We start from the raw sequence: 65,206 nt of genomic DNA, 5'->3' as shown, positions 1-65,206 counted from the left end.
ATTTTTTTTATTAGTGTGGCGACAGATTAATTACGGTTTGAATTAGAGTTGCGAAATAACATCGCGGCTTTTAATTAGCGTGACGGGAAAATGATTACGGTTTGAATTAGTATTGCGATAAAATGATGATCGCGTTTGCTTTAGAATTGCGAATTACGATATCGCGATTTTTATTCTGAATTTTTACAATTTCTTAGAGAAATGTACACATCAAAATTTATCCTATTTTTTATTGTTTAAAATTAAATTATAAAAATGTTGATTTTTAATTAATTTTATAGTATTGCAAATAGCAATACGAGAATATTTAAAGTAGCTTTTTCATATAGTAAATAGTAATTTTCATTGAATTCGCTTTAAAAATTAGCGTTGCGATAATGAAATGATGGCGTTTTTTTAAGTAGAGTTGCGTTTACGAAATGCCCAAACCCTCCGACTGCATTTGTCGGACACTGTTCCTGGATCACACGGTACAGCTGCAAGAGCTGTACAAGTGTGATCGTTGATCGGCAACCTCCTAAATGGTTGCACTACGATCACTCGCTATTAGTGTTGCGTATTGCTTAAATACGAGTGCGTAGATTTATATTTATTAGCGTTGCGTATCAAATTTCGCGAATTTTCAGAATTTTTTTTTTTTTTTTTTAATGATAGATTAATTGATATTGCAGATATAAAACGAAGCACTCGTCGCGTTTGATTTTGAGAATTTTCTGATTCATAAGTATTAGTAGTAAATTAGCGTTGCGAGATAAAAATATTCCCTTCCACTCACGGTTTGTTGATCGAGTTTACATAAAGTGGAAGGCGATCGATTTTTAGTAGCCCTTCTGGCTACTGCACTGTTTCTTTTTCAGCGCCCCTTAATGTCCCCCTTATTAATGCACCCCTTACTAACGTGCCCCTTATTAACGTGTCCCTTACTAACGTGCCCCTTATTAACGTGCCCCTTATTTGTGGGCCCCTTAATGCCCCCCCTTATTAGTGAGCCCCTTAATAACGTGCCCCTTATTAACGTGTCCCTTATTAACGTGTTCCTTACTAACGTGCCCCTTATTAACGTGCCCCTTATTAACGTGGCCCTTAATATCCCCCTTATTTGTGGGCCCCTTAATGCCACCCTTATTAGTGGGCCCCTTAATAACGTGCCCCTTACTAACGTGCCCCTTATTAATGTGGTCCTTAATGTCCCCCTTATTTGTGGGCCCCTTAATGTCCCCCTTATTAGTTGGCCCCTTAATGTTCCCCTTATTAGTGGGCCCCTTAATGTTCTCCTTATTAGCGGGCCCCTTAATAACGTGCCCCTTATTAACATGTCCCTTAATAACGGGCCCCTTATTAACGTGCCCTTATTAACGTGCCCCTTATTACTACGTTTATTAGTGAAAATACTGCTACAAGACATATTCCTTTGTCAACGTGAACGTTACCATGACTGCAGAAATGCAGAACTTTTTTATATATTTTTTTTATATAATTTTATATATATATTTAATCCATATATATATATATAGATGTATGAAATTGTGAGGGATTTCATGCGTAATAAAGTATTATAATGAAATATCATAATGTTGCTAGGAAGGCTTGAAATATTTTTTCAAATTTAATTTATTGCTATTAGAATTAATGCTGGCGATCGTTCGTTCTTAGAACCATAATTTTTAGAATCTTTTCGACCGCGATATTTTCAATCTTTTGACAGTAATGTAGAATTTTATAAATATTCGAATTTCATTTTCGTGGAACAAAAGTTCATTCGCGATCACCGTTCGTTTATAACAACAATTTTGCACAAAATGATATATGTGCATATCTTTCGGTTTGTTATGTCGCGTAAGAAATAACTGTAGTAAATAAGAATAATATAGCAATAAATAACAATATAATAATAATATAATTAAGAAGAAAATAGCAACAAGAAAAACAGATATAAATAACAAACAGTGCAAGTTAAAAAGCAAATCAAGCGATTTTATATTAATCGGTTTTTCTCTCATCTCTGTATTCAAACCAAATATTCAATTTTCAATTCAGTTCAAATTCAATTACTTGAAACTCAATTACCTAAAATGCTCGTTTTCAAATTTCCTAGTTTTCGCTAAAAAAAATTCCCTATTTCCTTTTTCCAAAAATTTATCAACAGCAATTTAATCTAATTGACAATTATTATTTTATTTTTCAAAATAAAATATAAAATGTTCCCATTTCAAAGCTGTCTTCAAGCTCATTTCAAAGTTTTTCTTCCAAGTACCAATCCAGCAAACTAGTTTGTCTCAGATTTACCAATTTACATAAAATGCATTCCAGTTACACGTTTGAATATCACGTAGTATCTTCAATAATTAGACATATTTTATAGAATTTTACTAATCTTTCCCAGATTGAATTTCTTTCGGTGTCTTTTATGGCATCGAGTTCTCTCGCGAAGTCCCTCTTTTGTGCTATCGAATCTCTTGCGGAAAGGTCTCTCATACTCCTGACATTACCCCCTCCCTTTCCCTTTGTTACATTCGGATTATTACGTAGACAGGTTAAGTAGATATTTAGACTTTTATGTAACTGTGATTTATGGTTAGATGGATTACTTTGAGATTGTGATCTTTGTAAGTAGATAAAATGTATGGCATTGTATATATTTGATTTTTAGATGCACGAGTCCTTGTCAGGTTTAGTTTTCGCGTCGGTTTTTCATCTCGAAGCTCCTTTTGCTGTTTGTTTCGAACGTTGTACGAACGCACAGCAAAAGGAGCATTTATTTGACGATAAATAAATTTCAGACATTTTTGCGTAAATGAAGGGTGGGTGGGTCGCGTTTAGGGTGGGTCTCCACTCGCAGCACCTCCTCGTGGTGAGACCCGGGCAATCAGTATTATTTGATATATAATTACTAATTGTATCACTATACAGCGAAGCAATTAACTGTATAACTGATACAATTATTAATTATATGGCAAGCAATATGAGCTAATTAGCTGCGATCCTGACTAGGCGTTCGTATCAATGCATCTATGGTACATTAAATTAGTGAAATATGATTCAGACATAATTTACAAGCGTAACTAATAATAAGTATTTTTGGTACTCAGTAAAGTATAAATAGGAATGCAGTATTCTAGGGTTAAGTAACTCCATCTAAACCTCTTATGGGTTTCCATGAGTAAAGAGGCTTAATGTTCAATCTACCATTTCTTTTGCATCTCATGGTCTTCTTCTCTACGACTTGTGCGAGACAAACTGCTGCCCATTTGTCGTTTGGTTTGAGAACCACTGTGCGCCCCGTTGCGTAGGCTGACCGTCTTTCGCTCGTGTAAGGCGGGTTGCTCGCGTGCAGGCACATCCAGCCGATTTTTTATTATCGATAACTAAGAAACAAAGCCGAAAACGCGATTTTTGTATTCTTGGTCTTTGATTTATTTCGGCTTCAACAATCACCCCTTAAATTTCTTTACACCTAGCCAAACACCCTGTATAATGAGATTCGGACATAGTCACCTGACCGTGGTGGGTTCGGGTAATTCCTATCGGCTTTCAAATATCAGTATCTCGAAATATTGGCGTAAATATTAGAAAATGAATAGAATAATTCGGTTATTTTGTTCTCTAATTGATCCCGGTCTTGTTCTCCGATTTCGTGTTTAAAGGAAGTTCAGCTGGGTCATATTAAAGTATACCATTTTCTGACGTTTCGAAAGATACGAAGCGTGGCAAAAATAGAACGTTAGAGTTTAGTAGAACGATTCGAATTTCCCTTTGCTAGACACGGAATTATGCATAGAGTGTCAGTAGCTTCGTTTCATTTCCTTCCTTTCAAACTATAAAAATGTTGCCAATAGGGTTGCGGATTACCGTACAATGTTCCGAATTACCGACGATCGATGTAATCGCTGTGTGGCAGATAGATGTTTGGCAGCTTAGTTTGCGAAATATTTATCTCCATTTATCATTTATCTATCATATATTTATCTCTCATTTATCGCCTATGAGCAAATACCGTCAGAATTTTTGCTAATGGCTTCGATGTCGAAATTTCTGTGTAACGTTGACTAATTCATGGGAGGTCTCGTGCTGAGTCCTGATAATTACCATTCTTTCACAAAGATTAACCTCTGTATTATATTCTTGTTAATCGATTAACCATCTTCGGAAACGGATAGCAAGCTGAGAACCACGCACAATGCAGTCCAATCTAGATCATGCAAAGTTCTTGTCGTAATCTTTTAGTAATGTTGGCAACTAAGTGATTGCGGATTTTATCATTACCACCTAATGACAAAGGCCGCAATCACATAGTTGCCGACCCAATAGTTTGACTGAATTTTAAGTCTCATTCTTGGACGAAGAGAGTCGACGGGGGTTACAAGCGACTACAAAGAGCCCAATCTTTATTTCAAGATTTAGTTTCAAGCCTCGCTTTTAAATCTCAATTTTCAGCCGCGTAGTTATCTTCAAGCCTCAGTTTCATATTTTTAATTCAAACCCGTGTGCACATCGTCGGTATCAGTAACATACCGAATCGATAACGTAGCACGCGGAACGAAAATGGTAAGGGGACCCTGTAATCCGCGAGACACGTGATACGCAAAAGTTTTGCATGTCGCGTCTATCCTGTGTCTCGTCTGTGATTTAATAACAACGTCGACAATGATTTATCGGAAACCAATCACGAACTAGTATAATAGATAACACCGCAGACGAGCAGTCGACGATAATACCAAAGCGTCGATAGCTGGCGCCACCTGCGAAAACCAATTTCAACTCCATGTTCTCATGACGAAAGAAGCTGACGTTATCAGTCGCGAGTCTATCGACTATGCGAAATAAAATTGCGAACTAATGTCACAGGCCACGTACGGATGTACGTACGTACGTCGTCTGCGCTTAGGCGAGAGACGAATACTCGTCTCTGCTTGCGCGTAACAATAGCAAAAGCACGTCATGGTCAGATAAACTGCATTATATATATATATATAAAGAAAGAAAAATAATTTAGCGACAATTTATAATTAGACAGAGATCGTTTCTATTACAGTCCTGCGACTATTTCAACGTATTTAACCCGAATAATTTAGTATTCCTCTCAGGCAAAGGAAATATTTGTAGAAAAAAAATTATTTACATAGCGATTTCTCAACGAGTTACTTAAACATGATAAACGATCGTTAAACTTTTTGAACGTCATAAAACGTGTTTTAAACGTTTGAAAGAAAAATTGATAGCTAACCGTTGCTCTCGGAAATTATCTGAATCTCGACGTTCGAATCCTTGCGTAAGTATTGGGTTGGCAACTAAGTGATTGCGGATTTTATCGTTACCATCTATTGACAAAATCCGCAATCACTTAGTTGCGCGTTTCTTGAGAAAAGTCAGCGTACTAAGTTCGAAATTGGTAAAAATTGTAAGGGAAAATCTTGCTCGTACGAGAGGAATTTTAATACGGTAGGAACATTTCTTTTATTTAATTGCCGCGTTAAATTCTTTCTTTTATAGTAACGTTTAGTACGGAGAAACTACGGCTATGAATTAAGTTTGGCTTATCGATCGAAGGAATCGATGCTCGTGCTATTTTCCACTGTGTATAAACTCATTTCGCCTGAATTAACCATTATCGACGATCAAATAACATTTTAAGAGATTAGATAACGGATTGAACCGAAGTTATACCAAAAACTTGCACTTTTGTGAAATCTAAAATCAACAAATCGAATCATTGGGTAAAAGCGGTGAAAAAGTTTACTTTATCATCAATCAATATTAATCGAAGTTGCATGACTGCAATACAGTGCTATAATATGGGGAATTCTTGGAAATTGTATATTCTAATTAGATAGATTCATAATGATGAATTCACCAGTTTTGTTAATTATTTTATGCTGATGACGAATTATTATTGATAATGGCCGATTAGATTACTCGTTAAGCAATAATACACATTTACGTTTCCAATTTTTTCATATCAATTTATATCATCGAACTCGGTTTCTTTAGTGTCGTAATAAAATATTTACTTTGTTATTTTGACGCGCTTAATAAATTGCGAAACATCCTTCGAGTACTCTAAATACTTTCGTCTTTTCTCTATAAGTAAATATTAAAAAAGCATTAAGAATTTTATTCGTTATTTTCCTGATCTTTTTCTTTTTCCAGTCTTCCTTATTGCAGAGTATTATTATTTATGATACTCGTATGAGATGATATTTATTTTAGTAATAACGTTAGCGATCAATGTTCAGTTGTGCCATCACTAGCACACACACTTCCTATTTTAGTAATATTTATTATTAAACTCGTATTTATTTTATTCGACATCTGGATTTCTTTTTTCAAACTATCTTCGTACTTAGAAACCTACAATTAAAAGTTCATTCGTCTTTCATGATGAACCTCACAATCGGTCAAACGAAAGAAATGAGATATTTCGAAATTGAAAGATGACTTGTATTTATTTAGAAAATCTAGAAGTTTGATTCATCTGAGAAAATCTCAATTTCCGTCCAGAACTATAATTTCCACATGTAAGATCGAAGAATAATTTACGCCATATTAAGAATTAGTTTCCTAACCCCATACATACGTGTACGAAATTATTATATCTGTTAGAAATATTTATCATATTTCCCAGAAAGCGAACATTTATTATTACGCATAATTTCACAACTTTATATCTCCTCGTAGACATTACGCAGAGTGAAACACTTTATTCTTAGTTTTATTCTGCGTAAATTTACCTATAACTTCGTAACAGTACAACACATTTAACTGTACAGAAGGAGAAATACGTCATACAGGTGGAAAATTTATATTTCAATTAACGCGACGTATGAGCAGCGATAAAGAGCGTACGTACGAGCATACGAAGAAATATTAAACTCCACATTGTCAGGATTTTTATTAAAATCGACGTTCCCCCTGACTCCCGTGGACACATCGTGGTTATATTAAAAGAAAATTTCGGTACCAGAAACGTCAGCCTGACACGAAAAAACCTAATTCCCAATTAACTCATCATTCGAAATCATCATGCATCGAAATCGTCCCTCGGTCACCTCCCATGGCATCCATTCATGTACATAATAATATGATGTGTATCAGTGATGGCACCTCCCAATTTGTCGCTCATGGGTCAACGTCGCCATAACAGATAATTTGTCAAATCGACCGCCAGAGTGCAGCCGGTGGTCCTTCGCTCGTAACGCGAATCTAACCTCCATAATCAATTTCTTACTCTCTCCTAAAATACCAAAAATAAGCGAAGGAAGTGTTTTCGAGGCGCGTTTTCGCGCCGCGTGTATTGGCGCAGACGCTCGCCTCCAGCACGCGGCATTGACCATTTCACAGCAGCCCAATTTCCATTTGTTACGCAATTGATGCAATTAGGTACGTCAATCAGCGGGATAATGGAATGGTCGAGATGGATACCGGCTAACAATGCGGAGTTAATCCGACTTCAAACGCTCGCCAGTGATGAAAACATGCTTTCGTCTTGCGTTGAATGGATAACAGACCCAGCTATACCCAGTGTCCAATAATTTCATACTGTTGCACAGCAAAGGTTAGGTGTCAAGGAAATTTTCTAATGATGGATTACGTAGCTTGAGATTGCCTTGAGAATTATGAGAATTGATACGAAGTAGCCGCATTTTGAATTACTTATATTTGTCTCAAATACGATAATTTTTTATTTCTTGTAGGTTGGCCGTTAGTGAATATGGAATAATACTATTTTCAAGAGGAGATGTTTATTTCCGCCTTTGATAACATATTCTAACGTTTTTCATTCTTGTTTTGTATCATTAGCGTTGAAATATATGGGTCAGATATATTAAGAAGAAACAGAGGAAGTAAATTTGCCGTAGAAAAGAAACTTAATTCTGACCTTTGACAGAATGTTCTAATTTTCTTATTATCGTTTTATTAGCATCAGGAATCAACATACGTTTCAATTAATAAATGATTGATAGTAATTACTTGATTTTGGAATAATTCTATTACGAAAAGGAAACTTTAATTCTAATACCTTTCGCTGGAATAAATTAGTATCTCTTCTTCTTTCATTTTACTATTGTTAATAGAAGATTTGGAATAATTTTTCTGTAGAGGAGAAATTTTTATTTCTGTCTTTTGGTTTAATATTTTGAATGGTCTAATAATAAAATCGTGTAATTGGAGAGATGACGAGGCATTAAACATTGAACAAAAACGCGATTGCGTGGTAAAAATTATCGTCGATACATGGTATAGGATATATTCTTAATCTTTATATAATATTATTCGATAATTACATGGACGACAATTCGTACGTAAGTGAAACATTATTTCATCGTATTTCCATAATTCCCCTCGTCTCCAACCACTCACCCGGAACGTGTATCAACAAAAAGGAATTACATAAATAATAATTAACAAGTATGACCTCAGCGGATATTAAAATTCAGAATCGAGAATTTCGTCGTCTGCTTTGTACAATAATTCTGGGATCACGTACATTCTATTCCACGTCTTTTCCAATTTCAAACACACTGTGTCATTCGTCTTCCGAGCAGAAATTATAAATTCGGTGACTTAAAAAAAAAAAAAGAAACGACCGTAAAAATTCGAAACATAAATTATACATTAAGTGATACTGGAATAGAAATTCTCAGAATTCGTTTGAAACAAACATGTTGAACATTTGCCGATTTTGATTATATCTTGAATAATTCTTTTCCTAGAACATTTGGACACCTTATTTGTCATAAGAAATATCTCGAAATTTTTCAGAAATATATATATATATATATATATTGTAAACGATCTCATCGTTAGAAGATTTTAAGATTTTACCAATCTAGCAAAACCTGGAGTTTTTAAAAAAATCCAAAATTTGTGAAGAAAATCGTCGAGTCAGAGTACAGTATCTAAATCGTCAGCCTTTCAGCGGAAGATCTTCCATAGAAGCAATACAAAATGTTAGTCTAGAAAAAGAATGAAATGAATAAAGATGGTAGGAATCAGGAAGTGGAAACACGGAAATATTCTGACGTGATTTAACATGGAGGAGGCTCGTTTCTAAGAAATGGAAAACGTTGTATATCGAGGACAAAAAAACAGTCGGATGAAAAAGGCGGATTTTCGTGCAACATTATGCACTGTATAATCGAACATACATAAAACTGTTCACCCGTAGTTCATGGCAATTTATAACACGAGGAAAGCAGATAAAAAGAGGCGATGCTTTGCATCGGTAAGTTCATATAATTAATTCTATGCAGCGGCTTCTCATAAATATTCACGGTAAATATTACGTGGATGTACGTCAATATGAATGTTGAAAAGCAAAAATATTGCTGGAAGATCAGATTTCACCTCGAACAAGTTCAGTAAATGGGCTTCCTCGTGCAGCAGATTGCACGGTTTCTACAAGGCATCAAATCTTTCTACCCTTCATGGGACATGAGAACGATCATTAAATTTATAATATTGTAACTTAGATATAAAATATAATAATATATAAATATAATAATAGTCGAGATAGTATTATATAATAAAATATATAATTTGAAGCTATAAAGTGGCATTTAGAGGAAAATTCATTTCTAATATTCGGTTAAACGAATAATTCCCTAGCTAACGTGTATGTTGAATAATATGTTGTATATATAATTATATATATTGTTGTAGCAACGTTATATCTATAAATATATATTCTATACGATAACTGATTCCATTTAGAAAATACGCATTTCGGCATTTTTGTACGACTCATGCAACTTGTTGAAATAAATAAAAATTATAAATTCACGTTCAGAAAAGATACGCCATGGTCTATTTTTACTGCGACGGCCTCAAATGTAATCAATTCGCAAACATGCTTCGACTTTTCTGAGGATAGACAACCGAGAAGTAAATATTTTGTGAAGATAGATTAATAGTGAAATTTTTATTTCCCTGGAATGCATGGAATATCAGCAGTGAGAAATCATCTTGGCTTTGAATGAAGTACAAGGATTCTATTTAATGAAATAGATAGCGGAGAGATAATGTAAAAGATTTGTTAACAAGTGGCGAATAAGGTCAGTCATGCATATCAAAGCTAATTATGATGATTTTGTATGTAAGTTCAACAATGTGATATAATATGGGTTAAAAGGCAAGCCTGAGAAGCATAGAACTTTAATTACTTTATTGCCACATTGAAATGAACATGTGTACCACTTTATCACGATTACGTAATTAGTAAATTACATTATTTTGATAGAAAGAATACTGTGGTAGGGAGAACCAAGTTTTAACACTCTCTGGCTTTTTTATTCTTATTATAAGAGAGATTCTGAAGCAAGATTTGCTAAGATGGAATATTCCAGCATTCAACTAGGAAGAAAAATTTATTTCAAAGAGGGGACACAGAAATCAGTGTCCAAAAATGTAGAACAGCTATAGATGAGCCAAGTCATGAGGTACATGCGTGACACGAAATTCATATCTGTCAGTCATGAAGAATAGCAGATAACCTTCACACTTCAAACTTATGCCCATGAAGACTCTCGCAATCAGAAATTTTCCATTATTGTTAATGACAGCAAATATCCAAATTTGTTTGTTATCTGAAGCTACCAGCATCAGGAACTATGTCATAAGTATAACTGTAGGATACTGCAAAGTATTTTGATGATAATAGTGATCCTTCTTAAGTAAGGGACAAAGGAAAGTCCATAATCACAAATTTCATAATACAGATGCAGTAAAGAGCTTCTTACAATGTAAAAGTAAAACAATTTTGAAGGTCTCTTTGTAGAAGATTCTTTGACACACTTGCTCTGTGTCTAGACACTGTCTAGGTGATAATAATAAATCTCTTCAAGCAGAGAACAAAGAACTCAAGAGTGGAAGACCATTGGGGGCTGCTTCACTGGAAAGTTTCATTCAGAGCATCTTTGAGAAATCTAGAATTGAAACAGTATTAAAAAACTTATTTACCTCTATAAAATCTTAATAACTAAGAGGTAAAAAGAAAAAGAAGAAAGACAAGTCTCTTAAGCTTTTCTCCCTGAAATATTAATTCTGAAATGTTGAAATGAAAAATTTCATTTAAGATATATTTGGAGAATCTAAAATTGAGAAAATAGTAAAAGCCTTAGAACTGAAAGAGCCTAAACTTAGTCTAGATCTGAAAGAATCTTCCAAACTTCTAGAGTTAAGTGCAATTTAAAAATGTTGATACTTCTCTATCTAGAAATCATGTAAAACCTGAACTGTTAAGAGACAAAATATCCTATTATAAATTGTTTTAAAAATGTTGACAAAATAGAAGCAGATAGTTCTAAATATCTAAACTTTTACAAGAAAATTATACAAAATTATAGATAAATCTTCTAAGTAAAAGAATATAATTGTAAAATAATATAGAATTCACGCCGGCTGTTGTATTTCTGTTTTAAATGACGATATTGGGTGGATGAGCTCGCAAAAATAACTAAGCGGCTGCGAAATTAGATGGCCGCAGTCCATCCAGAAGGCTGTCCAAAAAGCTCAAAGCTTCGTAGGCTGAGCAGTCTGGCTCAAAACTGTGCAGCACGTGTTCGTCGTGTAACTTTTGACCCGTTTTGGTTCAAAATTGGTAAAAAAAATTGAGAAAATTTCATCTTGCTTTAAAGCGATTCGGGAATTCTCAGATAAAACTAGAAATCTATTTTGAGGTTTTAATTTGTTTCAAGGTCAGTGAGAATTTTTGGAACTCAGTCAGAGCCTTTGGGGAATCTTTTCATTAGGAGAAGGAATCTTTTAAAATATAATACTCGTTTAGAAATTTTAATACCGTGAAATTAAATATATAATAAATAAAATTAAAATTGAATTAATCGAATTTTGCAAAAATTAGAATTTTTATTTATACTAAAATCCTAACAAATTTTGAAAAATATCGAGTTATCGAGGAAGAGGAACAATTTTATCTTTTGAAAGAAAGAAACAAGATCAATAATAATGGGCAATTTTCTGAAAAATTCGGATCTTTACATGAAAGCATTACATTACATTATTGTTGAAAGATAGAGACTTTCCTTTCAATCATTTTTCTACCGATGATGAAAAGCAAAATCAAATATTTGGATTATTTTACGAACGTAATATAGTTTGCATGACTATCGGGGAATTTTTATTTTTAAAAAATTTGCGGTGAGAATCGATTCCTTTGCTTGGACTGAGCGTCAAGTTAAAGCGTCGAGTGTCCAGAATATTCTGTACAGCTTTATCCAGCGTATTCTCGTTCAAAGTGCAAATCACTTTAAAATGCGATTATTCCGTTCTGAATGTGATGGCGTTTCTTAATTATTTGTAACCTTTTCCTTTTTTAATAATGTATTAAACGTAATTAAAATTTTGTCTTCTAAAATAATAAACATAATTAATGATCAAATTTAAACGATAACAAGTAACTTTAGTCCAGGGAAGAAATTGAATTTTACTGTAACGATAACAATTTATATCTTTCAATATCTTTATAACTTTTCAAAAATATATGCAAGTTTAAACTAGCAGTTGGATTCAGATTTAAGATCAAAGATTCAAGTACAACATTCTTCTTGCGCAATCCTGACAAATGATCAATTTTTTTGCACTGATTAAAATCTTATTTTCTCCATCTCTCTATTCTTTATTATATCTAAAAAAAAATTAATTTGCATCAAAAGCTAACGCTGAATACCGAACTTCACGGTCGTGATTAACTGTAAAATATTACCAAGACAAGATAGAGTAAACATAATAAAAATGCAAATATGTCTGAACGACCTGTTGTAATTGGCGGAAAGGTTTCTATTGGCGCAACAATCTTTCTTTTTATAACTAAGGTATTAAATACGTATCAAAAAATACATACAGAAATAAAAATTTTTTTTAAATATTGGGATATTATACATATTTATATAGCTTGATTATTTTGGAACTATTGCAACGTTATAATATCTCCAATACTGCGCACGCATACATTTCTACTCACACATAAAAAAAAATTCAATTAGACTCACCAATTACTTGGTCCTACGACAATGCTTTCCATTTTGTTAAATTAACGGTTGCTTTACTCTTCCTACTTCTTTCCTACTTCACTCCACTTAGATTTATTCCCGTTATATTGCCGCAGTAGTTGAATTAAACCTAGAACAGACAAATTTACAGCGTTAGATGAAAAATAAATTTAACGTGTAAAGCGTCAGTGATGTTCTCATACGAAGTAACAAACATTGAAACGGAATAAATTATCGATACTGTTTGCGAAATTATAACATTTTATACAACAGTATACCTTTTAATCACTCTTTGAGAAAGATTTATAGTAATTGAAGTCACTTTCCTGTATAATTTTCACAATTTCGTGCAATAAAACGCGAATTCAAACCGACCGACGCGGAAAACGCGGAAACTACTAGCGCCACTTGCGTTCTCCTCTCCAAATAGAATTTAAATTCGAAATAGGTACTATATATCATACTATTCTCTTTTTATACATTACTCTTTATTTATTTTATATGAAAATTTGTATAATAAAACATTATAGACACAATACAATTTAACTTACGTACTTTTGGCTATGAAATTTATATAACAGAATGTATAATAATATGAATAGAATTTATAATAAAGTATAGAAGTATATATAGCCTAATCTATACTTGGAAGTTTAAAAAATAGACAAGTATGTTTTGTAAGTTATTTTTAATATACTAATAACCTACACAATTATCGTCTAATTAAATAAATCATTTTACTGTCCTTTAGATTCAAATATCACTGATTTAATTCGTATTATATGTTGAACATGTACACAGCTACCATATAAATCATTTAATGTAAAAATTGTGTTAAGAACAGTAATAAAACCAGAAATTTATTCATTCTTTTTCACGTTATGCCAAACCGGAGAATTAATACATTTTCTGTCTGTATGCACTAATAAACAAGTACAGTGCAAAATGTTAATCTACCCAATCTATTAATATTAATAACAATATTTGAAATGCGAGAATTGCTTATTGACGATATCATTTCAAAATTATATGTTCACAAAACTTTTTCATAATGTTATAAATACTTCAATTTTTTTAAATTTTATAAAATTGTGAGATCAAGATGATGAAAAAATATTAAATAGGTACTAGCACACAGTATTAAAAAAAAAAATAGAATTTGATAATGAAAATTGATTAGATAAATTGCAAATGAAATGCTGTCTTGATGCAACGTTTAGTCCTTGATGGGTTGAAGAGGGTGGAGAAAAGAGGTGGAGAAAAACACGAAGCCAAGAGAATTGGTTCAGTTTGTCGACGGTCTCATTCCACAGATTTATCAAATTTTTTGTCACGTGCGTGGCAAAAGGCGCGAGAGGGGCTCAGCTGGGCTGCATAACATTAATGCACCTGCGATTGGTCGCCAGTCGGAGGCTCGACCGGATCGTTTAAAAATAAATTACCACTCTGTGCAGTGTCGTTGCGGGTTAAATTGAAACCGGCCAGTGCACTCAGGAAATTTACGCCGGCCGTGTTCGGGTTCTCTGGTTACACTCATCTCGTTTACGAAGTCGTTTCTCGAGCATCGTCGTGCTCGTACTCGCCTCTGCTCTCCTTTATTCGAGAAATGACGCACGATTCAAAGCACGTGTGACTGATTCTTGCGCATTTTACGTCGCGTTTCGCGTTATGAGATCAATTTCGACTATCATCTACACATATACGCGCAACCACGACGAGCGAACCTAACCTCAAAATCGTTCGAGCTCGTATCTGTATCTTTATAAAACTACAATTTCTACTGGATTATCTGTTCGATTTTACTGAAAATAAAGTATGATAAAGGATATCTTTCATCGCACTAATAGTGTTTTTTTTCATGCGTATAAATTATTCGCGTGGAGTGCAACTTGAAGAATCTTCTTTAGCATGGTGCTAGAAGAGTGATAATGTACATTTTATAGTGGATTTATTTTGTGTGGAGGAAGAGTCTCGTTTTCATTTGTTACTGTGTCGATTATTCGTCCGACAATGTAAATTGAAATGAAGAGACCGATCTGAGAGAAATGATATAATTAGTGTGGTACGCATACGTAAGTGATGTGCAACGTCGACTTGTTTTCTCGTCGTGTCCAATCATCGTTTTATTCGTGCCGCTTATTGCGTCACGGATTTGGTTCGACGAAAACGCATTTGCTCGTCGCAACCTTGCACGCCGTGCATCATTGAACCTTTCGTTCCTCTAAAAATGTGAATTGAATAATACGTCAATTGCGTAATGTCGTTGATAACGTAAAGAAAAATACGTTGGACGTTTTCTTTTTCTTTTCTGAAATCATTCCCTGTAAATGTTTACATACACGTATATTTGATTAGATATATTCAAATTATTGCGATTATTATTATATCTCTATATTATTATGAATATCATTTCTTATGCTTCAATAAGTCCATGATACATTGTATTTAAATTATTGCGAATTTCCTTTTAACAAGTATTATGAATGTCCTTTCTTGTGCTCCAATAAATCTATGATCTCTACTGTATTTAGTTTATTGTGAATTTCTTTGTAGCAAATATTATTATGAATGTCTTTTCTTTTGTATGCATATTATGCACTACTGTACCTATCATATCTTTTTTTCAAATGTTCTCAGGTCATATGCTAATAATATGTATATCTACATGATGTAAGATATGTTTGTGAGGCAACCTTAAAGTGAAATGTTTCGTAGTTTACCAGATAGGGTGGCGGGGCTATATTATGCCCATGGCCTGTTTTGTTCGTCTCATCCCATTGCAATCATTTCATTGGCAATCTCGATTGTATTGCTATGCTGGTTAGTAATACTACTTCATTTGTATCCTACAACAAATAACAGGAATTAAAAAATAATTGTCATTTTTTTCCTATAGCTCTCCTTTGGTTAATTTACCAATGCCTGGCAACGTGCCAAGGACAATAATTAACCATACTATTGTACCTGAAAACAATACAGAGAACTCTGTGTTTTATGTGCAACAAGTGGTATTAAGGGTTGGAGTTATACCATGGACAGAGGAGTTAACACTGATGGATGCTTTTAGAGGTCCACTGTATGAAGTTTTTAATCTTTTAGAAATCATACAGAATTATCAGCATCCAAAAACGTAAGTTGTTTGCTTTTAATTGACTCTTTGAGTTATGCTGTGTCTTTATTGTTATTATTTCTTCTAGATTAAAGACACTAGGTCAAGTCTGCTTACATATTGAGGCAGTTAAAAAAAGAAATGGCAAAAAGTCAGAGGTTTTGCCAGAATACAATTGCTTGGTTCTTTCACCTGCAAATCTATGGCAACGAAGTATTGAACTGTATGCACAAGATACAAATCTTATAAATACTATATATTCGTACCAGGTATGACAACAGTGGATTGAATAAAGTCCAGAAATAATAAAATATCCAAAAAGATTTGCTTTAATTATAAAATTATGTTTTACAGAATCTACAAAAAGGTAAAATTAGTTTAGCCGAAGTAATGTTTGGAATGAACTTAAAAGAAACTGGAATTAAAAGATATCCAATTCGACTTAGACAAAGGATTTTACAATATGCAGTAACTATTTACTTAAAGGACTATGACCCTGAGTAAGTAATTAATTGACAAGTGTAATTAGTTGACAATTATTTTTCATATTACTTGGTTGATTTTATTTTCAGGTTTATAAAAGGATTACAACATAGATTGAAAAGTTACTATCATCTTCATCAGACGCAAAATGATAATGCTACTTACATTCCAATGGATGAAACATTGCATATTCTTTATCCTGGTGAATTTAACTATAGTGACTTTTTCCCCCTGATGATGACATTTTTTGCTTTGTTTTTCTATGTTTATTTCTCTGTGCGTAAAATAGAGTTAGTGAAATCAAAGATTGGAATAGCTTTTAGTGCAACAGTAACAGTGATAGGTTCTTTGTCTATGACTGTGGGTATTTGCTTTTTTTTTGGCTTAACATTGAGTTTAAGTGGAAAAGAAGTGTTCCCATATTTGGTGATTATAGTTGGGCTAGAAAATGTGTTGGTATTAACCAAAAGTGTAGTGAGTACTCCAGCACATTTGGATGTGAAAATACGCGTTGCTCAAGCCCTCTCCAAAGAGGGTTGGTCCATTACCAAAAATTTGCTTACAGAAGTAACAATCCTGACAATTGGATTGTTTACTTTTGTGCCAGCCATACAAGAATTTTGTATATTTGCCATTGTGGGATTAGTCAATGATTTCTTCCTGCAAATAATGTTCTTTTCAACAATCCTCGCTATCGATATCCGACGGACTGAGTTGTCTAATGAAACGTCGAAGTTTCACTTGCCCAACATACCAACTACGCGTAAGCAATTTACGACGACCATAACGAATAGAAAACCAAATATTTTCCGATCAAAATCTCATCCGAGATTAAATGGTTTATCTAGTGGCCCGACGAATGTCATAGCTCCAAATACACAAAACACTCATACATTTGGCAAAATTCCAAAACGTTTACGTCTAGTACATTTCTGGGCAAGAACTCGAATATTTCAGCGTGCCTTTATGGTATGGATGGTTGTCTGGATCAGCATGATCATTTACAATTCTGGCATTGTTGAACATGTTATACATCTAAGCGAAACATTAAAACCAGAATCAGATATTGATGGATACACAGTAGACAGGTCTCAGTCCTCGAGCAATTACGTCGAATTAAATACCATGAAATCAGTGTCAATTGCTTCTGCAACCATTGCTCCAGATCATTTGAACAAACAGGTAATTTAGAGACCATCTTTTTATTTTATTTTAAACGCTAAACGTATGGAATTTCCAGAACATAAACTTTAATTTACCGCGTTTTTTTATACATTAGGGTGATTTAACAAATAATATTACCGATGAATTGAATAAATTAAAACCAGTGGAATTCCCACCTTGGAGTCGTTTATCGCTTTATCACTGGTCTTCGATCCTTTCAATGTACAACATCTCTGCCGCCGGTGGACGTATAATTGTATTACCTACTATGAAACTGTCTCATGCTGTCAGTCCGCAATTAGTGAAACAAATCAGTAATCCAAATGATGTACAGCATTTTCAATGGCAGAGTTTTGCGACTGTCGCCTTCGATCCGTTAGATTTCTCAGGTAAGTATATATAACATAAAAAAATGATCAATACAATTAACGACACAGTCATTCAATTAAAAATTTATTACAGATATGGAATTACTAACAAGGTCAGAAAGTCGAGGATTTAACGCGGATGCTCCTTTCATTCCCTCCAGTCCGATGGAAATATTTTTAGCGACAGTGCTATGTCTCATTAGTATTATTGTCGTCACCTATACAATGGTTGTCCTCTATAGATGTATTTGCTCGAGAAATTACGCCGAATGGCGAGCAAGTTGGTATCAGACAGAAAAGGCACACGATTCAGCAACACAATTGGTTTTAGAGGCATTACCCCTAGTACTTGAAGGTCACGCTCAAGAAGTAGAATGCATCGCTACAGACGGCAACACCATAGCCAGTACCTGTTTAGCTGGACACATCAAAGTGTGGGATGCAACATCGGGTGAACAGTTAATTCACATAGATAGAAAACAATTCTTTAGTAGTCCTAATAAAAACTTGAATCACACAACGCCGGACGTGGATGAGTTAATGTCGGATTACGAAAGTGGCTCGCCACCTTCGAGAGGGGAAATGGAGAACACTAATCCGTTTGGATCGTACTACTGGCCAGCGTCGACTGTCCACTGCAGAAAATCCTCTCCTGGATTATATAATATGCACAGAGGGCAAAATGATAATAGAAAAAGGCATTCAATGGGAAACACGCTGGACTATGATTATCAAATCAATGAATTTAGCTCGGAGAAGAAGAAAAATAGTCGTAAAAGTTTGGACAACGCTTACGATCTTCCAGACTTAAAATCAGCGATAAATATCAAGTTTACATCGGTGAAACAGTTCCAAGCACAGCAATATTGCGAGCAAGGATTCGATTTTGGTGACCAATATAAACATCTCTTTGAGGAACATAATAGGTCTATAGACGAGCTGCAGAATTCAGGGAGTTTAGAACAATTGTGCATTCCTAGTGTACAGTTAAACTCGTCCGGTGTAGTGGACAATGTGACTTTTGTGAATATAGATAAAACTATGCAAATCTCGCACGCAGTGTCTCCTATTTGGTGTATGGACTATCAGGAGAACCTTATAGTCGTGGGTTGTGCAAACGGCAGTTTAGAATTCTGGGAAGGTACTACAGGTAAATTTAAGGTGAATATTACAAAAAAATCAATATCAATATCAATATTAATATTTTAGAAAATAACAAAAATAAAAATAAATGAAATACTTTAGTGTTTGTTCGATGACGGATCAGGACTCGGAATATCCGTCGTAAAATTCATCGGCAGTAGAGTGGTGGCAGCTAAATTAAACGGTTCCATTGACTTTCTACAATTAGAAAGTTATAGCGAAGGTCAACAAATTGACTGGGGCTTTACCTCCTATAGAAGAAGTAAGTTCATTTGTTACTATTTAAATACACTGCTCTTTACACTGTTACTTTTTTTTAGCTCACGTCAGAACAGGAAGTGCTGGCTCACCTATGGATATAAATAACGTCATGCAATCCGAAGAAGACCTTCGCTGCATGAAAATTAGCTCTCATAAAGCACACCAGCAAGCAATAACGGTGCTTGACAGCGAGGGTGGTCGAGTTTTAACTGGTAGTCAGGACCACACTCTTAAAGTATATAGGTATGTATCTTTGTTTCATGATTTCTCTGAAACGTTCGCTAGTTACGCTTACTTAATTTCAAATTCAATTTCAGGCTGGAGGACCAGTTGCCATTGTATACCCTCCATGGTCATTGTGGCCCCATATCCTGTCTATTCATTGACAGGGTGAGTCCTATGACGTCCGGCAGTGGGTCTCAAGATGGCCTTTTGTGTGTCTGGGATCTTTTAACTGGTACTTATATTGTATACTAGATAGCGAATCATAACTTTTTATAACAAAATCATATTTTTATTTTTTGTTCGTAGGAACGTGTATGTACAGTATACAAGCTCACGATGGTGCTATAGCCGCTATTACGTGTTCTGTGTCGTACGTGATAAGCATTGGTACTGATGAGAGGTTATGCGTATGGGAACGATTTCAGGGACACTTACTACATGCTCTTCCAGCACACAGATCAGCGTACAGTTTACAGTTAGTCATGTTAACACATCATTTACTCATAACCAGCAGTCAGGTATGTGCATATATTCTATTCTAATGAGATGAAATTTTTATTAGTTTAGCAGCTTTCGTAGCAACCCTTGCCACGTAAATATCGTGTGGATAAGGTTCATGAAAATATGAGACATGTTTGCAACTTGTACGATTTCAGGGATCACTAGTAGTTTGGGACGTGAGGACGGGAGAGCCTGTACGCGAAGTGAGACTGGGTCACACAGATAGTTGTATTTTCGTAAAACAAATGTTAGCGTTAAGAGATAGCGTAGTGTGCGATTTCGGTCGACAATTGCGGATAGTCAGGTTCCCGTTGGTTTCTGATAAACTAGATTAAGATCTGTATATGCACCATTGTACATAGCTCTGTTTCGTTTCTTATTTAATTTTAATATTTGAACAACGTTCTACCATTTATGGAGATATAGATTTTTACACGACGTACATTTTACATTTGGAAATTAGACACACACTTTTAATATGAATTTTTTACACCAGATTACACCCGTCATGATCGTCGCCTTAATACATTTGTACCCTATCGTGACAGGTAAAGAGAAACGTGTAGAGTATATAAGTATACTTAACCCTTTCTATGAACCGCTACGAAAAATTTTCAACGATTCTCGAGATGGTTTATGTACATTTAAATATATCGCTAAAGGCAATGATACACGATAGAGATCATATTTTTAGATAACTAAACAGAGAATCGAATAACTTTTGATATCTCCGTTCGTTGCCTAAATAACAAATAAAAAATATGGCTGTGCTATATTTCGAAGCATCCAATTTCTTTCACAGCGCGATTTATGAGCATTCTCATAAGGGTCGTTTGTTATTTTCCTTTCTATTTAAGCAACTTGGGAGTAGATCCATATGCGAAACTGACATTTTTGATTGTTAAATCGGAGCTGTTAAATACAGATATGTGCTGGGATTTCACTTCTGTATTATGCAAGCGTCTAGACTGCGGATATTTATACACTTATAAGAAATTTGAGGGCAATAATGTATGTCGAAGATGTATAAAATATCCAAATTTATTATGTAGATTTTTCTATTATATAGGTTCTATTAATTATTAATTATATTCATAAAAGTATGAATCTGCATAAATGTCTGCAGTCTGGAAATACCGATTAGTTAGTTCATAAGCAGTACACTTATCGGTTTATTATAGAGGATCTTTCAACTCCAAGAGTTTTAAGAATCAATGTATTGCATAACAAGTGTCTAGCGTACGACGAGATTTCATTCTGTCTCTATGCAATTTTGTTACACGGTCTAAGAGTGCCTTTATTCAGTCTTTGTTTAATCTAATTAAATATAAACGTATTTTCGTAAGGGGCTGTGGAAATGAATAAAACAAATCACAATCTTCTGACGCTTGGCCCCTCGACACGACGTCAATGGAGGCTTGCAAATTTACAATTATCTAGAATCGTACATTGAATGTTGATTCATTTAGAGCATTGACAGAAAAGTATGTAATTTAATTTCTCCTGCCAAGAGTCTTTCGGAACTGTTGAATTTAATTTTCAAGAACCGAGCTCTTAGGCTGGAAGAATTGAATATTTAACATCCTATGTATTAAATCATGTAGTCTTGTTTAGTTTTAGCGATCTATTTTTATAATAAGAATCATTACTTTCGAACGAACGAAAATGGGTCCTATTTTGCATACATATATAATATACATATGTATCACCATAGAAGATTTAATATGTAAAAATTGTCTTCTCCGCTTCGCGATTCGCTAAGGTTCGAAGGATGTCGCCAATGTTTTATTCTTCTGAGAGGAAGTTGTACAAAAGCGTTCGAATCAAGTCCAAGTGTAAACTTTGAAATATAGAAAATTATTGTTGAAGAGAGCGTTTAATGTTACAGAAAGGGTTCCCGGCCATTAGCTGCATATACGTTTGAAGGAAAATTTCAGAAGCTTATTTTAGATTTAAAAATATGACGCTTTTATTGCTCGCAAATTATGTGATATACAGACTGCAGATTGTATACAAACTTTTATTGTTACGACCACAATTGAAGGAATGGAACTGAAACAGAGATTCGTTCCACTTACTACATATTATAACAAATAATATGCTTCAGATGTTTTATATATAATATCGTTCTTAATCTATTTATAGTTAATTCTAATTACTTTAAATTTTAATAGAAGCATAGAACTTTGAAGTCTAGCGATACGTAGTTGTTATTTGGACTTCCACTTGTATAATGAAACTCTGAATAATTTATCAGAAAGATGCGATCGTATTCTTAAAATATGCACAACAACTTCCACATTTCCAGTTAATTGCCAGGGAACTCTGGTTAGGTTTCGAAGTTTGGCATGTGTGTTATGAGATGAATGTTAAAGATAGCGATCTATATGTCTTTAGACTGAATTGTGTGGCGGTACGTGTCAACAAATTTCGTTTTACTTTTCTGATACAAGTTCAAGGCAATTAGCGTTGGGTCATGCGTCTATTAAAAATAGAGATATATATTTTTCTTAACCAAAGTTATAAATCATATCAGAGATCATGACACGTTCATATTCATAGAAGTCGTTACGCGAAAGGAATAAAAAAAAAAAAAAGCAAGGATAAAAGAATTGAAAAAAGAAAGAAGAAGATGCTTCTAATGACACAGTTGTCTGGCTAACGTTTCATTTAGGATTTCGCGTGATTTTTATATTTATTTAATTAATTTAACATGTGCAAATATGTCGTACACCAGATATACCGTTCTTAATAAATTCTCACATTTACTACACCTCGAGTTACCTCTAATATCCTGAATGAACTCGTCGCATGATTGATCAATAAGCTATGAATAATTATATAGATTCAGTTTTTCCTCATCCTACTCGAATATTGTAGCAAATACTTTACACTGAATATTTTATTAGAAACTGCAAGTTTCTCATGAACGCTTCAAAATTCACAGTCTGTTGATCAATTTCCTCTATCCTTTCTCTTTCTCCTCACTAAAACAGATAAATTATTAATGCAGTTTATGTAGTTTTTTTTTTTTTTTTTTTTTAGGAAGGAAATCTTTACTATCTTTTATGTGTCATTGTAATGCCAAAAATTCCGCGTATGATGGAACTTTCCTCCAGATAAAAATTATACTATTGTAATGTGTAATTAAGCTTCTTGGGAGATCAATAGGTGATAGTACAAGTGTAGTATAATTCCATGATCAGACTACGTGCGTAATATCGTTCAATGACATATTATGGACCGCACCATATTTTGTAATTAATATTCTTGATAATAAGACATACAAATATTGGTTTGGCAACTAAGTGATTGCGGATTTTGTCATTACCAGCTAATGATAAAATCCGCAATCACATAGTTGCCAACCAAAATCTCAAGTAGCAAACTAGCTTTATCGGTATTAAGGACAATGAATATTCAATAGGAAATAAATAACAGATTATCGTATTATTAACAGGCTCTTAAATTCGCGCGTCATACAAAGTTATGAGCTTTTATTCGGATAATTATTCATATAAGATTTTATTTTATTTTTTTTTTTTTTTTATTTGAAATGACCAAATATTTGGCAAATAAATTACCTGAAAGTGATTTATTTGTCAAGCAAGACAACTTCATCTTCCAATAAATTATTTCAAGTAAATTGAAATCTTTTCGTTCGTTATACCATTTAACATTATGCGACCGTAATAAGATCAGAAATTTGAGAAATTTTTAAAATTTGAATAGTCGTCTTTCAAATATTTCAAGATTAGGAGTATAATTTTCTGGAGGAAGAACAACTCGAATTATCGTTCTTACATCAAAGACTTTACACAAGTTGGCCATGCACGAACAGTTGGAAGCTAATTGCCTGTTACAATTGATAAACATAGCGTAGACGAGAGTAATTGATCATATTGGTCTGGCAGGAGCACATAAGTAGCTCATTTGTAATAGACGGCATGCCCAATTAGCGCAGTCGATTTTATCTAAATCATGCTTGAAAGATATATTCCTCTTTCTGTGATACATAGTGTACTTAAATTCTCTGTAACAAAGGTAGCAAGTTTGATGATTAATTAATGACATAGGAGTATAAATTATAGTTAACTTTGCTAATATATTTTTCTTTTATTCTGAAGGTCAATAAATTTCATAGACTACTGCGAAACTTATTACATAAAGAAAATCTCAAAGAGTTCAATATCAATATACAATTTTGTTGCAATAAATCTAGATCTAGATCTGAATCTCTGAATCTTCATATAAGTAAATTCAAAACGGTTGGATAACTTCTGTATGTTAATAAGTTTGGGAATATGATACTGGATTAGTGTAATTTATTTGGAAATATTGCTATCTGTAATTTAATCCAGGCATTTGTAAGATTAACTGGCTGAAAATAAAGATAAAAAGTTTTCCATGGTGTCAGTGGCAATAAACAACAGGTGTTAAGGATAATTAGCATATTGAGAGCTGTCTCAGTTAGCATGAAGTGTTCTCAATGGCCAATATATTAAGTTTGAACTTAGCAGAACGATTCTTGTTTTAATACACAAATTAATTAATAAGCATTTGCTACGTACTTACATTGTCATTACTTATATATGTAGATTGCTCAAGTAATCCAATGATGGTCAGATTGTGTTAATTGATTATCAGGACAATGAAGTAGTCAAAGATAAATTGTTGCAAAGCATGTATCATACCTTTTCTATCAACATTCAACTTCCAAAGTAAGACTCAAGTTTCTAAAGTAACTCAATAAATTCTAAGATACTAAAGAGGACACTTTTCCTGATAGAAGAAAATCTAGTTCAATGAAGCTACCTGTAGCTGAGAGCATGACATTATAGTACTTGAATTTTCCCAATATTCTTCAATGATCTTTAAGATAGCAGTAAGAACCCTTTTACCAAACAAATCTTCTGTGAACCAGTTCAAGCTTGCATTCTACATATTCGATGCAACAAAGTTCCAAGCCATTTGAGCGAATTTCAGGATATCAACAAAGAGGATACAAGATGTGATTTCCAACAGTTTGAACTACATACAACTCCAGACAAACATACAGTTTGATATTGTGGCCCACTGATTTCCACAAGCAGTATCAGTGAACTTTAGAATACCAAGAACTTGTAGTAGAAAGAACAATTTCTAACACATTGCATGGCTCAGTTTGAGTTATCTCAACACATAAATATTCAGTGTGATATGAATTCACTTCCCAAGCCACATACTAATATATTTTATTCCTAACACTAACAATGCTACTCCTAATACCTCACAGCATCCAATTTGAGTGAAACATGACACCAAATATTGCTATCCAGTGCAATATTGAAGAGAATGCGTATAATCGAACAAAACCCAAAACCTACTCTTCCTACTCTAATATTTCAAGCCAAGACGTCTACTCCAGCTGACCAACTAGCATTAGCAGCTTACCAGTAGAGCCACGAGCAGCCTCCGAGTCATCCGCTTTGTCCCAAACTCTAAATTCAACGTTGCTGTCTTCCACTGCCGCTCGTCTCTCCCCGCGTCGGTCTGATCAATTTGCAAAGAGGATTGGAAAACACCGATCTCCTCATTTGCGCGAAGACTATGCGGCAAGCTGGAGGTGCGACAGACTGATATTCGCCTGACTGAGGCTGACCCGTCACATGTGCTCGTTGATGAAAGCGAACGTGTTTGGTGGAGGAGGAATCGGAAGGTGCACTCGAGCTGTTCGTTTTCATTAACAGTTTAGTGTGTCTGACAAGAGTCGGGCGAAGGACTAGCTGGCTGTGTTCTCGGCTTGCAAGCGGAAGTAGTCGTGCAAACGCTCGTTGTTGCCCCGTGAGACTCGGGCCTGGCCGAAGAGACCAGGCGACTGGCTGCAGCTTGGGAAATCGCGTTTCCACGTAAATACGAGAAAGAAGATAACCAGGCCTGGTGTTCGCATCCCGCACTGTCCATAAGACAGTTATTATCGCCGTTTTCTTCGTCGTTGGACGCGATCGACGCTTGGCAAGGCGATCTGGTCGTTTGACCTGCCTCCAGTGTCTTTTCTCAACTGCAACTTGTCAACGTCGGAATTTTAGTCACGAGCGAGGCACGCGAGCGAACGATCGACGAGGCTTTGGGAAACATTTGAACGCGAGGCTGGCGCATACACGCGGATTACAGTTGCAACGCTAGGATTTTCGAGCAAGGGAAGTCGCAAGGTGAAGGAGAGAAGTGAAAGTATCCGGGATATTCGGCTCGTACGCGTAAATCCTGCGGCTCTGATCAAAGCTAACAAGCTGACACAGTAAAAATCATCGTTACAGAAAATATCGGAGGAAAGCAACTTTTCAAATATCGCTCTGTCGTTTGTCAACGAAACTGGAACTCTTGGACTCTGTGCGATTAGAAGAGAACCGCGCGATGTTGGAATAAGAAGAATAGCAAACAGAATAGCAAACGGAAGCTCTTGCAACACTTTCTAACGCCTTACTTTAAATGACAGCACGATTCTGGTGATTGTAAAAGATGTGAAAGACGAAGGGATGAGAAGAATGTGAATCGGCGAGGATTAAGAAGACGAGTGGAACATAAATTCTCTTTATCGAACCTAGTCACTCGTGAAATCGTCTTCGATTCCTTTTCCCAGAGGAAGAGTAAGCTGAACTATTTTTTGCGAGGAAAATCTTGACAAGATCTGAGAGGAAGAAAATCCTGACAGGATCTCATGAGATTAGCCGAATTCTTCCAACGTTATTTGCAAGCAGAAAGAAGAAGTTTGGCGGCGTAGTAGCTGGAGCAGAACGCGCGAAACGAAGAATGCGCTTGTGAAAGAATTTTGAAAACAGCTCAAGAACAGTAATATACGGTGTACACTATCGATTCAGAATGGCGCAGCCAGGAAACAACGATACCACCAGGTCTGTAAATTCTTCAAATTTTCTACTAACGTTGAACGTCTGTGTGAATCGCAATGAGGAGAATAAATATATCTAACGAACTCGTTAATCTCCAGAAATAATTGCCTTCCTCGCTTAGATAATTCTGTTTAACGGTTATTTACATGGTGTCTTGTAAATACGTAAGTAAAATTCAAACAAATTATCGACCGCTCTTATTTCCATGATCCAATATATCGTACATTGGCTGATAACTTTATCAGAAAAATGTCTTGGCACTCGAAGGACGAATAATACAGGCGCTTTGTATTCAATTTTTAAAGAAAAAAGCTGAATTTCCTGATGATATTGTTTGACAAATATTCCTCCAATTCGCTGCATACAGGTCCTGAAACGAATAAATTGTTGGCGATAAGAATCTCAATTTACCGATATTTTCTTTAAAATATTTATTAATAATTTCAATGCTATTGACGATGTTTATTATATAATATCACTATTTAAATAATATCGTTGCTAAATACCTTGCTCTAAAGTTCCAAATTGGACAATTTCTATGGGGATTTTCATTTAAGAATCGCTTCTTTCATTCCCTGATATTCGTTTGATTTTAATGCTGGGCTTTTCATTATTGTTGATATCGATACATTATTGTTATATGTTAACAATATTCTTCTCGTTAAGAAATGCGAGTTTGAACAAGCAATTCGTATCATTTTAGCATGTTTTTTATCACTCAGATCGTAAAGTATTTTTTATCTTATTCTTCGCTGTCGTTGTGAAAGCAAAAAGCTAGCAACTTGCTAAGAGAATAATATTACAAAATTCCAAATTAGAGAGAATATTGAATTATTATTATTTTATACTCCTTTCGACGTTTGATAAACAACTTACTTTTATTCCATGATTCTATGTTGATAGTATACTTCTGGTTTTTTTTTTTTTTTATGGAAAAACTACTGTTTTCTATGGAAAACACTGCTGCTTTTTTTTTATAGGAATAATTACTTGGTCCTCTTTCTTTCTCTTAAAAAAAATCACGGATAATCAGACGAAAATTCTCATTGTCAGAACAAAAGGCAATTCTCGCAGCTCTTTTTCTCATAGCACCGGCAATATTATTGCAGGTTGTTACGTAACGCGATAGTATTCCATAACTTTGGTCACGTGAATGCTGCACTTTAATGTCCTGTAAGGTATTTTCAGTTTGTCAATATATTTGGAAATCGTAAATTATCAGGAACAAGGACTTTGAACGCTGTGGAGAAAAAATTTTGAATTTTAATTTAATTTTGTCAAATTTCTAAGATCTCGAAACTTCACACTTCGAATACTTGAACTTCCAAATGTCTAAACATTTGAAAGTTGAAAATTCGAAAGATTTCGAAGGTTTTTCACATTTCTAAACGTTGGAGCATTGAGAAATTCGCGTAGAAAAGATTCCAAACGTCCGAGTGTGCTAAATCGCAAATTTGTTCAACTTTTGTTATTAAAATCTTCAGTTATGCAAAATTTTAGAACTCTTTCGCATGAAAACTTCCGAAATTCGAATATTTCCCAATTGCGTGGACGAAATATGTCGAAATGCGTTCGAAGGTTCGACCTTTTCAGTTAAAGCAATTGGGTTGGCAACTAAGTGATTACGGATTTTGTCAATGCTTTGTCATTAGGTGGTATTGACGAAATCCGCAATCACTTAGTTGCCAACCTTAACCTATAAAACGTGCAATCTTTGGCAAGCTAGAACTTGCAAACGCACTGAAAATTCGAAATGTGTGAAAAGTGTTTGAAAAAGATGAAGAAAATTCGATACTTGTTAGCCATGTGATACGTGTAACATTCGAGACATTCTTTGCATCGCATAACAAACAGTTACTTTCACTTTGAGCGTATTCTATCACGCATCGAGCATCGTGTAATTCTTCTCGTATCGCTTTAGTTTATGCTTCTGGCTGTTATACATTCTTTCGTACGGTTACGTGTAATCAAGATGAGCAACACTCGATAAATAGTCATCGAACATGAAACAAGCTTCCAACATTAATAATAACAAAGCGTTCCATTCGAGTGCGCTGTTGTATCGGATTACGATATCGCGTAAACCAACGAGTGCTTATGCGGATATTTTGGCCGATTTATAATAACAACACACGAATATCATTACGATACGTGAATTGAGCCAAGTTGGTCCAGAGAAACCTATTCGTAGTTACAACCCTCTATTCTTTTTTTTATTATTATTATTTAATTTGTATTTTACAATATATCCAGCTGGAGATTTAGTACATTTTTCTAATTTTAGTACTAAATGACATATAGATGGCTACGGGATACCATCTTCCAGTTTGACTATTTTATTTCTTTAGTTAGGTTAGTGAAGTGTTTTCTTTTTAGTCTTCTTTCTATGGGAATTTTGCTCGCTTCAGTAGCCAGCTGGTTTGGATGTGTAGACGTTCTTTCCTTGTATTTTTCTGCGTACCTAGCAATTTCTTCCTTGACCGTTGGTATTTTTAAGCCTTTGTGTATATCCTCCTTTGTGTATCTTCGATTGTAGCGCCTCTAGTTTATTTATGTGGCTGATTGCTGCTGTCCCACTTGGTGGTATTCCCGACGTCCTAATTGGTTTTATTATCGTTCTGTAGATTTTTAGTTTATTTTCTATGCTGAATTTAGAGTTTCAACTAATTAGCCAGTACATCTGTCTGCTTTTTATCCGTATTTTGTCTATAATTGATTTAGTATGTTGTTTCCATGTAAATTGTGTGTCCAAGTGGAGTCCTAGGTATTTAACTTGCCTTGTTTCTGCTATATCTGTGCCATTCAATTGGATACTTGGTCAACCCTCTATGGCGAGGAAAAATTAATTAAACACAGTGCTGATGTCGTGATCGTGTGATTTTTATTTTACAAAAAAATATCAACCCGCAGAACGACTCTTACGTTGTACAATTATCAATTGTACAAAAATCAATGTATAGTCATTAAGTTATATTATAATGGCAAGTTGTAGATTTGTATCAGGCAATTGTAATTATTTTACAGAGAACATCGTCAATTATGGTAGAAAACAGGCATTAGCAGTTATATTATGAAATAAGCCATTGAAAAATATCGTAAAAGAAGAAGAAGATAGAAAATACAGGAAATAAGAAATAAAGCTACTTTTTCCTTCTAAATGAAAATCTTCCAACTAAATCTACTGAATTTCAGATGATTGAAGCTTGCTAGCTTCTTAGATAATTTAGCCCAATTAATCGCAGGTTAAGACCAGAACAATTACTTGTTATCTTCTTCTGGCATCAACTCGTACGTATCATACGAAACATAAGTTCATTCATGTTCGTTTAACACCTTATCGGTGATCGATCAGGATTATTATTAAGCTCTCGTCGATCAAATAAGATAGCCAATCCGTCAAAAGGCTAATTAGCCTGGAATACCGTTGCTAGAATCATCTCAGTGAATCTTTTCTGTGCTATATACAAGGTGTGTCACGACATACGGGACTCGCATCGGTGTAGACAGGAAACGCAAGACACAAAAACAACGAGAAAAGTTGGCAACTAAGTGATTGCGGATTTTGTCAATACCACCTAATGACAACATCCGCAATCACTTAGTTGCCAACCTAACTAACCTATGTCCCACCTGATCTCGAACTTTCAAAATTAAAGCTATTTTTGTGTCTCGATAACTTTTTTATTCCGTCAATAGCTTGTTATTAATCAGTAAATGATAAAATGTTAATTCCTCTAAAAATTGTAATACTTCAACATTATTCTGGCTTCGGCAACGAAACCAACGTGAAATATTTTTTAACGTTGCAACGTGCTACTGGCTCAGATATGACTCGACGAACGCTTAATTTTCAAAGCCAACAGAAAGATCGAGCGGTGTTTCCCCGTTTGAAGAGAATTAACATTCCTGGAAACTATCGAACGAGCTAACTGTTGCAGCATTTCCTAATAACACGCGTGCTGCTGTTTGCCCTACGTTTCGCACCAAACAGGAAAATCTCGCGACAATAATCAAAACGTTGTACGATCATCCGTAGCAAATGAGCTTCTCGGAACGTGATCCTCGCCTTCGTATCGTCGATCGTCGTTACGAAATGATCGCTTAACATCTGTTTTACTCGTCTTTGATACAATCGACCATGGTTCGGACGTTGAATCCGCGGAGTAAAAATGACAGGTGACGATTGCTGTCTTTCGTGGCAAAGCATTTTTTAAATGAGACGCAACTGGCCAATTGGCTTATTATTGGGTTGGCAACTAAGTGGTTGCGGACATTGTCATTAGGTTGTAATGACAAAACCCGCAATCGCTTAGTTGCCAACCCAATAGTTTCATTAGTTTCTGTTCTCTTTGTCCGAGGCAAACTTGGGACAGATTCGATGGATTAAGAGGATCAAAAGGATTCTGCTGACATCGAAGGATTAAAAGGACTCCAACGATATTTTTGAGAAGTCCAAGTTGAGGCCACGAGTGGCTAGCCAGCAAAATGGCAATCCAAATGGCACGTACTTTTCTAGAATTTTAAATCGTATAAAGACAATTGTCATTTGGCGTGTCGTTTAATTGGTTATCGATGTTTGATCAATACTTTGAGTCGTATAAAATTGCATAAAAACATGCTTCATCTGCAGGCTATTAGAATATGCATTGTTAAGCGAACTATACAAATAGGTTAGGTTAGTGTTAGGTTTTCTATGATTATGAGGAAAACTGTGGAGCGTTGTTAACAGAATACAAATAGAATAATGCCCTTTCCACTGTGTTGAACAATTGATCAACTAAAAGATGAAATTCGTGAAAAATTTACATATACGTGTGATCTGTGATATATAGCTATTCTACAAACAACGAATGTAACTTTATTTCTACCTGAACATTGTACCTGCGATTTTTTTTAATATTCGCAGACCTGAAATACGATTTATGCAACGTTATCAAACGAAAAAATTTCGTTTGTACGTCTGAGAACCTAGATGCATTATTTTAGACTGGAAATTATTTAAACGTGCACGAGTCTTAAAGCGAAATATCGTTTCACAATGAGCGAGAAAAAGTGACTGGAACTTCTTCAGGTGCGTCCTTGGTCGAGCAATTACGCGATCATTTCCTTCTTCGCGTGCTCGCGTTGATTGGGGTAAAAATATACTGTAAGATGCAGATGAGACTTGATCAATGCCATTAAAAATTATCATCGGCGGAGAAACGGGGAAAGGAAATCGGAAGATGAATTTACCTGTCGTTTTCCCTAAGCCGAATAATCCGTTCGTAATAGTTCGAAGAAATCGCGGGAAAATGAAAAGCGCGGAGCACGCGCGCGGCATCAAAGGAAATCGTACGCAGCCGAATTTTGTGGAAAGTTGGATTAACGAACTGATAAAGTGAAGATAAGCGACGATAACCGCTGCTCTAATACGCGTGAATCACTTCCTTAGAAGAATAGAAAGATGTATTTTAGAAAATTGATAATTGGCAATTTCAAACTGGTCAATTTTTAAAATCCTTAAAATCCTCTCTCTGGAATCTTTGTTCAAAATTGAAAAAAGATTTAATGATTTAATTTAAAAACGTGAAAAATCAGTCAAGTCCATAGATTTGCTATAAATTGGCAAATTCTCAAATATAGAAATATCGCTATCGGCGAATATCAAGATTAAAAAATTTCCCTCAAATCGATCAGTTTTTAAAGTTTCTCAATATTATCGGCTCGGAAGCTAAAAAATTCAATTAAACTGAAAAATAATTTTCTTGAAAGTACAACTTCGAGAATCGACCAGTTCGAATCGAAATGTTGAATCTGCTTTTGAATCAGATTTTTCTTCATTTTTCTCCTGCGATTCTTTAAATCAAGGTCCATGAATTTTTCACGAAACTCGATGCATTCAAGGCTCTTCCCTCAACGATGACGCATTATGACGGTAACTAGACACCATGAAGGTCGTATCAACATGGCGTCACGTACAAATACCGATTATGATAGATGTAAATGGTCAAAATGGATAATGAAAATTTACTTTCTCACAGGTTTCAGATTGCTTTTTTTATCTCACTTCTGGCCGATGATTCTTCATGATGAATTGCTTGATTTAAGTTTCGTTTAAACAAAGTGGAACGTGACAGTAGGGAGTTTACAAATGTATAGTAGATATACATAATCACGATCAACATAAATATAATCACAATGAATGCAGCAATCTGTTGTAATAAATGGCTATAAAGCATACTTGATACCAATTCTAAAACAAGTTGCAAATTGTAAAAGAGATAAGGAAATGCCTGTAGAATATGGCAGACTGAATATTATAGCAGTATATTACACATCTACCTTTACATTTTTTTAATTATCTTCCTTATTGTCGTTTATTATCTTTCATATTATTTTTCGTTACAAAAGAAATCGTTCAGTTGGAGTAAAAAGTCTGCAGTCTTACGATTCTGTGAAAATAATCAGGATTTTTGCTGTTTCACGATACGTCGTTAGGTAACGACGAAATATAAACGCGATTACTTTTAAATCGATCGATATTCCTCAAGATAAAACTAATTCCTGAATTACGAAGTACGAACAGGATCAAGATATCACTACAATCCCCTATTTATCTAAGCAAACAAAACATATATATTTGATTACCGCTGCAATATTATATCTCAACGTTGAGACGAAACTTTCGCGTAAACTACAAATTTGTAAAATATGATTTTCATTATATTTATAAGTGGATTCAATAATCGCAAGTATATTTGAAAAATAGATAATAAATAAGGGAAAAGCGATAAGTAATTGAAGGGATACAATAGCAATTATTTATATAGATAAATATGCATATCGCGAACTAGTAATCGACACGTGTGGCGCTAGTGTCGCACCACGAGTCATAACCTGAATGAAGAATAAAATTGCGATTCAGATAAGAAAAAAAAATTAAAAGACGTTATCGTTTACGATTATAAAAGTCTCGTTCTCACGCTATCAGTAGCTGTCTTTAATATGATTTATTGCTCGTTTTCAAATCGTTCGTACACGTGTAATACACGTAATATAACTTTATTTTATTTTAACTTAAATATAAATCTCAGCAGATAGTAGTACCATGCTACAATCGATGGCCGCGAATCCTTAGAAATCTTAGCTAAGATTATTATCATTTTAGCTATATCAGAAATTGTGTTCTTAATCCATGATAAGAGAAACGCGTGCTCCTCGAATGCCATAGGAATGTCGATAAGCTTTATGACGATGTCATAAGCATTAGTTTACATGCTGCTTGTTAAAACGTCGTTATTAAGAGCCAATCTTGCGTTGACCGAGCATTTCCACAAAGAACAATCCAAACACAACAGCATTTCTTTAAAGAGAGGAAAGCAAGATATCCTAAACAATCATTGAGCTAATTAAACATCATCGCGTAGCTATCGTAAAAGATACATGGAAACATCGTGTAATTACGTTGTAACTAATAGAGGGAGCATTATTTTCACAATTTCACTCGACGATGCGGATCGAAATGACGCAGCAATTCCTAATTCATCTCGTCGTAGACCTGAAATCACATTGATAAAACGATATAAAACGCGATTAGAATAAAATCAGCGTGTAGAACAAGGATAATAAGGATCGTAAATATTACCATGGAATTATGCTTATCGCGCCAGAAATATATATCGCATAGGCGTAAGAAGATAATAAGCTCGTAACGAGTTATTTTCGCTAATCTTTTGATACGCTACAGGCGCCTCGTTCGATTCCATTCGTGCGCTATGCTCGGCGCTCGGGTCAAATCTGGCCCAATGAACCTTCAATATGCTGTTGCTCAAAGGTATGCGAACACTTGCTTATTCGAGTTCTCGAACAGGAATTGTGTCAGAATTAACAAAATTGAAATCTGACGATTGCGATCGGAAATATTAACATTAGTGCATTGGTAGTTAACAATGTTGCCGTCACTCTATTAGTAGTTAAGTATATTAAGTACACTATTAGCTAAGTATATTAATAGGTATATTAAATATACTTATAATATTAAATTGATAGACAATATTAAGTTATATATATAATAATAATATAATAATGATATTACAATTAAATTTGTATACATCATATTGCTTATTAAATATTTATTGTATATTTATTAATATGCTTAACTACTAATATACTCAATATACTACTAGTATACAAATATATTTAATATAATTAGTATATTAATAGTATATTAAGCATATCTTTTACATGTCAAAAGGAAGCTTTGTTTTAACACTGATATTGTTAACTACTAGTATATTTAATATACTTAGTATATTAGTAGTATATTAAGCATATCTTTTACATGTCAAAAGGAAGCTTTGTTTTAATACTGATATTGTGAACTACTAATATATTTAGTATACTTTATATATTAGTATATTAGTAGTATATAATGTATATCTTTTACATGTCAAAAGGAAGCTTTGTTTTAACACTGATATTGTTAACTACCAATATATTTAATATACTTTATATATTAGTATATTAGTAGTATATAATGTATATCTTTTACATGTCAAAAGGAAGCTTTGTTTTAACACTGATATTGTTAACTACTAGTATATTTAATATACTTGGTATACTAGTAGTATATTAAGTATACTGGTAGTTAATAATATCGATGTTAGAACAGAGCTTCCTTTTGACATGTAAATGAAATATAAAAATAAGAAGCATTCGCAGTCTAGTCACGATATTTAATAATACTGATGGAAGTGTACTATACTTCTCTGCGTGCCACTTTTCCTTTCACGTGCAGCCACCTGTATGACTGCATAACCGGATCCCTCAGGCGATCTAATCAACACAGAACTCGTTTTAATGCAAGTTGTGATTTTCTCTTTGTCTGCTGCGAATCTCATTTTCTAAATTTTAGAGTAGACACAAACAGGTCTGCCTCACACTTATTTTTTTCAATTTATCAGATTATTTTGGTAATAATTTTGTCTACCTTATATATATCTCTCTCTTTTTTTAATTACTAAATTTTGGAAACAATCCATAATCCTATCATTTTATTATTAATAATTATTATTATTGATTATTATTAATAATACTATTATTTTATTAATCCTATGATTTCGATTTATTATAATCTTTGAACCATAATTTGCCCAGGGTAATTACATTTCATATTAAAAGTACAATAAACAATTTATTTATAATCACAGTGAATATAACAAATATTTATTATAGTGATTTATTATTCGCAAGCAAAATATGAGATATTTTCATCAAATATGTATTCTCGATGTTGTACGATGTGATAAAATAATCTTTGTATCATTTATGTCATTTTTTAATGTTATGTTTCAACTTATCCACTTTCGTGACAAAATTTCCAAAAATATGAAAAATAGTGAATTTATTGATTGAAAGAGGATAATTCGAAGTCTCAGAAATTGTTTACCAAATGTAATTCTTGATAACAAGGATGATCGATTATTTTGCTTCAAGTATCATTTATGTTGAGACGTTCTACGATAAAAGTTAAGTTCAGATTTCATCCGGTCAATGTTTCTGCCTTTCAGACCGGTAAAAGCAATATTTTTGATTTTTTAATTTAAAAGAAATAGAATTATACAATTGTCGAAATTTCCAGCAAGTCGACGTATTTATTTGTTTAATTGACCTGGAAAACCTGTCATTTGAAATTTCACAAAAACTGAGAGAACGCACTTGTAGCATCGCTTATGCAACCGCAATAGTCGAGAGCCTCCGGTTCCTTTCACGCAAAAAGAGAACTATGTCAATGACGTGTAAAAGCCAGCCACTGATGATGCTAGGCACAGGTGAACGACGAGCGTGGATCTTCTTACAACGTGAATTTTTCCCTTTTTAGCAAAAACGTTATTGCAAATTACAGACAAATATTAAAAACTGTAAAATTTAAAAATAATAATTTCTCATACGAAATTGTACAATTTTTTAATTACCATCTTTCGGAAGCATAAATCTTCCGCGTACAATTTCGTCAAAGTTTATACATCCGGAAGAATGTTTCAAGAATTTTGTAATAATTTTATTCAAGAGATACCACACCTTCTCAATTGCGATTCTACCGGGTTGGCAACTAAGTGACTGCGGATTTTGTCATTACAACCTAATGACAAGATCCGCAGTCACTTAGTTGCCAACCCATTAATTAGGATGCGTTGGAAAATTTGTCGGAGCCAGCAAGGGCAGGTTTCAGGTTACGGGTTTTAAATTACTCATTTAATGTATGGAACCCGACCGAGTGGAACGTAATTGGGCGATTGGATAACCATTGCGCAATCGTTGTTAACCCAGTTTCGTCGAAGAAAGAAAATCACGTTCAATGGAATTAAACTTGCGACTGGGTGTCCATCCAACTACGCTCATTTGGGCCCCATCTGTCGTTGATTCACCTGTCTGCATCGTTAGATGTAAACATAGAGCTTGGATGATTTGTAAAGATTTATCGAAGTATCTTTCGTTCCAAAAATAGAACACAGAATTTTGTTCAACAATGCTAGATGGGATCATTTTTGACGAAATTTACTGAAGAACATTCGATGCCAAATATCAAACACGCTATCTTTTCTTTAGCTGACGGGCCAGGTCCCTTGGGTCCTACAGACAGAAATCCATTCGTACGGTTTGGCATGCACTTTTATTGAACCACTTTTACTAGTTCCGTCATTCTGTTTTGCGTTTTAGCAATGGCGAGAAAGCATCACCTGCCGAGCTAAATGGCATCTCTGAGGGTCTGACAACGTCGAGGCTACGCCAGGCATTTCCACAGTTCTGTGCCGTCAGCGCGAAGAACCTGCTCATGCTCACCTTCGGTTCAACATTGGGATTTTCCACGGTTCTAATCCCAGAACTACAAAAGGAGAACGCTGAAATCCCGGTCACTATGGAGGAGTTGACGTGGATAAGTGAGCATGTTGTTTGTTTGCCTTGAAACTTAGATCGACTTGGGAGCTGAATATGGAGCACCAAAATCAACAGGACTCGAATTAATATCTGGCCTGAAATGTCAAAACTAGGCTGGTTTCAGAGTATCAAAGTCCAACTGACTGGGCCACAAGATTTAAAACTGATTTGAAAGGAAATCTGACTTTAGAGTCTGACTTAAAGCATCAATTTGGACGTCTGGCTAGTAATTAGGCTTCCACAGTGGAATTCCTTTCACTTCTGTCTTATATCTAGCCAGCTTTTCATGTCTATCGACTACGTAAACTCATAGAAGGTCATAAATGACTAGAATTCATGAAACATTCTCCTTATACCAATACAGGTAGCCTGAATCTGTTCCTGGTCCCAATCGGTTGCTTCGCTAGTGGGCCAGTGTCGCAGTTCCTAGGACGAAAGAGGACCATGATGCTGACTACCATTCCATTTACAGCAGCGTGGATCATCTTCTACTACGCGACGACAGCTGAGATGTTGTTTATAGCACTGGCCATGACTGGTCTAACTGGTGGTCTCCTAGAAGCACCTGTGATGACCTATGTGGCAGAAGTGACGCAACCCCATTTACGTGGCATGCTATCCGCCACTTCCACCATGGCTGTGATCCTGGGCATTTTCACGCAGATGTTGGGTGGCAAATTAGGCAATTGGAGGATTGTCACCATGATCAATCTCATCTATCCACTTATTTGCTTAGTTGCCCTCTGCCTGGTGCCTGAAAGTCCTTATTGGCTTGTTGGTAAATCCTCTTTCTTCCTTACGATCCAAATTATTTTACGTTTGAGCCGCAAAATATGTAGTATGACGACTTTGACCGGTGTTTCTAGCGTTTAATCTCATGGACTTTGTAGTTCAGCCCAAGTTAGACTCATAGTCTCCACGGTTCAGCTCATAACTTGCCTATAGTTAGGGTCAGAGTCGCCAAGTTACATTACAATTACGCTGTTGCTGTTGTATGAATTAGCAGTCTAAATTAGTCACCGATTTAAGTGTCGTGAAACAATTTTTCAGCGAAAGGCCGCCAAAGGGAAGCTGAGCGAGCTCTCTGTTGGCTTCGCGGTTGGGTCAGTCCGATCCACGTACAGTCGGAGCTCCGAATCATCTGTCAAGATGTCCAGAAGCCAACAGAATCCAAAGAAAAGATCTGGAAATCCTTCGGCAAGAGAACCTTCTACGTGCCTTTCCTCTTGGTCAGTAGTGCCTTCTGCATTGGCGCTTTTGGAGGAACCAGTACTCTTCAGACGTACGCTGTATTGATCTTTGACAGTTTAGACGCGCCTCTAGACAAATACACGGCTGCTGTATTTCTTGGCCTAGCAGAATTGGTAGGAACATTGCTTTCTGTGTGCGCCATTCATTTCACCGGCAAGCGGTTGCTGACATTCCTTTCAGTCGGTGGTACCGGCTTGTGTTTCTGTTTGGTGGCTATCTATGGCTATTTGACTCAGGCTGATATGATCAATACAGAGAGTATTTCTTGGATTCCAATGACTTTGCTGATTGGAGCTGCCTTTCTATCTCATGCTGGCATCAGGCTGCTTCCATGGGTCCTAGCTGGTGAAGTCTTTCCCGTAAAGGTAGGTTCGCCGTCTCTCCAACGCAAATTTCAGTCAATCATGAGCACAATTTAGCATAAACGTAATGCAAACACAACTGGAACCAAAATCTCCTGCATAGAAATCGGTCCATCATTTTCTTAACATCATCCTAACTTAACCTAAGGATTCCCTCGTGAAAGTATGCCTATTTTATTAACGCAAACCTAAGGTAAACAAAATTATCTAACTACGACGACTCGAGCCAGAAAGTTGCGAGAAACTAATCTTCTGACAATGTTCCAATTTTGACCCAGGTACGAAGCAGCGCAACAGGAATGGCTGGATCCATAGGCTACATCTTCAACTCCATCGCCAACAAAGTGTACCTGTACATGGTCAACGGGATGTCTCTTCCAGGAACCTTCCTCTTCTACACTTTAATTAACTTCGTTGGAGGAGCACTCCTTTACTTCATCCTTCCAGAAACAGAAGGCAGATCTCTGAAAGAGATCGAGGAACACTATGCTGGTATCCAAAGTTTGAAGACCAGGCCTAAGAAGGAGGAACTAGCTTTCAAGGAGAAATGGGCTGCCTCGAACCCTGCAATAATCTACGACGACACCGAGAGCAAGCTTTGATTTTGTGGAAACAAATGTGGTGATTGGTATTGTCTCTCTGAAGCTGAAAGCCTGTATGGTACAATGCTAACAGGAATTCGAAGTGTAAAGATTTTATGACGAGTTCCTTGTTTATTTGACACTGTGTTCAAAAACAGTGGTTGATATTGTGAGTGACTGTAGACACATCAAAGCACTGAAGAAAGTTAACGCGTTGAAACGTCACTTGAAGCTTATTTATCGAGTTATAAGTAATCAAATTTTATATACACCGTTAGCTGACTAGGTTAGGTCAATGAATTAGTCGACGAACCTTTTTAAAATTGGGCAGTCTGGAAACTGGGCAGTTTAAAAATTTAATTCCTTAATATTTCTTTCTGCCTTGATGCGTAGAATTACACATGAGAAAATAGTCGAATTATAGTTGGTTTTATGTTCCTGCACTCTACGAGGGCTGCAGCGACAGCTAGCGAGGCAACGCTAGACGATGCACACTTTATCGAATTTTATCGATCGAAGACAGTTTTATTGTAAATAAAACGTTGAGAAATATTTTTGATATCGTGATGTATGTGTTTCACAAGAATGTTCATGGCTAATTTCAAGCGAGATGTGCAATGAAATGGCACGTATTGCAAAAATATTTTCACTTTAAGTTACAATTTTAATCTATCACTCTGTTAATCGGAGAAGTGAAATTTCATTTTATTTTATTTGTTGAAAAGAAATGTTATTTGCGAAATTGTCATTACGAGTTTCTCATTAAGTTCTTAATTAAGAGACGACCCAGTTCGCAGGTTAAAACTGTTTATTTTTAACAAATTACAAAGTGTTATTATGAAAGTCAGTGGACACGAGCACTTTAGTTTTGCAGTCAAGATTCTTGCTCACATTGGATTTTTCGGATTGTGACTTTTTGCTACGTGGTTGCTCGTTGGATTTCGGTTTAAAGAACCGATCGACCACGTCCAGAAAATTTTCGTGTTGCAGAATGTTGACGATATTAACAATTTTCTCGGAGATCTGTGGGACTTTTAAATTCTGCGTCTTTAGTCTGCGAACGTGGCTAATTTTTGGTCTTTTCAAAGTCCCATCCACGCTTCGGCATTTCCTCAAGCTACGAATAAGAATTTTTAAAAAATTTTCCATTCTTTTTATGTTTTCGTCGAACAACACAAATGAATTTTACGTTGAGATCTGCCTGAGCTTCGCTTCGTCCAGCTCACGTCCGGAATGTGATCGTTTTACTACTTGACCTTCGCAGCTTACTTCCGGCTCCAACACGATTTTCTCTTTCGCCTGACTGCTACCCGAGTTCCAGGATTTGTGAGACATGTTCAAAATGATTTTGCAAATAACGAAGGAAATAACATTCATTAGAATTTACACGAATAACCAACGAGAGAAGTAAGTCAAATTTCTATCAAACAAACAATCGTGGTTGCTATGTTGCTAATTTCTCTGCAATAATACTAGCACACTCTTGCAAAAGTGCAACAGAGTATTAACGAAGCTTTGGACTTTTACCAATTATTTTGTAATTTTATTAATTTGAAAATTACCTATTATTTAGTTATTCCATGTACATTACTTCGCATCAATAAGAATTCTGAGGTCTACTCAAGTCATACTCCCATAGAAAGTTCTACAAATTTCTGAAATTATCTCACAGCGCCTGTCGACGAGCAATTCGTTGTTCGTAATACAGGAACCGATAGAAAGAGTTCGCGGAAATGGAGTAGACAAGTTATAGTAGGTAAGTTACCCACGATCGATAAAGGAAACATCTGCAAAAGAATTAGTGAGATTCATGCGCATTGTCGTAGGCGCCGGCGAACCAGGAAATCAACAAGTGTCCCTCCCCCGTGAAACGGGGTTCTATCTCCGGTTTCGAGATGTCAGTCGGGTTGCCTGTGGCGCAGGCGCGGCCTTTCTCGGGATTGGTCCGAGGACGGGCGGGGGTCCACGAAATGGTCGATATTTTAACTATAGCGGGCTACAGTGGCGCGAGGCTTTACCGAGGCCAGTCCAGTCTCTTTAAAATCGTCGCGAAACAACCCCCTGTTGTGCTACCGTGTGTTAAGTCGTGTGTCGGGAACCTCCGGACTCGCGTTTCGGAGTCATTTCATCATCGAAGCGAGGTGCAGGGTTCGAGTGGAACGCGTGGCGTGCATCCCTACTATTCAGCGATCAACAGTGAGAGGATCAACATTTTCAGGAGGTACATGATCGGAGAAACGACTCGTTGGACGGGAAACGACAGAGAATCGTCAGTGTCCATGTCCTCGAGAAGAATCTCGCTAACTAGACTTTAAGCTCGATACATTTCTGCCCGACCAGCCACAGTTCGTCGATAGACCGTTTATTGATTTCTCTCTGTCTCCCTCTGTCTCTCTCCCACTCTCGCGGTTTCCTCTCTCACGCTAGAAACTGTGGTCGCCGAGTCGACTTTTCACGCGCTCTGCGCTTGCATGATCCTCGCTGACAGCCTATTCCTGCTTCCTCGTCGTCCCTGTCTCGCTTTCTTCCTCGGTTAAGGAAAATTGTTAAATCCAGAAATTCCTGAGATTTTGCTGGCCCTGGTCTGAGGCTCATCTCAGGAGCTATTCGTTGTTCCTGCGATGTTGAGATTATGGACCTAGTTGGATGGTTGCTAAATACAATGGTTGATTCTATGGCAAGTTTCACTGACCATTAGTGACGATCCAGTCTGTGTGACCTTCTTCCCTCTCTCTCTTGCTCTCCTGTTACCTCCCTCTCTTTACCCTTCAAAGGGACGACAGACATGTCAGCTGTGTGATCACGTCGACATTAAAAAGCAGCTATGCCATGCCATCGCATACATCGCATATCCAGGAATTATTAACGATCAGGGGTAGACAGGCGACCGAGTTGGCAACGTTATCGGCCGGGCATCGCCGATATCGAGGAATCCAACGTATCGATCCGCACGCGTTTTCGGGATCCAGATTCGAGCGTCACGAGTACGTATACGGAGGCTCCATCTTCCGACTACGTTCATTCTGCCAGCCGCTGAAATCGAAACTGTATAACGGGCGGCGTGGGTGGCCAGGGGTTGGGAATCGATCTTCCAAAAATATTTGCTCTGTTGCTAGCCACTCGCCACTACCGTTGCCATCATTTCACGGCTCTATGTAATAGTGCACGATCTACTCGTTCTCCTAATATTTCCGCCATTTTAAGACATATTTCATAACCTTACTCACCGGTTGAATCTCTTACGATTAAATACAGGACTCTGATTGAGATTCGTAGAAGGACGGGGTTAGGAAATTGGAAAGATTCAAAGGCATATTCCGTCTGTTTGAAATTGTATGGATATCGTGTTTGTAATTGATTTCTTTTCCTGGATGTTCTGTGTCTTTGGTTAGATTTGAGGCGAGTTTAATTGATCCAATTTTTCAGACCACGGAATTTAGTTAGTCGAATGCTCGGGCTTCTAATTTTTCGTTGCTATTTAAAAAAATTGCATAGAAAATCTCTGTTCTTAGGTTTGTTATATCTGCAAATTAAGTTTGAAACAACTTGCGTTATAATTGTTTTCATTCATTTGCTGCTGTTTCAAGCATTTTCAAATTTCGCTCCAGGAATCTTCCATCTTAGCTTCTCAAATTTATTCCACCATGTTTGCAAACCCTTTGAGCACAATTTCATCCGTGAATTAACCTAATTTTTATCGCGAAATATTTCCCAAGAGGCTCAAGATTCTTCCAAGCTCCGCCCATAATCTTCTCGGACCTCCGATTTTTTGAAGCTCGATCGTACGTCTCGAATCGCTGATCTTATACCGAATAAACTATTTTTCGGTGAAACTACTGGACGATCTGCTCAATCGATAAAGAAATGTTAGAAGATTTTTCGCGCAGGAAAGAGGCTGACAAAATAGTACACAAGTCGTTGCATTTGAATGTTTTAATGTCTTTAGTCGGAGGAATTGAATCTAGCCAAGGGTTGAGAGGCTCTTGGAGCACAAAGACCCTTGTGTCAGTCGCCGAAGAGCATTAACTGTGGAAAGGGGCCGAGTGCTTGAAAGATTTCACCATTGAAACTCGCTTCACCGATTCATCGATACTGTGAACTTATTTCTCGGTACTTCAACTTCCCAATGAATTTTGTATTCGTCGGTTCCTTCACGAACAGCCTCTTCCGCCCTCTTTCAGGTCTGTTTAACGATGGGTCGCGAATAATTTCTCCCATCTTACTTCGTATCCGCCAACTGATCGCAGAATATCTTTCCTAACCTTAAAATATCTCTAACCTAAAAATGCAAGTTGGGTCATAGCCGACAGATTTTCAAATGCGATTTAATCGAAAACGAAGCGTCGTACGGACAAACTTCATTGTATATTTTCGACTTATTTTTTTGTTATCTTTCTTTTTAGATCGGCACGCGCTGGCTAATCGACTGGACGACGAATTTTCGAGTCGTCGAAATCGTCCGCCAAATAGATCGCGTACGAAAACACCAATTTTATTTTGTAGGAATTTTGATCGATAGATCATTTTTCCGCGTTACTTACGCCGAGGAATTGCGCAAGATTTCAAGGTCATGGTACAGCAGGTCGCCGAACTCAACCTGACGTTAACTATACACGATTTTATCAAGGTAAAAGGTTGTATCGTGCCGCCGAAGAAAGCTAGTTTCACAGATTCACGCGACGCTCGTTTCTCTTCCTCGCGATATTACGTTAGCAAAGCTCGTGCAACGCGTTATCGCGTCGCTCTGCATGCATTCGTGCGCGCCACCTCGGCGTTAACATGCAGCGATACGATTATCGCGAACCTTGTCCTACTTTCTTCGCCAGCCACTTGGAGCAACACGCGTAGGTGGCTGAAATTTTTCTCCAGAATTTCGATATTGCTGAATAGTCTGTCGAACTTGCTGCATTATCATCTTGCGTCGAAAGCTTGCCACTCTGTTCCTCCAATCTTCTTCGCGTCGAACTTTTTTCTTCTCCATAAAGCAAGCGGCATTTTCGCGTGTACACTCGTGCCATTCGCTGTCATCTTCGATCAGAATCTTCTCATTTTGGTCCTCGAAGAGGCTCGCTGTTCGTTTCTAACGTTACGTCTTCTTCGTTGAATCTTCAGCAATTTGTGATATTCCACCTATGACGAAACTCGCCTTGTCACGAAGAGCCACGAATTGTAAATTCCTCGTGTCAGTGTTCAGTTGTTTGAGCGGCAAGCAGCGCGATCGCGCTGTTCAGATTTCGCGTGGAAAAGTGCCACTACATTTGAACGCTACGGACGGCTCATGGTATTTTGCACTGGGTTGGCAACTAATTACCATCTAATGACAAAATCCGCAATCACTTAGTTGCCAACCCAATATTTCATTCTTATCTTCTCAATTTAATAATTTTTATTGAAGAAAACGTGGAATATTTGTAAACTAATAGCACGCGTATATAATAAGATGCATTTCATACAAATTACAAATATGACGAGCGCTGTCCTAGTTCTCTTCGCAATCGATGAAGACAAGCGCTGCCATGCTGTTTGCGATTTTTCGACCCTGCTTTTTCCAACAACCTTGGGACTCAAACGGCTGATTAAGTAGAAGAAGAACACCAGGTACACGTCGGTTTTCCGTCCACCTGAGAGACGAAGAAAGAGAAGAAAATCCTGTGCAGGCTAACTGGCCATATTTCGTCAACAATTATCTTCCTTGGCTGTTAAATGCACAGAGCAACTGTTACACAAATTGCAATTTCGCTATTCCAAAATTGTGCGATCTATGGAAGCGGTTGCCTGCGGAATGCGAACAGAGAAGGTGACATCCGAGGTAGCCTCGCGTGAGAAACTCGAGAGAGTCTCGAGTCGTGTGACGAGATAGACCCAAAATCAATGGGTCATAATTGACCTTATTGAGATATTCGGGTCTTTATCGTTAATCTTATGAAAATTGTCGCATCTTCGTTATTTCCTACGCTTTGAAAACTGTCTCTGGTCGCTTGTTTCAATCCTCCAAGCGCATGAACCTTGCTTCTTCAGCTCGACGCTTAACGGTGGTCCGAAGAGATGGGAAGAGATGGGTCTTTCGCGAGGAATTATTTTACTTTTCTCTTCGATTTATGATTGTCATCGCGCACGTTTATGACGCACGTAATATCCCATTTACAAAAATGGGGAAATTGAAGAGATTACGTAGCTGTGAATAAATGTTTCGATAGATTGAAACAGACTGAAGAGATCACGTTTCTTCATTTTGCTTAACTTTTGCTTTCAATTTATGAATTTTGTTAATTCACTTAAAGGATACAAAAGACGATTTTCAGTGGTCCCACATCCATAGCTAGCTTTCACTGTGACTTTAGTAGATTTCTTCGAGTTTCATCGTCAGTGCAACATAGTTAGAGGGGAAGATAAGAGGTTGGTTATCGAGCAATTCTTCTTGGGTTATTTGTTAGAAGTCTGGCGAGCGTCTGCATGCGCTTTTATCGAGGGGATGGCAGTAGTTTTTAGTTGGACGAGCATCGTAGAATGAAGCGAGGCGGAAACGATAGGACTTGAAATCCGAGGGAAATCTGGTAGCTATGGCTGTGTGGCTCGGCCAAGAAAATCGATAAGAGCCTCCCACCCCGAAGTAAAAATCTCTGTCTCTGTCTCTCTGTCTCTGTGCCTCCACGTCCAGTTTATTTATAGACTCTCCTCTTTTTAAATTTATTTTACGGCATAACTGCACACGAAATCGCAGCTGATCCTTCGTTCAGCGCTACATTCCGCCCTTAGACCTTGTAATCGCTGACATGATCGAAGGTCGGTTTTTCAAAAGAATTCGTCCTTTCTCGTTGCGACGTTGCATTTTCGCAACTTTTCTTTTCTGATCGATTCATTCGGTCATTGGTCAACCTGCAACTTCAAAATATTTTTTCGTGTTTTTGTTTAAGCTGAAGGTCTCTTTTCAGGGAAGAACAGGATCATAAGCGTTTGCAAATTGTTTCGGTAGATCGATTTTTGATCGAATCGTAGGATGTTCGAGAGTCTTTTGTTTTTTAAAATGGCAGACTTTTTCCTGCGGAAGAAGAGAATCGTAAACGTTGGCAGATCTTTCTTTTTCTTCTTTGTTGGTGACAATGGAAGCGAATGACAGCTTTTACATTATCGATGTTGCTGTAGCAGAGCCAGAGCAGTTGGCAGGCTCGATTTACTTGGTATTTGCAATTCATATCGTGGAACTGGAAATTCCACACGAATAGCAATGACACCATCTGGAATTATGGAATGGTACGTGTCATTCCTATTATATATGCACCACAGTAAGAGCCAATGTCTGTCTAAGAAGCATTAAGTGGGATCACGAACTTGTAGAAACAGATATTTAAGGGTTTTTCTTTGAATACATTTGCTGGATGCAATGCACGTGGGTCGACGATATGTATAGCCGCACCTGGCACCCGGAAAAAAGTCACGGACGCGGAACTCGTTGTCTTCCTATCGACTGAGGAAGCAACTGACGATTGCCAACCACCGATTCGCTGCCACTTCCACGGAACAGCTCGTACCAATTCACGGTCGAGGAATGTTCGTATATGACATTTGATTTTTAGGAAAAGTTATTGCTATTTTTAATTTACTGATGTTGCTGATAAATTCTTATGAAGTTATGGTTAGTTAACTGTTATTATAAATCTGATCGTTATACTTTTATATAATATAATATCATTATATATTATAATATATATATATATATATATATATATATTTTGCAATTATACGAGTATTAGTTATATTTGATAAAATAATATAACTATAATTATAGTTATATGAGTATTAGTTATATGCACGTATACATATATATATTTAATATTAGATAATATAATAATGTTATATTAAGTGCACGCGTACCGAGCGAAAATTCAAAGTCGATTTTCTCGAAAACAAAGCCTCAAACGAAAAATGTTTATTCTATATTTTCGACTTCTTTTTTCGCGTAGAATCACCCCCTTTCCGCTTGTACCACCAGTTACCAATCACCCTGTATATTTTAAAATGTATATATTCTTTTTTAATATTAAAAGAATATAGTATTCTTTAAATATATATTATTTAGCTATTAGTAGCCAACTGCTATTACAAATCTGATTGTAATACATTACACAATATAATACCATTATATATTATAATATATATATATATTTTACAATTATATGTGTACTAGTTATATTCAATGTAATAATGTAAATATTATTATAGATATATGAGTATTAGTTATATGCATATATGTATATATTTAATATTAGGTATATTTTATATAATAATATTAAATATATATATGTATGAAACATAATATAATACCATTATATATTGTAAAATATTTATATATTTTTAATATTAAAAGGATATATTATTCTTTAAATATATATTATTTAACTATTAATAGCCGACTGCTATTATAAACCTGATTATAATACCATTATATATTATAATATATATATATTTTACAATTATATGTGTACTACTTATATTCATTGTAATAATGTAAATATTATTATAGATATATGAGTATTAGTTATATGCATATATATATATTTAATATTAGGTATATTTTATATAATAATATTAAATATGTATGTATGAAACATAATATAATACTATTATATATTGTAAAATATTTATATATTTTTAATATTAAAAGGATATATTATTCTTTAAATATATATTATTTAACTATTAATAGCTGACTGCTATTATAAACCTGATTATAATACCATTATATATTATAATATATATATATAGTTTACAATTACATGAGTATTAGTTATATTCAATGTAATAATGTAAATATAATTACAGTTATATGAGTATTAGTTATATGCATATATATATTTAATATTAGGTATATTCTATATAATAATATTAAATAATATAATATTAGATAATAACATATCTAATATTAAATATATATGTATGAAACATAATATAATACTATTATATATTGTAAAATATTTATATATTTTTAATATTAAAAGGATATATTATTTTTTAAATATATATTATTTAACTATTAATAGCTGACTGCTATTATAAACCTGATTATAATACCATTATATATTATAATATATATATATAGTTTACAATTACATGAGTATTAGTTATATTCAATGTAATAATGTAAATATAATTACAGTTATATGAGTATTAGTTATATGCATATATATATATATATTTAATATTAAATATATTAAATATACATACACATGCAAATATACTATTAAATATATACATACACACATATATATGTCATAATGTGATATATTATAATATGTATATATTTTTTAAAATTAAATATATATATAAAACACAATATAATACTATTATGTATTATAAAAAATAGAAATTCTTTAATATTAAATGTACATATTATTTTTCAAATATACATTATTTATTGAAAATGATATATCACTATATTACAAATTTATTAAAAATAATATATATTTTTAGAATTAAAAAATATGTACATAACTAATACTAATATCAATATAATATAATTATACATAAATTACACATACATTACCATTGTAGGCCTACATTATTGTTAATTAACGACTAAAATTGCAATGGAGCTCCTTCTTCAATCTATCGTATTTGGTCGCCCTTACTGCTTCGAATAATTGAAATATTTGGTGATCGATGAGTGGTGGCTCGGTCGAGCCCACGTGCTTTTTGTACGGACCTATAGTTGGAGGTTATCGGGTTTGACTGTCCCCATTGTGGGATTATCGATCATGTGGTCGGTCATGGCTACAGATGTGCCGGCAATTGCATTCAGTAATATACACGGTGAAGAAAAAGAAACCACCTCCACTGATTGCGAACAAGTTGGAACATATTTCACACGAACATATTGAACAAAACTATGTTCGATATTATTAATAATAATTCAAAATTGAAGCTATTTCAGCGATTACACGATATTTATATTTTTTTTTCGAAAGGCCACCAATCAATTTACGCGTAATTGCACATAGAATTAGAAAGAATTTTTTGCAAATGTAAAAACAAATTTTTACTATGTTCCACGCCAGCAGGATTATTTCTAACATCTACAGGATCATTCAAACGTGTTGTACCCTTCGCGGTCTTTCAATCGCATCCTTTGAATTTCTTTCGTGCCACGCGATATGAATTTTCTACGGAAGATTGCAAAACAACGTTTCGAAATATAACTCGCAAATGTCAAGATAACGACGATAAATAACAAGATAGCAAAAACTAGGTAGATTAGAATGTGAACGTGTTGGACGTAGATCGAAGTGGAGATGCCTGCGTCAAACAGTGCTAATTTTTTAAATCATCCTGTATATCAGGCTTCTGTATTCTGCAATTGTAGAGACGTTATAACGTTTGTATCATCGAGCAAAGAATAATTTACAATTGACATTAATTGATAGGCAAACGCAATAGACGAAGCAGACAATGGCACCGCACGTGTGACATTCTTCTTCCAGCCCTGCGTGGGCGTGTTCACACGTATCAGGAAACCGCGTTATCGTGGAAAGAACAATGACAAGAAACGGACAAAAACGAAAGAAACCACAAACATAGCCACGTTGGCCATTCGTCTACCAGTTAGCCATTTCCCAACTAATTAGAACCTCGTTGCTCTTGTCGCGCCTATTGTGCCTTTGTGCCAGATCATCGTAGAAAGTGTCGAATAAAAATGACGAAAAACAGTGCACCCGCTTCCAAGTCCGAAGGAAGTTTTCGTTTAGTGGAATCGTTTTAAAAATATTCACGGGTTTTCGATTTGGTAAAAAATTGTGTCCAGGTGCCTTTGTGCGGCTCGTTTCAATTCTGACAGAATATTTGCCATTTATTTTTGAATCAAAGGTTAGCAAAATTATGAAAAATAATTGCACCTGTGCTTTCTCGTTATTCTGAGAAAAACATTCTCGTAGAATCCCTCGTTTGATGACATCATCGCACAAAATCATTGTAGTTTATTTTTCCATCGAAAATTATCGAAAAAAGTGGCAGGTGTGTTCGTATAGTTTCTGTCAAGGGAAATTGGAAGAAATTTCCATCGATCCACGTGTTTACGCGTTTTCCACAATTCTGGAATTTCAAAGTAATCGAACGTATTGCCAGGAAAAATTAAATTCTGGAAAAATTGGTTGCTGGAAAATGGCAGACGAAGAGTCGAAGAGTCAAGCAGGGAAGTCAACGAAAAATAGCAGGCCACCTGTCAAGGACTCCGTGTTGGAACTGAGGACGAGGATGACTCGACTGATGTCCATCGTCGATATTACCCCGCACAACAAACTTCCGGTACCGCCATGCGTTTGTTTCGTCGCGATAACGTTAATTGCTATGTTGCAGTGTTGTTCGATCGAAGCTGGCGAACGCGTCGTGGAAAATTCATAGTGGCTTAATCGACAGTGAGCAGCCGGTGAAAGCGTTAGACAGAGTCGCAGAATGTTAACAGAGATACGCTAGAAAATTGAATTAGCCTCTTGTTGTCGGTTTTTCTAGAAATGTGGCCCATTAGGAGGGTAGGAATTTCGAAACAATGTTGCAAATTTATTAGAAAAATCTTTCCTGAATATACTACGTGTTATACAAAATATATTGAAAAATGTTAAAATTAAAATTTGTTATTTGTCTGGAAAATTGCCCAAAGAAAAATTGTTGTCTTTGCTGTTTGTTGTTGAAAATTATTAAAATTATTAAGAGCAGAGTTTGGTTGTGTCTTGATACATATCTTTTCTTATGAATTGCGCGACAGATTGTTTGTTTGGAAATGTTGCAAAAATGAGTCATACACTTGAACGTAGACACAGCTACAAGTGGCAGAAATTGCAACAAATTTTACCACTACCTGTTGTAATAATAAACTTTTAAAATACATGTAGTATGTGAGCATATTTGCATATTGAATGTTTTCCAAACTCTATAAACATATGCCACACATTTATAAACAACGCTAAGTGTACTAACAATGTTTCGTCATATTTTGTTTTCGATCTGTTTGCAACATAGTTGACGTAACATACGACACAATGTATTGACAGGCAATTTTTCTAATGAATTTTCAAATAGCGACGTAATAAGTTATACAATACGATTAAACGTACAGGGTGTCCCAAAAGTCAAGCAAAGTTTGAGAGAAATAATCGCAAGATATTATCGAAATATTAATTTGCATATCGACATAATACATGCAAATATTGCACATAAAATTATGATACGAAAGAAATGTATATAAATTACGTTGTCATATTTAAAATAAATCGACGCTGTCATCAGCGAAGTACAAAAACATGGTTGAAAACATAAGAGCCGAATGGACAATCACATTAGCAAAACGGTAACAGGTTGGTGCACGCTACTGCACGTGCATCAAATGCAAAATCAAAAGAAGACACCCGATAGATCTTGTTGGATAACAATCGCATATGCTCGATAATGTATGGTACCACGAACAATTCATCGAGTTAAGCCTCGAAGTGCATTCCATTTGTCTGTAAAGTTTAGTTGTATACTCACAAACCTATCGACCCAATATGAGAATACGAGTCTGTGTTATGGCTGAATGAGATTGTGGTTATGCAGCTTGAGATTACGAATCGTTCATTTGCTGTAACAGTGACATAACCTAAAAAAGTTACGAGTTGAAATGTTCTTACAGTTTCGTGATGATGCAATAGCGACGCTGTTGCCCTCACGTGACGAATTTCCCAACTTCACTCAACGCACTTAACAGACCACTGTTTTCTCTACCAATAGCTTGTTAATTAAACGAAATAACTCGAGAACGATGAACTTCGAGTTGTTGCAGCAAATGAACGAGATTGTGTCCAATGTGAAATAGGCGAGATGTAACTACGAAAAGAGATGAGATAAAGATTATATACGTAATGTGGAATTGCTTTTAGATGGCGGGCCAAGATCCAAAGTTTCAGAAGGAGGCCGCGGACCAGAACTTCGACTACATGTTCAAGTTGCTGATCATCGGCAACTCGTCGGTTGGCAAAACGTCCTTCTTGTTCCGCTACGCGGACGATTCCTTCACCTCGGCCTTCGTATCGACCGTGGGCATCGATTTTAAGGTGAAAACGGTCTTCAGACACGACAAAAGGGTCAAGCTACAGATCTGGGTCAGTATTACCCCGTATGTTTTTCCCCTTGCGTTTCCACTATCTCTCTTATGTTATTTCTTTCTTCTTACAATTTATTGCGAAAATATTTTAAAAATTGAAAAAGGGGGAAAGGAAAGAAACGAGTTTTATCACAGACAGTATATTAGGTGACAGAGTAGGGTCGATACTTTTTGAAGAGAAAAGATCGTGTCAACGAAACTGAATAATATTTTAATAATTCTTTTGTACACTTTGATTCAACGTTATAGTTTTGAACGAAAATTTCAATCAAATTTGTTATACTTAAACGTGCAACATGTTGAAAAAAATGTTATTTCAGACAAAATGTGAAATGCCTGAAATCTACCTGTCTATGAGAAGATTGGTATTTGTTATATTTGTTTATGTATCTTAATTATATCATTTTATCCATTTTGTATTTTCTAGCTGCTGTTTTTTTTCCTTATTTTCATTCACGACTCCAAATCTAGTATCTTTAACGTCATTAGGTGAATTAGTCTGACGACCCACGGGTATTCATTTAAACAGTATCCATTAAATTATGCCAAACTTCATCATAATTTGTTTGCTAGATGATACCTGATACAGATTACGTAGGATTAGATTGCTTCGAGGAGATATGATACATGTGTGAAGCCTCCGTTGAGTGTGTGTGTCAAAACTCCCCAAACATAAAATTTCAAGACGATAACAACCTAACAACCTAACCCTAACCTAACCCTAGTAACACTTAACCTTAAACTGAAAGCATCGGCAGTCGGACTGTGACTTGAACGTATTATCACGTACATCGTAGAATAATTGATATTTCATAAAGGTCAGTACACAATGGCAAGAACTTTATACGAGTTGGATGAAAGTTTCTCAGCAAGAAGACGTACTTTTTCCAATAAACAAATTTCAGGTGAACAAAAATGGCGGCTTCTTCCAGCCATTTCCGGTCCCACGATTTTGTAATTGAATTTTCTGATAACAGGAATCGTATCTTATCACAAGACACGAATCGCAACGAATTTTCAAGCTGACAATTCGTTTCTGAAATGTGGGAGATCAAAGAACTCAAAATTCACTTGGATTTTGTTTCAGTTCGATGACGTACATCTTTTAGGTTGGCAACTAAGTGTTTGCGGGTTTTGTCATTACCACCTAATGACAAAATCCGCAATCACTAAGTTTCCAACCAATAATATGAACAAAAGTTATAATAATGTAATAATATTAATAATAATAGACTGTATAAATAATATACTATATGAATATTCAGCATCATATTGCTTTTTCCATATGTTTCAATTTATTGGAAAACAGATATTTCACTGTTTCCTCTGGTTCGTCGTTCCCAACTAATTGTCCATATTTCCCATTTATTGCAACATATTTTCAACGTATTCTTTCTGCCTTTTTTTTTAATTCATTGTTTTCAATTTATTCCAATTGTTTTTTCCCCCTATCTGTAGATCGAATTTACAAAGAGAAATTAATAGAAAGCAGCTATAGGCAGTATGTTCTTTCTTCGATTTGTTTTGAAATATTAAAAGACTTCAAAGGACAGAAATCCTGGTAGAGGAAGAAGTATATTTTTGAGCGATAGATCGTTTTGGAGTTATACACGTGAAATAAAACTGAAGAGCAAATGTAAATTCGATCGATAGATAGGGAAAAAAACCAACTGAAATAAATAGAAAACAATGAATTAAATAAAAAAAACAGAAAGAATACGTTGAAAATATTTTACAATAAATGATAACGTTCGTCCACAAGTACAGCGTACCGCACGTGGCTTCATTTATCAACCGAATCGAACATTATCGCTTCCTTGTTCAAGACACTCGTAATAATTGTAATTCATTTCATCGTTTTAAAACAATAATCATTTAAAAAATATTTTTCACCAATTGTTATAATGGTTCGAGATATTACTATTGTTCTTTTAATAAGTTCTTTTAATTTTTTTTTTTACAGAAAAATTTACCAATTTCACAAATAGTGTACCAATTATTTCACTACACTGATAATTGTTTTTTAATTTTTGAAAATTCCTATTGGAAATTTGTTGCTTGTATTATCCATGTTAATTATTGCAGAGAATATTACCGTTTATTTCCTTCGATATTAAAGGAATTTATTTTATTTATTTTTATATTAATTAATTAATTATCACTTAATTTTAAAATTCACGGAAAAGCTTCTCATAATTTTATTATTCGTGTCAGAATTGTTGTACTTCAGAAAATATTACTATTCGTTTTAATTAATTATAATTGAATTGATTTTATTTGTTTATTTGTTTCAATGGATTTTTTAATTCGTACAAAAAGACTTATTAGTACCATCAGTCGTATAAATTATTTTTCAGAATGTTTTTAGTTATTATTTAATAACCTTGAAAGTCAGAGAAAGTTAATTTTAATCCGAGGATCTGTTTTATTGCAGGATACCGCAGGTCAGGAAAGATACAGGACGATAACGACGGCCTACTACAGAGGCGCGATGGGCTTCATCCTAATGTACGACATCACGAACGAGGAGTCGTTCAATTCGGTGCAGGACTGGGTCACACAGATCAAAACTTATTCGTGTGACAACGCTCAGGTTATTCTGGTTGGCAACAAGTGCGACATGGAGGACGAAAGGGTGATAACTACCGAAAGGGGCAAGCAATTGGCGGACCAATTAGGCGTCCAATTCTTTGAGACATCGGCTAAAGAAAACATCAACATCAAGGTGAGCCCAGAATTTGGACCATCTTCGTTTATTTATAATTAATTTACAATCACATTGTGGATTCTTATAAAAATTCATATTTTGATAAATATTTTGATGAAAAGAATTTCAAGATTATAATATCATAATATTTGCAAAGACTAAGTTAGAATTTCATATTGGCATATAAACTAATATAAAACATTGTCTGACTAATCAATTTCTCAGTTTTTGTCAATATGCAAATTTACATAATGTTAGACGAACGAATGAAATAACAAGGAACGTAGGATTTTTAATTAAACTTTGAAACCGTTCATTTGGCCAGGTCTGGTAAGGTTAGTGTCAAACTAAAGCCAAGTTCCAATAGAACAGGGCTATCAATTTTTCATCCTAATGAAACTTGGCTTTAGCTCAATTGCCCTTTGGAGACATCAGAATCTTAGATGATTTTTTATTCAGCGAACATTGATTCATCCACTTCATTAGAACTCGGCTTTAGCTTCGTTATCACTTGGATACACAAGAGTCTGGGATGTTTTTTATTAGTTTACGAGCTAAAGCAAAATTTTAATAGAATTCAAAATTACTATCGCTCGTTTCATTAGAACTTGGCTTCAAATTGATTACCATTTGGAGACACAAGAATCAGAAATGTTTCTTACTGGTTTATGAGCTAAAGCCAAATTTTAATAGAAGCCAAAATTGCATTAGAAGTTGGGTTAAGCTTAAAAAATCAGTCTTTTTAAAATTGGTTTCAGAAATCTATTATTCTTTCTTCATGGAAGTTATACAAACTACCTATAGTTAAACACCACGTCAATTTTCATTTTTCTTCGACTGTTTGCCCAGCCCATTATCCTAGCCAATACATAACTATCACGTGGTTGAGAAGGTTATCGCGTCACGTTTCTACATTTATTTCCATCCGCGATGGTGTGTGTAAACAGTGTGCCATTACCTTCGACCAGGCATCCTCAATTACCGCTCATCTACACCCATTAATCATCCCAACACGACGGGTCAAACCTATTGGCACTGGCATATCGACGTCCATTCGATCGATTTTTCTGCCCACGGTTATCCGCGTCTACCTTTAGACCGCATGACGTACACGAGATTTCAGCTATTCTATTGGAAAACACCTTGTTACCATAAAACGATAGCAAGGCAAGCAATTTGTAGAGGATGAACGATGATTTCTAGTGTTTTCGTTACTGAAAGTGTTGTTCAAACAACGTCAAACAACGTCAAAACAACGTCAAAACAACGCCAAACAACGTCAAACAATGTCAAACAACGATAAAAAATATTATACGAGGTCGAGTAATATTAAATAATGTGAGAAAAGGACATGAGAAAATGTCAGGCGACGTGAGACGATATCAAACAACGTCAAACATGCAATACGTATGAAGGAACCGATTTTGAAAGTTTATAGATATTGAGCAAATTGAAGTAACAAGAGAATCGCATGTTACGTTATAAATATGATTGATTCTATAAGGAATATTGAGCCAAAATATGGAACTTATCAGATGTCTACTGTTTCAGTAAACGTAAAGTCTGCGAGAAGAGTTAGGGTCACAGAGTAGAGACATTGTTGAGCTGTTTTCAATTGTCGATTGACCACGAATTATTTCTATAGCAAAAGTAGAAGAAGACGAACTGACATATACCTATCTTAGCCCTAGATCAAGTCAATATCTACACCACACTACACAGAGACTACACTAAATTTTTTAGAAGTAACTTAACACTTCCATGGCCGCATATTTCGACGTAGATCTTACTGTCACTCGCCGGTTGCTGTAACCTACTTTTCACCTTTTGAGAAAATTCCCTCGAATCCATCATCATGATTGAATTTTTATCATATTATTTACTTGCCGATTGTTACATCCATACAGTTACAGAAATTGGGATTATAATCTTCTTCTGACCATTCACTTTCACTGAATCACTAGACTGATAAATTGCTGGTCTTCTCAATGCATTTTCTAAATCGTTTCATTTCAATAGGACATTATCAAGTACAGGAATCATTTGTCTTACGCTTCAATTAAATGAAATTAAACTAAAACGCTAAATTCATGTAAATCTGACGACGACCAACTGACTGACGGTACAAGTGTTAAACAAAATTGAGATTCGAACAGGCCAAGTCTGTGTATGTGAAGTTCAGAGTAAGCCAATATTAGGTTAGGTTAGGATAGGTTAGGATCTTTCAGAAACAACGTAAACAAAATTGATGTTAGGACATAAAATTAAACTATATCCAAATTAACTATGTGACTCTATGAGAAGTTAAATCTACCAATGTGTCCTTGTTTGAAAAGAGGGCGTGAACCAATCTCCGCTAATAGATCATTAATCACATGATCACGTCAATTAGTGCAGCTCAATTACTCGGAATCTTTTTTCTCCTATGTTCCTCAAATATTAAGGTAATTAAACCCAAGCAAATTCCATTTCACAGACGGTATTCGAGCAGCTGGTGGACATAATATGCGACAAGATGAGCGAGTCCTTGGACAATGATCCGACCTTGCTGGCGGGTGGAATGGGTCAGGCGAAGGGTCAACGACTCACCGATCAGCCGACCAATCCAACGGACGACAATTGTAATTGCTAAGAACATTGACGCCCATCTAATTGCTTTGCAAGCATAATAAGAAGGATAAGAATTAGTAAGAAGAAAAACAAGAAGAAGGAGATGAAGATGAAGATGAAGATGAAGATGAAGATGAAGAAGGGAAAAGATGAAGAAATATTAGAAGAAAAACGAGTGTATGCCTGTATATGTATGTGTGAACGTTTGTGCACGTGGTCTTGTGTGTATGACGAGTGTGTAGCTATGCGTGTGAGTGTGTAGCTATGCGGGAAAAGAGCAAGTGAGAGAGAGAGAAAGAGAGGAGGGGGAAGGTCGAGTGATAAACGCTGGCTCTAGATCACTTTGTTCATCGTTCCTTTGACCTATGTTTCCGACCGTTCTTCGTTCTGCTCTTTTTCTTTCCTCCTTTCTCGATCGATATATTTATATATGTGCACATAAATAATGTATATGCACAGGGCGAACCGTGCTACTCCATTTGACAAAGATTGCTTCCCGTGTTGATAAAACGATCGTTGAGAAATTTGGTAAATTTCGAATTAGATAAACGCCGAGTCGTTGAGACCTAACCTATCTTTTATCATTGCATCGATTTGGGTATACTGTTCTTTGGGATAATTTGGATCAATCGCTTTGATTTTGTCTCTAATCCATCCTTTGTTATTACAACAATTTAGGAATTAAAAATATTGGAAATTAATTTTCGTAGATTTGTTTAACATTGAATATCGTACCGGATAATAACTTTGAATTCATTCCTTTTAAGTTCTTCACCCATCTTTCTGTCATTAATCAAATTTGGGAATTTCGATATTTGAGGATTACCCAAACTTGAAATTTTCAACGTGCGAAGTTGCTCTTCACAATAATTTTAATACCTATGTTTTAGTTTCTAACCTATCTTTTGCCATTAGCTCAATTTGGGAATCTAATTACTTGAGAATTATAACTTTATGATATTTAATAGTTTCAACAATATCTTGTATATTTTAATGTTTCGTTCCTAATTCATAAATTGTTTATTAGTAACGAATCACTTTTAATCCCAGAACAAAGTAGAGAGAAGATTTGATCTCCACTGTGTTAAGGATAGTTCCACTTCTTACCGTAAGAGACGCTGCTATCCTTTCACGTATTATAGACCACTCCTTCTAGACTAAAAAATCCAACATTTTTCCTCGTTTCTTCTTAGATATTCGATCAGAAGCTTGATGATCGATTCACTGACGACTGTAGGAGCAATTAGTCACGCGATTCGCCCTGTATACATATATAAATATGTATGATGGTTGTAGCCTGATTACGCGGAGGTGCCATCGAGCTAATCCGAGTCCGATTACGAGCAGACGTTGCTGTGTTTTTCTTGGGTTCGACGGGGAAACTGTAAGAAAGGGCCAGACATCGTTAAAAGCTCGAGCAAGGAGCAGAATCGCGATATATCTGACCTATGTGACGAGGAAATTTACATTTCGTATCTCCACGATCTTGTACCCCTAACAGATTTAAATTTAGCGCCATTTCCAGCGGCTCAAGGTGGGGATACGTTCTTGTCACGCTATTCATTTCCATCTTTTTCATTGGAATACGAATTCGCTGAATGAAAATTTATACAAAATTGATATTCGTAAATTGAAAAAGGAGAAATATTACTTCCTTTGGTTTCAAAAATTGTTTTGATTAGACAGAAAATTCTGCTCGATTCATCGACGTGAGTAGGACAATAACGAAAGAGCGAACCATTTGAAGTGAAACGGAACGTGAGTGCATCGAACCCAAATTGATCGAAAAAATTCATCCTAAGACTCGGTTTCACTGCAAATGAGACATTCCAATGGCGGGTCGTTCGAACAAGCAGCCATGTTTTCTCGAAATATTTCTCAGGGACAAACTGATCTCACCCGCCATTTTTCCAATCTTCTTTTCACGGATCAGTTTGTTTCTCTGAAGATCACTGTAATTCGTTTCGATGGAGCATAAATTATTAGATAACGATGATCTTTGACGATTTCACGCCCAGCTGGCTCGATAACCAAGAATTTTCGACGAAGAAGCGCCTTAAGTCCCTTTCACACTTGAAAAATGTAAAATGTTGAAAATGAAGTTATGACATATCTATTGAATGTGAGTCAGATTGAATTTTGTTGCATTTGGGATAGGATAACATAATTTAACCGATTTATGGTTAAAATTATTTTTTCCAGGCGTGAATGGGGCTTAACACATTCGCTGCTATTGACGCATATGGTGCGTCAACTTAATTATCTTCGATTTTAGAAGATTTTAAAATCTTATTTTAGAAGATTATTGTATTATAATTAATCGATAAAAATACAAGATAGCAAACAGGATATCGATTTTAATTCTTGAAAATTTTATACTAAAATCATTTTTGTTTAATTAATGCAATTGTACTCATTCTTGTTATTAATTTCAATACTAATGACCTTTTCGTTTGATAATTATATTTCATTAAATTCTCAATTTTCGCATCTTTTCCCAATTATCGAAAATCAGAAAAAATATATTCTTACCAACAACAATCGAAGAATATTTTTCAATTAATTTTTACACAGTCTATGAAACATCCGGATCGTAAGAGGGTTAATAAATAGCAGCGAATGTGTTAATAGACACTTCTGGATTCGTCATGGCGCAAATCGTCGAACAAAAAATTGCAGTTCTGGTGAATAGAATTTGCAAAAAAAAAAAAAAAAAAATAAGAGTTGAAATATATCTGTATGTGTTGTATTCTCAATGGCGTTTCCTTTCTTCTTATAGAGGAACTCGATTTTTTCTGGAGGCTGTTCTCCCTCGAACCTATTATTCTCGACGACGTCGATCTGATGCACAACTTTCAAAACTTTGATCCTCGAAGGCTCGATCGAAGCTCGGGCACCTGAGATGATGTTAATAGAATTGTTGCGACGGCTGAAGTACGGTGACGTGGACGCTCGACACACTTGTGGATCGTGAATATTTTTCTTCTTTCCTTTTTTCTTTTTTCTTTTTTTTTCTTTTGGAAGAATTTCTTCGAGAAAAATTCGTAAAAGTCTCGTCTTCCATTGGGAGGCTTTCATTTTTCTTGAAGTTACAAGTTTGCCCACTGAGGTGGGAAATTTTCATAAATTCGTGTGTGTCGGTGCAAGAAAAGTCGGAAAATTCGAGAATTTCTAACGTTGTGAGAAAACGTTCGTTCTCTAACAAGATCGTGCTGTTTGGATAAAGACATTGAGGTGAAGAGTTTCCGAGAAATAGCAGAATTCGAGCAACAGTTGGAGGGTTGTGTAGTGACTGAAAATTTATTAATAATTAGAGGATGATTGAATAATTGGGAAATTAGTAACTTAAAAATTAGTGCACAATTGGAAATTTATCAACATTAGGGCAATTGTTCGATAATTGGGAAATTCTTGAAAAATCGGACAATTATTGGATAACTGAAAGACTATTGAATAATTGGGAATTACTTAATAATTGAATGTTTATAGAGCTCTAAAAAATTATTTAATAGTTGAAAGATTGTTAATAATTGGAGATTTATTAAATATTTGGAGATTTATCAACAATTAAAAAATTACGTAACACTTTAAAGTTCATTAATCATTGGAAAGTTTAACCTAACAATTCAAAATCTCCTAATAATTAATGGATTACGAAACTGTGAGATAATTGTCCAAAAATATCTCCAAGAACACGTTAATTTATGTGCAAACAAAGAATTAGAAAATGTAAAATTCTGTTGCTTCCTAAGATTGCGTGACAATAAATGGAGGAAAAGTGCGGATCAATCCGGAGCAGAGGCTCCATTAGGTGAAGCATGTCGGCCATTTTGATTGGAGGTACGTGTTCGTCGATGCCCCATTTTTCGAAACGATTTTTGAAAGTGATATAAGAGATTCGATACTGTCCTTAAAACGGTTTCGAGTATTTTTTATCGGCATAGTATTCGAGCGTGAGACAGGTCAGATTGGAGGGATTAAAAACGACCCGATTTACTTCGAGGAACAACTATCTATACAGTGTCGTATTTGTATTACTTGAGCAAACGTCGATACATCAGAGTAAATGTTTCTCAAAAAATTCATAACGAGGCATTCGTTAATTTTCTTCGTCGAACGAAGATTGATTTACTTTGAAGGACAAAGATATTGGCACAGATCAGATTTTCCTATAAAATTCTGTGTAAGTATTAGGGCATTTACTTGGTCAGGTTTATTGAGAAATTTTAACAAATATTTTTAGCGTTCTTAATTTTGCATCACGATCAAATAAGAAATTTATAATGAACTAAATGGAAAATAAAATTCGATATGTAAGTATACTAGGTACTAGTAAGTGTCTTGATACTTACGGCGGGAAGTTTAAATCTGTATATCGGAACTTTCGAATCTAAAGCATAAATAATAATTAATATAACAATTTATTATCATGAGGCAGTTGCACGATGAGAATAAATGATAAAAGCATACCGATGACTTGTTCTAAATTCCAATTAGTGAAAAATCAATACATGAAAATCGAATATCGAAATTAGACCGACATATTGTATTATGGACAAATTCATCGAATTCGCTAAATTCTAATTCAATTAATATTATTTTCAAAAGAACCTGTAAACGTTGAATATTTTATTAAAATGTGGTTATTTCTCTGCAAAGAAGATTTGAAACTTCCCTAAGAAACTAAATAAAAAAAAAAAAAAAGAAATCACACAGAATATTACATAACAACATTGTCTGTGCCAATGAATAAAATTGTTGTCGTCACTGTAAATGTACATTCCAAATAATAATTGTTTTAGGATTTTTTAAGCCTTGCATAAAATATAATTGACCACGAATCGATAGAGGAGCAACGCAAACAAGCGCATCGATATTTGGCGTCAATTATCATAATAAAATAAAAAAAAGCATAAAGAAAATAATAATAATTAAAAAAAAAGAAAATAGCGTCCAATCGATTACTTCAGTCGTTGCTCGGCGTTTACAAACCTACTAGGCAAGCTGCCCTCTGTACATAAAGAAATATATATATAAAAAAATACCTATTATATATTATATATATAAATATATATAAATATATATATATATTATTGAATCTGTAATGAAGTGTACTGTAAGCGTTACTTATTCGTGTCAACTCAAGATACGACTCAAGAAGAAGTCGCGGAGAAAATGCAGCCTGCGCCACCGTGTAATCGAGAATTAAAGAAAACTATACAAAGAAAAAAAGGGGTAAAAAAAGAGAAAAAAAAATTGAGAAAAAAAACAGGAGAAAAAATCTATCGATCGAAGAATTGTACGATTGTATCGATCAGATCGGAGAAAAATAAAACTGTGCTGTTAACGTGGAGGTGTTATGATCGACGGAATCACGTGTCTCTCTTTCTCCATCTGTTTCGTTCCTCTCCATGTCTCCAACTTCCTCGTTCTTGAAATTCAATATTATCGAAGAATTTCATCAATTGCTTTGATCATGACTTTGTCCACTTATATGGCCACCACCATAGTTATCCCTACCAATTCCTGGAACTGCAAGCCTCGGTGTTATCTATGAGTCGCATCGATGTAATTCAATCCGGTATCAAATTACCGGAACGCAAAGAGTATAATGTCCCTTCATTTATTATTATATTATTACGAGATGGCGTTAGTCGGATTACCGAGATTCGTACGATCAAAATGATACTAAGCATGACTATATTTATATAACAAACTGAACTAAAGTAAACTAAAAAAATACGTAATACGTGACTAGGAATAAGGAATGCCCTGACCCTATCTATAGTATCTTATTACACTTTAGTCTATCCCGCTTCACTCGCTCTGCCTGCGCCTCACTCTTACCCTTCATGCTCGCACGGCTGAGCGAGCAAGAGTCAGATAATTTGGCCTATTTCTCAGAATTCTCAGAATTCGCTTCTCTGAATATATGGCTAAACGCGTTGCCGATCGTTGCTCATATATCCCAGACACTAGTGTAATATGTGATTAGGAGTGTGAAATGACCTGACTCTACCAGTATCTTATTACACTCTGGCTATTCTGTCTCATTCGCACTGCCTGCTTCCTCGCACTTATCCTTAATGCACGCACAGCAGAACGACCGAGAATCAGATAATGTGGGCTAATTCTCGGAAAGTCAGCTCTATGGATATATGGTCAGGCACGATTCTGATCGGTAGCCATATATCTCAACGTTACTCTATACATTCAAGAGCCTATCTAGTATCCTACTAAAATGTCTGGCCCCCTAAGAAGCTCCTGATCGGATTGCAGGGCCGCAAATTCAAAACCGCCGACACAAAGTGATCGCTAAAAGGCTTTCAACACGCTCACTGTCATGATCTTCTTCTAATAACAAGGCCGACATCGTTTCCTGTTGAGTGCTCCCTGTCAGGCTTTTAGACCGTTTTGCTGACTTTGAAGAACAAGCGCCTACAATCTCTGCGGTGAGTACAGTCGAGCTGAAATTTTCCACGTCATATACGTACTACGTTGGATGAT

General features: G+C 35.4%; 4 protein-coding genes and 2 long non-coding RNA genes across 19 annotated transcripts; 3 read left to right on the top strand and 3 right to left on the bottom strand.

Annotated features, from left to right (window-relative positions):
• Window positions 1-9,720: 9,720 nt before the first annotated feature.
• LOC122576558 lies at window positions 9,721-13,560 on the bottom strand. Its single transcript, XR_006319793.1, has 3 exons — window positions 13,283-13,560; window positions 13,005-13,134; window positions 9,721-10,922 (listed from the first exon to the last, which is right to left on the bottom strand). It is a non-coding gene; the product is annotated as an uncharacterized LOC122576558 (long non-coding RNA).
• Window positions 13,561-14,230: 670 nt separating this feature from the next.
• On the top strand, window positions 14,231-23,031 carry LOC122576550 (sterol regulatory element-binding protein cleavage-activating protein). Of its 4 annotated transcripts, none has more exons than XM_043747010.1 (13): window positions 14,231-15,233; window positions 15,642-15,824; window positions 15,901-16,134; window positions 16,202-16,382; window positions 16,468-16,613; window positions 16,686-17,778; window positions 17,876-18,149; window positions 18,223-19,289; window positions 19,374-19,533; window positions 19,592-19,775; window positions 19,850-19,989; window positions 20,064-20,275; window positions 20,414-23,031. In XM_043747010.1, exons 2-13 carry the CDS (start codon window positions 15,709-15,711, stop codon window positions 20,591-20,593), a joined length of 3,987 nt encoding a protein of 1,328 aa, XP_043602945.1. In that variant the 5' UTR covers window positions 14,231-15,233; window positions 15,642-15,708; the 3' UTR covers window positions 20,594-23,031. The 4 variants fall into 4 exon arrangements, with proteins under 4 accessions (XP_043602945.1, XP_043602944.1, XP_043602946.1 ...); XM_043747009.1 differs by having other exon boundaries at window positions 14,231-15,327; XM_043747011.1 differs by having other exon boundaries at window positions 14,232-15,066.
• A 2,066-nt stretch (window positions 23,032-25,097) lies between these two features.
• On the top strand, window positions 25,098-40,808 carry LOC122576553 (facilitated trehalose transporter Tret1-like). 5 transcript variants are annotated; one of them, XM_043747015.1, is made up of 6 exons: window positions 25,098-26,449; window positions 26,555-27,148; window positions 37,844-38,064; window positions 38,427-38,840; window positions 39,113-39,678; window positions 39,954-40,808. In XM_043747015.1, exons 2-6 carry the CDS (start codon window positions 27,117-27,119, stop codon window positions 40,275-40,277), a joined length of 1,557 nt encoding a protein of 518 aa, XP_043602950.1. In that variant the 5' UTR covers window positions 25,098-26,449; window positions 26,555-27,116; the 3' UTR covers window positions 40,278-40,808. The 5 variants fall into 5 exon arrangements, with proteins under 5 accessions (XP_043602950.1, XP_043602949.1, XP_043602953.1 ...); XM_043747014.1 differs by having other exon boundaries at window positions 25,098-27,148; XM_043747018.1 differs by lacking the exons at window positions 25,098-26,449; window positions 26,555-27,148 and adding an exon at window positions 28,294-28,323.
• Window positions 27,158-34,908, bottom strand: LOC122576557. 3 transcript variants are annotated; one of them, XR_006319792.1, is made up of 5 exons: window positions 34,770-34,908; window positions 28,941-34,682; window positions 28,022-28,316; window positions 27,652-27,930; window positions 27,158-27,515 (listed from the first exon to the last, which is right to left on the bottom strand). It is a non-coding gene; the product is annotated as an uncharacterized LOC122576557 (long non-coding RNA). The 3 variants fall into 3 exon arrangements; XR_006319791.1 differs by lacking the exon at window positions 34,770-34,908 and having other exon boundaries at window positions 28,941-34,513; window positions 34,589-34,680; XR_006319790.1 differs by lacking the exon at window positions 34,770-34,908 and having other exon boundaries at window positions 28,022-28,385; window positions 28,941-31,333.
• On the bottom strand, window positions 40,307-42,159 carry LOC122576556. The gene is made up of 2 exons (XM_043747025.1): window positions 41,446-42,159; window positions 40,307-41,373 (listed from the first exon to the last, which is right to left on the bottom strand). Exons 1-2 carry the CDS (start codon window positions 41,631-41,633, stop codon window positions 41,079-41,081), a joined length of 483 nt encoding a protein of 160 aa, XP_043602960.1. The 5' UTR covers window positions 41,634-42,159; the 3' UTR covers window positions 40,307-41,078.
• A 177-nt stretch (window positions 42,160-42,336) lies between these two features.
• Window positions 42,337-64,071, top strand: LOC122576554 (ras-related protein Rab-3). 5 transcript variants are annotated; one of them, XM_043747021.1, is made up of 4 exons: window positions 42,337-42,477; window positions 53,159-53,380; window positions 55,817-56,107; window positions 58,566-64,071. In XM_043747021.1, the coding sequence occupies exons 2-4, from the start codon at window positions 53,159-53,161 to the stop codon at window positions 58,719-58,721; spliced, it is 669 nt and encodes a 222-aa protein (XP_043602956.1). In that variant the 5' UTR covers window positions 42,337-42,477; the 3' UTR covers window positions 58,722-64,071. The 5 variants fall into 5 exon arrangements, with proteins under 5 accessions (XP_043602956.1, XP_043602957.1, XP_043602954.1 ...); XM_043747022.1 differs by lacking the exon at window positions 42,337-42,477 and adding an exon at window positions 50,723-51,113; XM_043747019.1 differs by lacking the exon at window positions 42,337-42,477 and adding an exon at window positions 50,725-51,551.
• Window positions 64,072-65,206: the final 1,135 nt, after the last annotated feature.

Source organism: Bombus pyrosoma, linkage group LG16 (assembly GCF_014825855.1).
Source record: "Bombus pyrosoma isolate SC7728 linkage group LG16, ASM1482585v1, whole genome shotgun sequence".
In the NCBI taxonomy this organism is placed as follows: domain Eukaryota; kingdom Metazoa; phylum Arthropoda; class Insecta; order Hymenoptera; family Apidae; genus Bombus; species Bombus pyrosoma.
The sequence above is the reverse complement of the archived record's forward strand: the minus strand, read 5'-3'. Positions and strand labels throughout refer to the sequence as shown.

Coding starts and splice junctions, on each gene's coding strand:
- LOC122576556 (XM_043747025.1), bottom strand. CDS start 41,633: ATGAATGTTATTTCCTTCGTTATTTGCAAAATCATTTTGAACATGTCT. Junction 41,374..41,445: donor AAGCTCAGGCAGATCTCAAC/GTAAAATTCATT, acceptor TCTTATTCGTAG/CTTGAGGAAATGCCGAAGCG.
- LOC122576550 (XM_043747010.1), top strand. CDS start 15,709: ATGTTTCGTAGTTTACCAGATAGGGTGGCGGGGCTATATTATGCCCAT. Junction 16,383..16,467: donor ATACTATATATTCGTACCAG/GTATGACAACAG, acceptor TATGTTTTACAG/AATCTACAAAAAGGTAAAAT. Junction 16,614..16,685: donor TTAAAGGACTATGACCCTGA/GTAAGTAATTAA, acceptor TTTTATTTTCAG/GTTTATAAAAGGATTACAAC.
- LOC122576553 (XM_043747013.1), top strand. CDS start 34,900: ATGCTCGGCGCTCGGGTCAAATCTGGCCCAATGAACCTTCAATATGCT. Junction 38,065..38,426: donor GGAGGAGTTGACGTGGATAA/GTGAGCATGTTG, acceptor ATACCAATACAG/GTAGCCTGAATCTGTTCCTG. Junction 38,841..39,112: donor AAGTCCTTATTGGCTTGTTG/GTAAATCCTCTT, acceptor ACAATTTTTCAG/CGAAAGGCCGCCAAAGGGAA.
- LOC122576554 (XM_043747019.1), top strand. CDS start 51,195: ATGACATCATCGCACAAAATCATTGTAGTTTATTTTTCCATCGAAAAT. Junction 53,381..55,816: donor GGGTCAAGCTACAGATCTGG/GTCAGTATTACC, acceptor GTTTTATTGCAG/GATACCGCAGGTCAGGAAAG. Junction 56,108..58,565: donor AAGAAAACATCAACATCAAG/GTGAGCCCAGAA, acceptor TCCATTTCACAG/ACGGTATTCGAGCAGCTGGT.